At 65.2% G+C, this 67,737-nt stretch overlaps 1 protein-coding gene and 2 long non-coding RNA genes across 5 annotated transcripts; 2 read left to right on the top strand and 1 right to left on the bottom strand.

Moving 5' to 3' along the window:
* Positions 1 to 12,430: 12,430 nt before the first annotated feature.
* Positions 12,431 to 14,364, top strand: Cebpb (CCAAT enhancer binding protein beta). The gene has a single exon (XM_076851946.2). The coding sequence runs from the start codon at positions 12,756 to 12,758 to the stop codon at positions 13,782 to 13,784; it is 1,029 nt and encodes a 342-aa protein (XP_076708061.1). The 5' UTR covers positions 12,431 to 12,755; the 3' UTR covers positions 13,785 to 14,364.
* Positions 14,365 to 16,429: 2,065 nt separating this feature from the next.
* Positions 16,430 to 20,682, top strand: LOC143395862 (uncharacterized). Of its 2 annotated transcripts, none has more exons than XR_013090839.2 (2): positions 16,430 to 16,498; positions 19,253 to 20,682. It is a non-coding gene; the product is annotated as an uncharacterized LOC143395862 (long non-coding RNA). The 2 variants fall into 2 exon arrangements; XR_013155388.1 differs by lacking the exon at positions 16,430 to 16,498 and adding an exon at positions 16,925 to 17,070.
* LOC143395861 (uncharacterized) lies at positions 19,980 to 28,462 on the bottom strand. 2 transcript variants are annotated; one of them, XR_013155387.1, is made up of 5 exons: positions 28,332 to 28,462; positions 27,767 to 27,860; positions 25,617 to 27,583; positions 23,639 to 25,218; positions 19,980 to 22,729 (listed from the first exon to the last, which is right to left on the bottom strand). It is a non-coding gene; the product is annotated as an uncharacterized LOC143395861 (long non-coding RNA). The 2 variants fall into 2 exon arrangements; XR_013090837.2 differs by having other exon boundaries at positions 27,767 to 27,855.
* Positions 28,463 to 67,737: the final 39,275 nt, after the last annotated feature.

Genomic DNA, 67,737 nt, shown 5'->3' with positions numbered 1-67,737 from the left:
GAGCAGGAGGCCGGGCGCTGAAAGGGCCGGACACGCACCAGGAGGGGTGCAGCGGAGCTGCTCCTGAGCGGGCTGGAGGGACAGGACACTGGTCCCAGGAGCCAGGGCTGGAGGCTCAGCAGGGACTGGGACTGAAGGCAGGGCCGGCCCTCTGGGTTCTTGGACCCGGTCTCTGCCCTTCCTGTTCTGTGGACCCCAGGGTTGACCTTGGCAGGCCACGTGTCCCCGGCTGCAGGTCAGTTAACTTCTCACTGGCCCCGAGAGGCCCTGGGGGAGATGAAACAGAGCAGGGGCAGGCCGGGTCCCCTCCCTCTGTCCAGCACCTCAGGCCGCATCTGTCAGAGGCTGTGGCCCCTCTGGGGCTGCAGCTCCTGCCTGAAGACACCATTCACCAAGTGACCGCAGGCCCCGGCCACTGTAAGGCGCCCCCATCCCCATCCCCCTGGCTGAGGTCATCGAGGCCTGCTGATGCTGTGGACTTCTTTCCCTGCCTGGTTCCCAGGCTTCTCCATCGGCCCTGTGACCCGTTCCCCACGGGACAGTCACAAATAAAGCACGGTTTGTGCTGCTCTTAGTTAAACGTGATGCTCAGGAGGAGAAACCCAGATGGCCACAGGTGACCAGCCTCCCGCCTCTCAGATGGAAACCCAGGGGCCTGCAGGCGGGGCGGGGGGGCTGGGGTCCAGGGGCTGCCATGCTGTAAACAGGGCGCAACGTGGAGGAGTCAGACTAAGTTACGGCGCCAGACACTGTGACTCAGCTCCCGCTGGGTGCCCGGGGAGCAGAACCTGGTCAGGGTCATGGAGGTGCTGGGCCCGGGGCGGTGTATCGCTACAGTAATAAGAAAATACTAAAACCGCCCGACCCCGGGTTAGGGGAGGCCAGGATCTCTGCAGCTGCAGGTGGGGGCCTCCTAAAGGGGACCTGGGAGCCCAGGTGTTGAAACAACCCAAACACCGCACACAGTGGACAAGCCACGAGGCGGTGCTACCCCGCTGGTCCCCAGGAGGACGCCCTTCACTGGTGGCCATTATTTGAAGAGACAAAACAGGAAATAGGTGTCGGCCGACGCGGAGGCCCAGCCCCGAGCCTGCTCCGAGACAGTGAGCTGCCGAGCTGCTGCCGAGCTGCTGCGGCAAGTGGCAAGGTGCCGCCTCCAGGGACTAAGAAGGACACCGAGCCCGCGAGCCCCCCGCAGCCCTCAGCCTGCAAAGGGCCCGGCTCGGAGGGACGCGCCCGTGTTCCTGCAGCACGGCTCCCGGTGGCCAGCAGGGGGCGACAGCGGGGAGTCCATCGACGGTTCCAGAAACCAAAGGCGACACCCGGTGGAGGCCGTGGGTGCTCTTCAGCCTCAAAATGCAATTAGATTGGGACACACGCTGCGACCTGGGTGAATCTTGGAATTGTCACACTAAGTAAAGTAAGCCAGTCCCAGAAGGGCTCACTACAGTTCCACTTGCAGGAGGCAGCAGAGTGGTCACGTTCATAAGGACACGATGCAGATTCTGGGGCTGGAGGGAGGGAGACGGGGTGCTGCTCGGGGGTAGAGTAGTCTGGGATGACAAGAACATTCTGGAAATGGATAGTGGTGAGGGTTGAGTGTTTTGTTTTGTTTTGTTTTGTTTTTTTGGGGGGGGAATGTTACTGGGGATTGAACGCAGGGGCACTCGACCACTGAGCCACATCCCAGCCCTATTTTGTGTTCTATTTAGAGAGATTCTCACTGAGTTGCTTATCACTTTGCTTTTTGCTGAGGCTGGCTTTAAGCTCAGGATCCTCCTGCCTCAGCCTCCTGAGCTGCTGGGATGATAGGCCTGCACCATTGTGCATGGCTTTGAAGCCAGATTTAAAGTTAGGTAGTCAGTGTAGTTAGGTAAATCGGGACTAATATGGAGTGAAATCTAAAATGGAGGCCATGCTGAGAATGAATTTCCGGAAAAGTTGAGCAACTCTTGAAATGTTAATGAAGTCCCAAGAAAAGCCCCAGGCCCAAAGTCCACCCAAAGAAATGTTCATGAGCAGCCTCAGCTGATTTGGAGATAGCCCATCCCAAAGGAATGTTCATGAAGTCCTTCCTGCCCAGATCACTTCTTTGGCCACCTGTGTCCCAGCCCTGTCCCACCTACATCCCCGTCACTGAAAGAACTATAAAAAGGGGAGACAACCGCACTTCCACGGTTTCCACCTCTTGGGTTCCCTTCTTCCTCCGGGAGAAGCCTTTTCTGCTGTCCTTTAATAAACTTCTACTTTCCACCCTGACCTGGCCTGGGCCTGCTTCTCTGTGTTATTCTTCAATGTCGGGGAAGCAAGGACTCCTCACCGGCCAACAGCGGAAACAGCTTAATTGAATGTTTATGCACTGAAATTTTTAAAAATGCTTATTTTTTAGTTGTAGTTGGACACAATTTCTTTATTTATTTTTCTGTGGTGCTGAGGATCGAACCCAGGGCCTTGCCCGTGCTGGGTGAGCGCTCTACCGCTGAGCCCCAGCCCCAGCCCCCACAAAAAACTTTTTTGATGACACTGAAATGAAGCCATTCTGCTGGGGGGGCGGGGGGACACGGGCAAAATACAGTGAGGGGGAGAAGACTCTGGGGTCTAACTCACTGTCCCTTGAGTCGGGCGGGGCCTGGACTTGATCCCTGTGAAGACATTGTGGCCCAAGTGGCTAAAGTGGTCCTAGAAGGCGTTGGGCCCCCTTCCCGGCTGTCCCCTGGGATGGCTCTTTCTGGGAAGACGGCCTCCCTGTCAGAGCTGCCGTGGTGAGGTCCCGAGGCCCCCTGCCCACAGCCCAGGCCTGAGCCCTCTTGGCACAGACCCCGCCGCGGAGCTGTCCAGCTCAGAAGCCCCCAGCCACCCGTGGTCACTGGACCCTGCAGAGTGGCTGCTCCTGTTGGAACTCCGCTATCTCAGCTTGTTACTTCATATTGATTCTAAGAAAAGACTCAAAAGATACATTGTGTCAACAAACACTCCAGGAAGGTGAATCCATCTGTGCTTCATTTGTTTATTTATTTATTTACTTTTCAAAATGTGGTTGGTTACTAGAAAATTTAAAATTAAATGTGTGTTTTGGGCTGGGCTGGGGCTCAGCGGTCCAGCACTCGCCTAGCACGTGGGAGGCCCTGGGTTCGATCCCCAGCACCACAGAAAGATAAATTAATAAATAAAGATATTTATGTCCATCTACAACTAAGAAAATCAAACGTGTGTCTGGCACGCGCAGCCTTGCTGTTATGCATTGTGCATGTTTCCTCCTGTGCCACTCGGGGCCTGGCCAGGCTTTCTGATGGCCGCAGCACCGGCTGAGGTCTTCACTGTCACCCTCTGAGTCCTGAGGCCAGGCTGCCTCCTGGCCCAGGAAGACAGGGGCCGTGGATCGCTGTGTTTATCCCACGTCTTTGTTTCTGCAGTGCTGGGCTCGGACCCAGGCCCGGTGGTGCCAGGCAAGTGCCCTCCCCCGAGCCACACTGGCGGCCTTCGCTCTTGTTTGATGAGGCTAAGTTTTGGGGTGACTTGTTACATGGCCGTAGGTTGGTGGAGGCCAGCGTCATCCCTGGGTGCTAAAATTAGTGGGTGAAAGTGGGATGGAAAACTGGGAAATAGTCTAGAAATCTCTCTCCATTTATTAGAAAGAGAAAAATGGTAACTTGTCAGTGGGTAACCCGGCAGCGGTCACTGTGACCAAGTCATCCATTGATATCAACTTCTCAGCAACAGGACACAGGGATGTGGCTCCTAATGCAATGGGGACAGTGTCCCTCCTGTGGGCCCCGACAGAGGTGCAGAGCCTGGGTGTGACCACAGAGGAACTGCAGACAGACCCAGCTGCAAACCAACCAGCCTGACCTCTCCTCTAGTGTCAAGGTCATGGATGACAAAGAATGAGGGACTGTCCCAGCCACAGGAGCCCAAAGGGTCAGAACAGCTAATGCAAGGGGATCACATCCTGGACCCACAGAGGACATTTTAGGGACAAATGGTGACTTTTGATTAGGAACCGTGGAGTGGAGAATGATGGTGTTATACAGCACTGATGTCCCACATCCTGGTTATTTAGAAGAATTGAGTTTTAGGACATGTGCCCTAAGGTGCTCAAGGGTGCTCAGAGGCCGTCAGAGGCCTGAGTTTTGCCACCTGCGCTTCGGCTGGTGGGGGGGGAGAGAAGTTAAATGTGGCAGAATGATAACATCTGGGAATCTGGAAAAATATTTGAACCCCGTGTGTGTGTGTGTGTGTGTGTGTGTGTGTGTCCCTGTGTGAGTGTGTGAGTGTGTGTGTGTGTGTCCCTGTGTGAGTGTGTGAGTGTGTGTGTGGGGGGGTGTGAGCTCCCGTGGCTTTTCCTTGACTCTAAAATTATTTCAAAATTAAAACATTTGACAGGTGGCTTGGAGCTGGGCGTGGTGCTGCATCTCCTGTCCCAAAATAGAAAGGGCTCAGTAGTAAAGGGGCTCAATCCCTAGTACAAAAAATTTTTAAAAAAGTGGGCTGTAGGGGGGCCGAGGGGGGGACCTAAAGCCCCCGGCCCTGGGTACTTGGTCAATCAATCCCCCAGACCTGGGGACCCACGCTCCAGGTAAAAGCCCCAAGCTGTCCTCCCTGTCCTCCCTAGCCATGGGGGTGCCCCGGGGAAGCGCTCACGTTACTTGTGGAGGGGTGGCTGGGACAGGGGATGCCCGCAGAAGGGACGGTGCAGGGCCACGAGGACCATCAGGACACACAGGGGCCCTCAGGTCCTGCTCTTAGTAGAACCCGAGCAAGAGCCAGGCTCCGGAGGCCTCCGGGATGCAGCGTTCATGCTACAAAGTAGCCACTGGTGTCCTGCAGGACACATTCAGGCAAGACACCGGGCAGCGGAGTGGCAGCCACTGGAAGGGGGTGGGGGCGCCGGGACAGGCACGAGATGAGGGAACAAACAGGAACAGCGGAGCCTTCCGGGATGCCTGGCTCCCATCAACGCCCAGAGAGCAGAGGCCAGCTCCGTGCCCCTGCGGAGCGGGAAGAAGCCACCCTGAGCTCCTGGGGGGCCCCAGTGGACACTGTTGAACACCTGCACCCACCTGACCAGGGCCTGCTCTCTCTGGGGGTCACTGACTCGGCCCCCAAACCTGGATGGAGGCGGGGACACTGTCCCTACGATTCAGCAGATACACCGGTTCTGAGTGTGTGTGTGCCCACGGGCCCACGTGTCCCTGTCCCACCCAACCCAGGTCTCCTGGGGCAGGTGCGAGCGCCCCCTGGTGGCAGTTCTGGGCCATGCAACTGCGGGTGCCAGCTGGGGGCCCCGCGGCCAGGGAGGCTGCCCTTGGGGGCGCTCACATTATCTGTGGTGACGGTAACAGGACACAGGGATGTGGCTAAGCTTTCCGATGGCTGCTGGGGTTGAGCCCTCAAATCACAGAGCACCTGCTGGATGCCACTGTGTGTGCGCGGGCGCATGTGTGTGCAGGGTCTGGGGGACACAGGGGCTAGGCTGACCTTGGGACTCCTGGGGGAAGAGAAGAACAACACTATCCCAGTGGGGTGTGGGCATCTGGCCTGGCAGGTGGACCCCCACAGCTGAGTGGGAAGGACGCCATTAGGGGCGGGGGCAGAGCGGGAGCCACGGGGTGCAGGCGGGACACGGCGTCACACCAGCTCTGAGTACTGAGGGGCCGTGTCCCTGCAAGGTGCCTGGGTCCTCTGCCCCACCTGGCACAGGTGCTCTTGAGTTGTCCCTTCCCCAAGGATCTGGGCTGTGACAGAAGAGGTGCCGGTGTCACTCCTGGGTGCCACAGGCTGCGGCGGCACATGCCTGTGACCCCAGCCTGGCCACGTGGTGAGACTCTGCCTCAAAAAAAAGAAAAAAAAAATGGAGGCCCCGGCAGCTCCCTGTTCTGCTCTGGGGGATGCTGGCCGCCCCGCTGGGAGGGAGGCCGCACGGAGAGGCCACATCAAGAGTCCACTCGGAGAGAGAGGTGAAGAGGCTGGGGGGAGGGGAGGCCATGTGGGGAGGCCACGCAGGGAGAACCGGGGACTGAGAACCAGGGCTGCAGACTCAGGGTCCAGCTGGCCCTTGGCCACTGCGGCAGAGGGCTGCACCGGCCACGGAGGCCTTGGAGGCCATCAGCAGGGCTGGAGCCGACGCAGGCTGTCCCCTGTCGCCTTCCAGGCTCCCGCCCACAGGATGGTGAACCAACAAAGTGGTGGTGGGTGTGAGCCACGGAGCCGGGGAGCACTGGACCCGGCACCCAGCGCCCCTCGCCCGGTGGCCGGCTCCCCCTCGTCCCTTTCCTGTCTCTCTTGGTGTGGGGGTGGCCCAGGGCTCTCTCACTGAGCCACACCCCAGCCCTTTTGTGTTTTGTTTTGACACAGGGTCTCTCTAAGTCGCTGAGGGCCCCGCTCCTGGGTCGCTGGGTCATGGGGCCCTCTCGGCCCTTCCAGCAGGGTCTCCGGGTCCTCCAGAAGACAGCCCCCCCCCCGGCCGCCCTGGGCACGGGGAGCTCTGCACCCACCCGGCCTGCTCTTGGCTCCTCTCCAACTACCTGAGGCCTTGGGGGTGGCTCTAAGCCTGCTGTCCCCTACAGCAGTCACCATGGCGGCTGAAACCTAATTAAAACCCAATTTACAGACTGAGCTCCCCCGCTGACTGGCCAGATTTCAGGGCGCAGTGCCCACCCGGGGCCAGTGGCTGCTGTCTGGTGTGGCCCAGGTGGAGGGATTCTGGCCACCCGAGGGCTCTGCAGGACAGCACTGTCCAGGCCCCCTGCTTTGTTCTCTTAGCGTTCTCTGTGGGGACAGCACTGACATCAGGCGATGTCCCCGTGTCTCGGGGTGTGAGGTCTCTGTGGTGTCCGTGTCTGGGGCTTCTGGGTCCGGGGACGCCTCCCACCTCAGTAGCTGTGGCCAAGTGACAGCTGGAGGCTTGCAAGCTGTGACGAGTGTCCGAGAGCTTGGGACAGTGTCTGAGAGCCTCTGCCCCACTCCTCATCAGCGCTCCGGGTCACTCATCAGTTCGAGCTGGTGACAAAGGCTTTTGAACCAATACCATCTCCCAGGACCCTCCTCTGCAGTGTCCTCTGCTGCGTCCGCGGAGGGAGGCCTTGCCAGGTCCCACGTGATGCTCCATCCTGACCTTTACTATTTTTATTTATTTATTTATTTATTTACAAATTGTGGTAAAATACACAAAACATAAAATTCACCATCTGAACCGCTCAAGCATAAAGCCAGCGGCACTTGGTACCTGCACACAGTGCGGCCACCCCCACCACCCACGGACACAAGACCTTTATTTACTTATTTCATGTGGTGCTGAGACTCGAACCCAGCACCTCACACATGCTAGGCAAGCGCTCTGCCTCTGAGCCCCTGCCCCAGTCCCCTTTGCCCATTCTAATGGCATTTTGTGGTCACTGTGAGTCGTCAGAGGTCCCTGTCCACCCTGGATTTGCCAGAGCTGACCAGACTTATGACCCGCACACACTTTCTCTCCCCCGAGGCCCCCTCTGCGTCCTCTGACTGTACCCTGACGCACAGGCCTTAAACGCTGACCGGTCCAGGTTCTCTCTTCACCTGTGCTTGTGTGTCACGTGCTTTGTCCTTTTTTTGTGGGGGAGGGGTACTGGGGACTGAACTCAGGGGCACTCTCCCACCGAGCCACCTCCCCTATTTGGTATTTTATTTAGAGGCAGGGTCTCACTGAGTTGCTTAGAGCCTCGCTCTTGCTGAGGCTGGCTTTGAACTCACGATCCTCCTGCCTCAGCCTCCAAGCCGCTGGGATTACAGGCATGCACCATTGCGCCTGGCCTGCTTTGTCCTTTTAAGTGGCTGTGGCATAGTCCCATTGAGCGGCTGATCTAGAATCAGGTCCATTAGCGAATCCTGAAGATCCTGCCTGCTGAGTCTGACCCCTGCTCCCCAGGCCCCCGGCCAACACCCTGATGGGCTCCATCTTGCCAGCTCAGCAGACTTCCTCCGCCATGGCCAGCCTGCGGCCGGTCCTCAGCTGCACCCTGGGAGCTACGTGCAGCAGAGAGAGCCCGTTAGAGCCCAGGTCAGAACTGCTCAGAGCTCTCTCTGGCTCCTGACCACCCAGAGTCAAAGCCAGTGAGGCCCACAAAGCTGGGGAGGGTGGTGTGGCCTCCACTGTTTCTCTGACCCAGTTCCCTGCTGGTGTCCTCTACTCCGCCGCAGCTGTGCAGGGCTGGGGATGCAGCTACCTCAGGGCCTTGGCACTGGCTGCCCCCTGCAAGGCCCACTCCCTTTGTGCAAGTGTCACCTCCACGAGCCCTCTCCGGACCACCTTAAGGTCCCCTTCCCCTGTAGCATTTTCTCCATCACAGAACACGGTGAAGACATTATTCACTCACCTCATTCACTGTGTGTCTTTCCAGGAGAATTTCAATTCCCCGAGAACAGGAATCGCTTCTGACTTGTTCGGGAACGTGTCTCGGGTCGGGACCGCAGCCAGAAGGCATGTGATGGATGGCTACACGAAGGCTGAGCCTCTCTTGTCTGTCTGTTGGGCATTTTGTTCCTGTTCGTGGCCGGTTCACGTCGTGGGAGCACCTGTCACATTCGCAAGGCACCCAGCGGTCTCCAAGCCAAAGGATCCACCTCCATCGCTCCTGCAGTCAATGAGCCCGCCACGTGGTGGCAGCAGACACCCAGGCAAGCTTCCCTGGGGCCGCGGGGCCGCGGGGCCGCTGGGGACTCCAAATCCAGGGTCTCAGGGTGCTGGCCTGGCAGCCCTGGGATCTGACCTGCCAACCCCATGAGGCAGGTGGGGAAGCCGGCCTCAGAGAGGAGGCGGTGGTGGGGACAACCTCGGACGCTGCCTTCCGGAATGTGACTGCTGCTTCTGACCCTTGCCGGTTTCCTGTGATCTTGGGGGAGCCTCCACCTCTGGGCCCTCTGTCCCCATGGGCCTGTGTGTGGAGGTTGGCATGCCACCAAGGCCAAGCCTCGTGGGGCTGCGGGAGGTCTGGGCACTCCCCTGGTACGGGAGATGCTGTACCCAGGGTCACGCGTCCGGAGCCTGACAGGGACCTGACACCCTTCTTACAGGTCGGGACTGAGGCCCGGGGAGAACCTCAGTGTGGCCAGAGGACCCCAGCAAAGGGGGGACAGCAGGGACAAGAGTGCAAGTCCAGCATCGGGGTGCCTTGCTGGCCTCCTCCAGGTCACCATCAAAGAAGCCAGCGCGCCCTCGTGCTGGGCCAGCAGCCTCCGTCCTGCAGTGGGGAGGGTGAGCTGCTGGGACGGGGAGCATTCTGGGGTGTCCGCTCTGGGGAGGAGGGTGCCCTGCCTGCCTCCCGCCACCACCGAGGCACCACGTGGGCCCAGCCTAAGCTTCGGGGTTTGAAAGGAAGCTGGGAATCTGATTTAGACGTGAAGTCGCCTGATGGTTTTTATATAAGCAATAAATTCACTTCAGAAAAATCAACTCTGTTGGGGCGCGGTGGCCCGCACCTGCGATCCCAGCACACTTGGGAGGCTGAGGCAGGAGGATCAGAAGTTCAAGGCCAGCCTCAGCAAATTAGTGAAAAGGCACTCTCCCAAAATAAAAAATAAAAAAGGCTGGGGTGGGGCTCAGTGGCAGAGCTCCCTTGGGTTCAAGTCCAATGCTGAAAACCAAACTGAACACCAGCGGCAAACTGAACACATCTGGGTTGGATTTGGCCACTGGCTGCCCTTAGAGACCCCTGCAGGCCGGACGGGCGAGGGGAGGAGCCCACACAGCCCCCGCTTCCTGGGGAGAGGGTCAGGGTCAGTGGCGGGCAGCAGGATCTGTGGAGCAATAAGCCTGGGACCAAGAAGGGCCGCCCTGGACAGGACCCCCGGGGGCTGTCGTCCCCAGAGATGAGGCGGTTCCTCCTGGAGGCCAGAGAGTAAGACTCTGGTGGGACTGAGCTGGTCCTTGGGGCACTGTCCCCCAGGGTCTGAGTTACCCCTTGCTCCACCGTGTGACCCTAGGCCACCCTTCTTTGGCCTCTGCTTTTCCGTCCAGGGTGTGGGACCTCCACTGTCAGACTCACAGAAATTGACTCCAGACCCAGAGGGAAGGGCAGCCTGGAGGGACTGCTTCTCACCCCTCCTCAAGGTGACCTTGAGCAGACACTTAGCTCTGCTGGGCCAGGCTTCCTCCTCTGAAAAGCGCAGGTGATAACAGGGCCCACCTCCTGCGGATTTCCAGGAGGATTAAGTGAGTTAACACACACAGAGGATCGAAAATATGGATCAGAGAAGGAAGAAGGTTGCCTGAGGACCCACAGCAGACCTCCCAACTGGCTTCAGATCCCCAGGGCTCACTGCGTCTTCCCCAGGACCCTGTAAGGCCAGAGTTGAGGGCTGAGGCTCACAGTGTTCACTGGGCGTTTTTTGTGTGTGGTCACGTGGCCCAGCTGACAGGGGACCCCACCTTTGTCTCAGCCTCTTCCGTTCATTCCCCGTTAGCTGAGCACCTTCTGTGTGCCACCTCTGAGGCAAGGAGGGAGCCGCAGTGAGCAAAGGAAACCCGCATCCCTGTCCTGAGGGCTGGCGCTGGGCTGGGGCAGCAGGGACAGACAGCAAGACAGGCAGGGGGGACATCTGAGGTCATGAGAGTGGTGGAGGGAGGGAGCAGGGTGTGAGGGGAACCAGGAGGGCGTGGGACAGCAGCCACCTGGCGCAGAGCTGAGGGAGGGCCTCCTCCTACTTCAGGCCAGTCTGGGGGAAACTGAGGCAGGCAGACCCCCTGGGTAGCTGAGACACAGCGGGGGGAGAGGGAGGGGAGGCCGAGGCCCTCCAGCAGGTCTGGAGTCTCCTCTTCTGCAGGAAGGCCGGCTGGGTGGCCCTGGGGAAGTTGCCACGCCTCTCTGAGCCTTGATCCCTCCCCAGCCCAGAGGCTGCTGGGAAGGACAGAAAGGCGGCAGGCAGGGCCCTTGTTTTATCCTGTCCCTCCCTGCCCCCCACCCCCAAGGGCGCACTGAGATGTCATTTCTCCAGTTCTTGGGGGCAGAGGTCACCCCAGCTCAGCAGATAACACTGAAGGTTGAGCAATGCCTGCCCGCCCGCTGGGGCCAGGGCTGGGGTCAGTGGGCCGGGGGTCAGCTCCAGGCAGGCTGTGAGCTCCTGCCTGGCGGCCTGGGCTGGGAGTGACAAAGGTGGGCCTAGGTGTGAGGCCTGGGGGTCACGGAGCCCTCTGAACGGGTGGAGGGGGCAGGTGGTGGAGGCTGTTCCAACCCCTACCCGTGACACTGGCAGCCCACAGCATCTTCCTGGCAGGGTGAAACAGTAACCCTGGCCCAGGTCCACCCCACAGGCAGAGTAGGGACTGGCTAAGAATGGGGGGAGTCCTTCCGTTTCCTGCACACCACCCCCACCCAGGTGGGGCCTGGCGATTCCCTCCCCAGCGGCCTCAGGACAGGCTTTGTGGCCTTTGTGGCCTTGGGATTGGCAGGCAGGTCTTGGGGAGCCCTGCCTGCCAACTTTTCTTTGGGGACAAATGTAGGGACGGGAGGCCGTGTAATCTGGGGTCTGCTGCATCCCCCTCCATTGGTGCCCTCTATGGGGGTCAGTTTCTCTCTGACATCCCCCTGGTCCCAAGGGTCTTAAAAGTCAAGCGTCGTATCTGGGAATCTGTGGTGGGGACAGCGCTGCTACCGACAGCAGCAACACCCTTCACTGAAGCTCAGAGACGTGGAGTGACTCACAGTGACACAGTGTGGCAGAGCTAAGCAGCCCCCACCCCTTCCACCCTCTCCGAGGCCCAGGTCGGGGTGGAGCGGGCCGGAGAAGAGCTGGGTGTGGTCTAAGCGCCGGCAGGTGCGGCGGGCGGGACTAGAGAGGGGCGCGGCTGAGCCGGACCAAAGCCCCCGCGGGGCGCGCTCCTGGCCTCACCCCCATTCTCAGGGTCCCCATATCCACGGTGGCTTCAGGGGAGTCTCCAAAGGTGTGGAATCCTCTCCTTCCACGAGCTGGGGATCGAGTGGGGGGCGCAGGGACAGAGCGGCGGCTGAGGAATGGCCCTGGGGATGGGATGGCCCCTTCTCCAGGAGCCAGGGCTGGGGCTTGGGGTCTCCCAGGTCCGAGCGGGGTCAGGAGCGTCCTGCTGTAGGACCTCGGAGCTGGTCTGGGCGATACAGAAACCACTGCCTCCTCCAGTAGGGGGCGGGCCGCGGCCGTGTTTGGGTGGGGGAAGGAGACCAGGTCGCCCCCTCCCCGCTTCCCTCCCCTTCCAGTGCAGCCTCCAGCCCGGAGGGGGCGGTCCGGGGGCGGGGTCGCACCTCCCCCTCTCCTTCCCAATCCCCGGGCTGCCGCGCAGGGGAGGGCAGGGGGCGTGCGACCGCCCCCCGCCGCCCGGGGACCCCCCGGAGGGCGCGCTCCCAGCTCCTGCGGGGCCGCCGGGCCCAGCCGCCGCCCTCCTGGGGGTCTCGGGCGGTCGCGGCCGTCGCGTTCCGGCGGCAGCGGGAGGGGCCGGGGCGGCCTCCCAGTGACGCAGCCGGTTACCATGGTCCGCCTTATAAATAACCGGGCTCCCGAGAAACTTTAGCGAGTCAGAGCCGCGCACGGGACCGGGAAGGGGACCCATCCGAGGGTCCAGCGCCAGCCCCCGCACTAATAGCTGCCACCCCGGCAGCGGCGGCGGCAGTAGCAGCAGCAGAAGCAGCAGAAGCAGCAGCAGCAACAGCAGCAGCAGGGACACAGGCGACAGCCCGGAGCCGGGAGGCCGCGCCACCTGCGGGCCGGCCGGAGCGGGCTGCCCCAGGCCCCCTCCCCGGGCACCCGCGTTCATGCAACGCCTGGTGGCCTGGGACCCAGCATGTCTCCCCCTGCCGCCGCCGCCTGCCTTTAAATCCATGGAAGTGGCCAACTTCTACTACGAGGCGGACTGCTTGGCTGCTGCGTACGGCGGCAAGGCGGCCCCCGCGGCGCCCCCCGCGGCCAGACCCGGGCCGCGCCCCCCCGCCGGCGAGCTGGGCAGCATCGGCGACCACGAGCGCGCCATCGACTTCAGCCCGTACCTGGAGCCGCTGGGCGCGCCGCAGGCCCCGGCGCCGGCCACGGCCACGGACACCTTCGAGGCGGCTCCGCCCGCGCCCGCCCCCGCGCCCGCCTCCTCCGGGCAGCACCACGACTTCCTCTCCGACCTCTTCTCCGACGACTACGGGGGCAAGAACTGCAAGAAGGCGGCCGAGTACGGCTACGTGAGTCTGGGGCGCCTGGGGGCCGCCAAGGGCGCGCTGCACCCCGGCTGTTTCGCGCCCCTGCACCCGCCGCCGCCGCCGCCGCCCGCGGAGCTCAAGGCGGAGCCGGGCTTCGAGCCCGCGGACTGCAAGCGGAAGGAGGAGGCCGGGGCGCCGGGCGGCGGCGCAGGCATGGCGGCGGGCTTCCCGTACGCGCTGCGCGCCTACCTCGGCTACCAGGCGGTGCCGAGCGGCAGCAGCGGGAGCCTCTCCACGTCCTCGTCGTCCAGCCCTCCCGGCACGCCGAGCCCCGCCGACGCCAAGGCGCCCCCGGCCGCCTGCTACCCGGGGGCCGCGCCGGCTCCCGCGCAGGTCAAGAGCAAGGCCAAGAAGACGGTGGACAAGCACAGCGACGAGTACAAGATCCGGCGCGAGCGCAACAACATCGCCGTGCGCAAGAGCCGCGACAAGGCCAAGATGCGCAACCTGGAGACGCAGCACAAGGTCCTGGAGCTCACGGCCGAGAACGAGCGGCTCCAGAAGAAGGTGGAGCAGCTGTCGCGCGAGCTCAGCACCCTGCGGAACTTGTTCAAGCAGCTGCCCGAGCCCCTGCTCGCCTCCTCCGGCCACTGCTAGCGCGGCCCCCGCGCGCGTCCCCCTGCCGGCCGGCCCCCGCTCCCGCCGCCGCCCCGGTGGCGCCGGCAGAACTTTGGCACGGGGGCGCTCGCCAGCGCGGGGAGCCCGTCGGTAATTTTAATATTTTATTATATATATATCTATATTTTTGTCCAGACCAGCCGCACGTGCAGATGGGGCGTCCGCCCGTGGTGTTATTTAAGGAAGAAACGTCCCTGTGCACAGATGCGTTTGAACTCTGTCCCCCGCCCCTCTCGGGCGCCGGCGGGCGGGCCGGTTTCGGAGTTGATGCAATCGGCTTAAACATGGCAGGACGCGTGTGTACACGGGACTGACGCAACCCACGTGTAACTGTCAGCCGGGCCCTGAGTAATCGCTTAAAGATGTTCCTACGGGGTTGTTGCTGTTGCTGTTTTTTTTTTGTTTGTTTGTTTGTTTTTGGTCTTTTTTTTTTTTGTATTATAAAAAAAATCTATTTCTATGAGAAAAGAGGCGTATGTATATTTTGGGAATCTTTTCCGTTTCAAGCATTAAGTAAGAACACTTTTAATAAACTTTTTTTTGAGAATGGTTAAAAGCCTTTTGGGGGCACTAGTTGGCTTTTGATTTTTTTCTGTTCGTGGATTTGCAGGCGCTTGTTTTGGCGTTTCTCGGGTGTGGGGGGGGGCCTGTGAGGGGGCTGCTGTTATTTTTGGAGGTTTGAGAGCTGGGCTGGGGGTGTGCATCTGGGTTTCCTCCTCCTCTGCTCCTCCCCCAGGGTCTGCTGGCAGATGGGGCGCCCGCCCCTGGGGGACGGGGAGAGAGTGCTGGGTCAGGTTTTCAGGGTGACTCAGCCCCCCTGGGTGCTGGGAGCGGGGGCTGGGAACCCTGGGGGGGAGGGGGAGGCGGGTTTGGGGTCTCTGGTTGGCCCTGAGTGTCATGCTTGGGTTTGGGGGATCCAGGAGGCCTGAGACCCCTGTGCTGTGTTTTGAGGGCCAGACAGGCCTGTCACTCTGGGAGGAGGAGCTTGGTGCCTGGGCCCTGCCAGCCCAAGTCAGGGCAGATTCTTTGGGTAAGTGTAGGGAGGTGGGCTGTTGAGAAAAGACTTTCATGGTGTGTGTGTAAGTGTGTGTGTCTGTGTGTGTGGGGGGGTGCGCATTAAGAGGGAAGCCAGGGTGTGTGCGTGGGCGAGTTGTTTGTGTGTCTCTGGCTGGTTTATGTGTCCCGTCCAGGTGGAGGGTGGGGGCAGGTCCAACACCTACACTGCCTTCCCCGGGACGGGAGACTTGCCTCCTTGGTCCCAGGTGGCCACTGAGGCCAGCCTTACCTGCGTGCTCAGGATGGTTGTGTCTGGGTTTGAACCTGGGGCCCTTATCCCCGATCCCTGGGACAGCCCCCGCACCCCGCTCCATTCCCCAGCGGAGGCTGCGGATGGAGGGCTGGGAGAGGCAGGCGGCCGTGCCTGGCGCGGGGTGTTATATAAGCTCCTGCTCTTGTTGTTATTTTCTTGCTGAGAGGCTCCTGGCACGGACCGGCTTTGGTGAGGCCTGAGCCCGCCAAGCCTTTGCTGGGCCCGTGTCGGCAAACCCTGTGGCCCCATCTCACTCAGACCCCTCGGATGCCTGGGGGAAGCTGGTGCTGTTGGGCGCCTGCTTTAGAGCCCTGGTGGCTTTCCGCTCTCAGAGCCCGTGGAGAAGTTGCTGGCTGGGGTCACCCTGCCCTGAGGAGTCCCAGCAGCTGCCAAGGGCCTGGGGCAGACTGGGATCTTGGGAGCAGCTGCTGAGACTGCGGAGCTCCCCCTTCCCCTCCCCTCTGGACCTGGAGTGTGGGAGACAGATGGGGACCATCAACCCGCCCCGCTCAGGACAGGAGCTGAGGACCTGGGCTGGCAGCCGTGCAGAGCACTGGGTGCGGGGGACTGCACTGTAGCCTGGGCCTTGGGGTGGCCCCGACAGGTTTGCTCCGGGCCCTGGGCACGTGGACAGCGTGCCAGGAGGGCGCCTGCAGCCCTGGTTGGTCCAGGCCTGGGCCGCAGTGGCCCACATGGCCTTCCTTAGTACCAGTGACCACACATCAGCTCAACTGCCTCCAGGATTTGTGTTCCCAAGGGCAAAGCCTGGGGGATGGGGGGCAGGTGGCATCTCCCCAGTCCCCACGGTCCCCTTTGTCACTGAGCGCGGGGCTGCTGCTGCTCACCTGTTTTGCAGAGGACACACAGGTGAAGGGAGCAGCCGGCAGCCACCCTCCCTCTTCCTCCCCCACCGTTCCCCACTGAGTAGCCCGGGGTCACGGAATGAGGTCCGCCTTCAGGGTGGACGGCCCCTCCGAGTCCCGGGTCTCTGCGGAAGGTTCCGCTTTCCCAGAGGGAAGTTCAGGCGCCCCAAGTCCCAGAGTGAAGTGGCTTCCACACGGTGCCACAGTGAAGCAGCAGAAGGATCTGAAGCCCAGCCCCTGCTGACCCGGGAGGGCAGGAAAGCCCAGGAAAGCCGGTGCTGGGCCGGTGCTGGGCCGGTGCTGGGCCGCCGGCTTGGCCAGGGAGCTCTGTGGCCTGGTGCGGGAGCGCTGGGGACAGGGCTGTGCCAAAGGACCCAGGGGACGTCATGATGGGGTGACATCCACCCCATGGATCACGAGTCTGCAGGGCGGAGGGACCAGTCCTTTCAAAAGTTCAGAGGGAGTGGGCTGGGGAGAGGCGCGGAGCGGGCCCAGGATGTGCCCAGGTGGAGAGCAGCAGGGTGAGTGGGGACTGGGCAGGCCACCGGGGGTGAGGTCACCAAGCCCAGCTGCGGGGAGCCTGGAACCCCAGCCCACACCGCTCAGGTCAGGGGGCAGAACACGTTCCACCTCCTCATCCCACAGGTCGCCCCATGGCCTGGTGACTGGGCCTCCTGAAGAGGGGCGACAGAGCAGACTCCTGTGAGGGGCTCCCGCTGGTCTCCTCAGCTCCTCAGCCTCTTGGGGGCTGCAGGTTCTGCCACCAGCATCTTCCTGCCAAGTGAACGGCTCAGAGAGGGGAAGTGACATGTCTAAGTTGCACAGCTCGGGGCAGAAGTTGGCCCGGCGTGGGAGACGAGTCACTCCCTCTCAACACTGCAGAGTGGCCCTCGCCCCCAAGGGCCCGCTCAGACTTGTCGGGATTATTTGGTCCTCGTCTCTTATTGCCCGGTTAGTTTTCATTAGTTAGACAAGCATTTATTGAGCACCTGCTGTGTGCCAGCCCCGTGACTAGGTGCAGGGGCCTTGCAGTGACCAACATGAAGGAGAGACAGGCACTAAGCATTCAGTACCTGGAACAAGACAATGGCAGGTGGGGACAGGGACTCCCAGGGGAGAGAAGTGGGGCCGGGTGACGGGCCCTGAAGGTCTCTCCTGGAGGGGCATCTGTGCCCGAGCCGGGGGCTGGGACAGTGCTGGCTCTGCACCAGGGGCCATCCTGAGGACAGCGCGGTGACGAGGACCCGCCATCTCCCCTTCCTCAGCCGGGGCAGCCAAGGCGCAAGGGAAGCGTCCTTCCAGGGCCGGCGGGGGGGGGCGGGGGGCAGTGAGAGAGGGGACTCCCCCGGGGGAGGCAGGGAGGCCCTGCGGCCAGTCTCCCTGTCCTCTGTCCTCCCCTGCCCACCGAGTCTGTCTGGGGCTGGCTGACCTGGATGCCCCCAGGCTGTCCCCTGGCTGTGGCCCCTTTGGGAGGCCTGCGAGCCCCGGGGCCAGAGTGGGCTGGGGAGGCCTGGGCTCTGTGTCCTCTGAGGCCCGGTTTGGGGGTGCGGAGGCTGAGCAGCAGCCTCGGCCTCGGAGCCTCTCTTGCTCAGAGCTCTTCAAAGCTGGGATTGGAGTCTAGGTCCCTCTGTGTCCCAAGCTCAGCCACCTCCCTGCTGGCCTGGTCACACTGAGGGACAGACGGGCCTGACCACTCTACACCCGACGAGAGGCGAGAGGCCGGGGCACACACACGCGCGCCACATGGACGCTCTGAACTTCGTCCCCTGTCCTCTGGGGACCTTGGGCAAGGCGCTCGGCCCGTCTGGGCCTGGGCTTCCTCACCTGTGAACAGAGAGGACGGACGGTCGCCCGGTATCAGGGCTGTGGGCCCAGGACGGCCCCTGCCCTTGGAGCCGCGCAGCTCGTGAGGTGGCAGGCGCATTCTGATTGTGACAAAGGCCTCAAAGAAAACCGAGTGGGGGCAGTGGCAGAGAGCACCTGGGCGGGGTACTGGGGGGCATGTGGGCGGAAGGGTCAGCAGGTGCAAAGGCCCTGAGACAGGCTGAGCCTGTGTGAGGGGAGAAGCTGCAGCAGTGTGGGGCGGGGGGAGGACAGCGAGGCGACGGAGCCCTCACGCTGGGCCTTGGAGGCCAGGGCCAGGCGGAGAGAGGTTCAGAGGAGGAGCACGTGTGTCCCTGCCAGGGCCTGGCACCAGAGAGTCCTTGATGAGTCTGTTGACCGAATGACACGGGCCCTCGGCCTCGGCAAGAGCGCGGTGCAGTGGGTGAAGGGTGCTGCGCGGCCTGCCCGACCCAGGAGAGCCGGGGACAGCCTGTGACCCAGGGCCCGGAGCCACGGGGAGCTGGTGGCCAGGCAGGAAGAGGGGCAGGGCTGGCCAGGAGGGGCCTGCAGGGAGGCTGGCGGCCAAGAGAGGGAGAGTGCAGGGCAGAGGGCACAGCCCGGGAGGAGGCCGTCAGGGCCAGGCGGGAGGCTGGGCCCCTCGGGTGCTGTCTGTTTTTTAAGTTCCGAGGAGCAGGCTGTGGTGGGGGTCAGAGACAGTGGAGAAGCACCAGGAGAAGGAGATAAAGAGCTCCCACGGGTCTAACCCGGGCCGAAACCTGGCGGCTCTGCTGTGTGGCCCTGGGCAGGTTCCTCCACCTCTCAGTGCCTCTGTCTCCTGGCTTAGGAACAGCTACAGCACCCGCCTCCTCAGGCCTCGGTGAGGATTGAGTTCATCCACACCATGTGCCTGGAGCAGTGCCCGCACAGGGCACGTGGCAGCCGTCATCGTCATTGCCACTGTCACCACTTGGTGGGTTAAGGCTCCGTGCTGGAAGAGGCCACCTGGGTTCCAGCTGCAAACCCACCACCTCCTGGCTGTGTGACGTGGGCAAGTGAATGTGTCTTGCTGGGCTGGCTTTTCCCTGTCTGTAACCAGGGACGGTGACATTTCTCAGAAGGTTTTGTCAAGGGGATGGTGCAGAGGACTGCCCAGAGGCCCTGTGTGGTGGCCCTCAGCCCTGGGGGTCTTCATTCTCCCTTCACGGTCGATTCGCAGTCACCCCTTCCTCCTCTCTCCTTTAGAATGGGACTTCTCCGTCTTCAGGGACAAGAACCCTATGAAGAGACTGCATTTCCCAGCTTCCCTTGCAGCTAGGGGTGACCAGTGAGATAGAAATGGAAGCTGTACGTGGGGCTTCCAGGGAAGGGCCTTACAGGGGGCTGACTCAGCTGTGCTTTCTTTCTTTACTGCACCCCATCTGACTTCTTCCTACTTCCTACCTGGAACTTAGACGTGATGACCAGAGCTGCAGGAGCCATCTTGAACCATGAGACAAATATGGAAGCACAGAAGCCACGTGCTTCGTGTGTGGTGATGAAACCCAAAGACAAGAGGCACCGGAGTCCTCTGTGGCAGGGACACAGCCACCCCAGACCTTTCCTGCCAGGCTCTGGGCTTGTTTACATGGAGGAAAAGAAATCTCTGCTACGGAGGCCCTGTCATTTGGCTTCCTGTTACTGGCAGCTGAATCTATTTCTAACTGACACATTCGCCAAAATGGAATGGAGCCGCGTGAGCTGCTCTGTGACCTGCATTTCTCCCCGTGGCCCAGCGCTGCCTTGTCTGGGGATGTTTTAGGGATACGTTGCCCCTGAGTGCAGAAATGAGCTCTTTGTTCCGCCACGAGCACGCCCTGCCTGTCTCCAGACATCTTCCCCGTGACTCTCGAGTCTCCGTGAGCGTCAGGTCCGGCTTGAACCAGAGCCTGGAATCCACAGGAACTTCTCTGCTGACCGAATCCTGCCCTCCCAGCCCCTCTCTATGGTCCACCAAGGGGCCCTGAGTTTGGGACCAGGAGGGTCAAGGTCGGCTGCAGCTTGGAGCGTGTGGGCAGCTGTGAGGGCCAGGTGCCCCGCGCCACCCTGAATGACCCCTGGGCCCACACCGCTGCCCGGCCACCTGCTCCCCAGAGGCCCTGGCTGGCAGGTCTGTGGGCGGCCTTGCCAGCTGCCCGGGGCCTGCCCAGCTGAGATCTCTGAGGTGAGTCTGGAGCCGGGGAGCTGGGCCCGGGAGCTTTTATTTTTATAGCTGACTTGTCACCAGATCCCTGTCCCAGCCCTGGAGCCCTGGCAGGGACAGAGGTGGCAGAGAGGAGGAAGGCTCCGGGGAAACTGGTGGCAGGGTCACGGGCTTGGAGGAGAGATCTGGGGCGGGGGTCAGGGGCCTGGGCTGCTGGTCACCCGTCTCCGTCCTCTGGTGCAGGTGGGGTCACTCACAGCTGGTCCCGCTGACCCTTGGGGTGTCCAGGGACAGAGGGGCCTTTCCTGCGTCTGTCCCTGGAGCTCGGGTGCAGAGCTGGCCATGCTCCTGTCCTAGAGCCCAGTCGGCACCGGCCCCGCGAGACCTCAGCCCGCGGCCCACTGCCCCACCCTGCCCCCACTCCAGCCGCCAACGCCCGACCCCCTGAGGGTCCCTTTCTGTCTGTCCCTGGTGTGCGAGGGGCACATGGGAAGTGCACGCCACACAGGTGTCGGCTCCTGATTTTGCTGGCACAGACCACCAGCGTCCAGGTCAAGGGAGGGGGTCTGTTCTAATTCTTGCTTTCTCTCTGTCTCTCTTTAAATTATCATTTTGAAAAAAGATCTCAAGCTGATGGAAAGTCTGCAATAACCCACGGAGAACCTTCTTCTCAGTTGTTAGTGAATAAATTGCTGATCCGTCCGTTGTCCCCGCGTCCATGATGTTTTGAAATGTGGTTCCGTGGCAGGGGACATCTGTCGCTGTCACTACAGCCCAGCATGGAAGCCGGTCAGAGGCTCACCGCCGGCCAGCGCGGCCCGAGGGTCCGGCTGGGACTCACAGAGTGCCCGGTGCCACGCCTCCTCGGCCTCCAGGAGTGAGGCCAGCGCCTTGGGCTTCCCTTGGCGTTGGTGACCTTGGTGCCTTGGAGGACACAGGCCAGCTGCTCTGCGGCCTGTCCCTTGTCTGCTGTATCGCGGGGTTGGACTCAGGTCCTGCGTCGCTGCAGGAAGCAGAGGGGCCCCTGGTTCATCTGTCCTCTGCTGGTCGGGTCAGGGCGGGGCGGGGACCACGCAAACAGCAGGCGCCTCATCAGATGTCCAGCCACCCTCGGGTCTGACTCGGGGCACCTGGCTCCCAGGAGTCCTGCCCTGCTTAAAGGACCGGGCTCCTGGCCCACCTGAGTCCCCACCTCAGCTCCCCAGGTTGTGACGTCCTAAAGCCTCTCTAGTGCCACATTCAGACCATCATGGATTCAGGGGAAAGAATTCAGAGCAGTGATAGACGGGTGGGCCACAGAGCCCGGTGCTGCTGGGCCCCAGGGCCTTTCCTCCGTAGCCAGGGGCCTGGTGGGAAGCCGGTGGCTGAAGACAATCAGGGCCTCGGGCCTCCCTTGCCGGTGGCCGTGAGTGTGGTGGACGGGGCTGGGAAGTCTTGGCATTTGGGGTAGGATCACTCTGTCCTGGGACCGAGCTGTGCGCCACAGGGTGTTGAGCAGCGTCTCTGGTCTCCACCCCCTGGATGCCAGGAGCTGCTCCCCCAGTTGTGATGACCCAGAATGTCATCCCAATTGCTAAATGTCCCCTTGGGGGCAAATCCCTCTTGGTTGGAAATCGCTGGTGTGGAGGGTGCAAGGGGCTGAGCCCTGAGGGCTGGGTGGCTCCCTGTGTGGCCTCCCTTCCCCATTACTAGGGGACCAGGCAGGGCCCAGCACCCACAGGCCTGCTGCCCGGTCGGACCAGAATTCCGGCTCCTCAGTCTGGGGTAGGTTCTGGGACACAGGGCGAGGACCGGGCCAGGAGACAGGCCTGGGCCTTGGCAGCCTGCGTGGCCGCTCCCCCGGGCCCGGCCCTCCCTGCAGGTGCCGGGAGGTGAGAGTCGCAGAAGGCGGCTCCTCTCCTCCTGTCCCGGCTCTGTGGGGCGGCGTCCCTCACTGTCCCCGATTTCCAGCAGTGAGAAGTCACAGCTGTGTGTCACCTGATGGGAGGCACAGGAATATGGGATCGTCTCTATTATATCCCTGCAAAGGTGCAGAACCTGAGTCCCATCAGGACACATCACCAACCGGGGTAGGGGACATGCCACAGGAGGGCTGGCCGGGCACCAAGGCCAAGGGCACCCAGGGCTAGAGGGAGGAGGCGTCTTCAGCTGAGGGGAGCGGGCGTGATTGGGGACCAGGCAGGCCACACAGCCGTGCGGGGCCGTGTGGAACGTCACCAGGGCCTGTGGGCTTGATGACAGGATGGTCAAAGATAAAACGTCCTGACCACTGTCCCCACCAGGCCGTGTGGGGGGTCAGGAGGTGGTGCAGGAGGGTGTGGGGAAAGGTGGCCTCTTGTCCACACTGACTCCCAGATAATGACTAGAGGGCAGATGGCTAAGTGGGGGCTGGAGGAGGCCCCGGGCCCCTGGACACATGGTCATTTTTCGGCAAGTTCAAAATCATGTCAAAATAAACCCCGGCCTTCAGTGTGCCCCAGGAATAGACCCCACAGGAGGCCCGCAGGCCACCCTCCACAGCCGTATTCACAGTAGCCCCAGCGGGGGGCAGCCCAGGGCCTCCAGCAAGGAGAGTGAGTCGGGCGGACAGCGGGGTGGCCCGCGGGAGCTCCGGAGTGAGGCTCAGGAGCCGGCAGCAGGCTCTGGGAGCCACAGGGGTCCCCTCCGTGGCCAAGAGGTCATTGCCGGGAAAGGGCAGGGAGCAGCCGTCTGGGTTGCTGAGAAGTTTCCGTCCTGACCCGAACTGGCCCTGTGATGGGGTGAAGTTCACGCGTGAGAGTCAGCCACCACCCCGCCACGTGCGGGAGGGACGCCACCGCTCCATGTCACCGTCAAAACGAAGACCCCCCAAGACGCCTGGCAAACAGGGGGAGGAGGTGGGCAGGGAGGGGGGACTGGAGATGGGGAGGTAAACAGCTGTGTTCCAAAGCTCTGAGAGGGGGTGCGGATTGCCTGAGGTCGCACAGCGGGAGGGTGTGCGGAGCCCACAGCGTGCTCTCCAGTGCTCCTCCCGCCCGGCCTCTCCCGCCTGGCCTCTCCCGCCTGGCCTCTCCCGCCTGGCCTCTCCCGCCTGCCTGGCCTCTCCCGCCTGCCTGGCCTCTCCCGCCTGGCCTCTCCCGCCTGCCTGGCCTCTCCCGCCTGCCTGGCCTCTCCCGCCTGACTGCCCCGCTGTGCTCTGGAGGCCCTCCAGGGCTGGGGATGGCGAAACCAGCGCTTGGCAAAGACGGCGCAGCCCGGAGCCCACGGCTCCCAGTGGGGAGGGGAGTCAGTGGGGCAGAGGGCAGCTCCATCCTGAGCCTCCTCCCTGGCCGGCTGGCTGCCAACCCCTGCCCGCCGGCCTTTGCCTTTCTTCCTGGGCCACGGGTGAGCTCGGAGCCCCCGCAGGCTTGGGTGCCAGTCTACGCCCTGGTCCACCTGGCCGTGCGGGCTGGGCGCTGCCCCTCTGTGCCCGGCCCCGAGGGGTCAGGAGGCCTCACTCCTCAGTGATCGCCATGGCCCCTTCTGTGGCCAGGAGCCCCTGGCCCTGCGGCCTCCCAGCGCCTACCTGTCACAGTGGCTGCCGCGGGGAGGAAGTGGGGGGACGGGGCTCTGGCCGGGGAGGTTAGGGGATGGGCAGGGAGGGGCCAGAAGGGGCCAGGGAGGGTCCAGGTGGCTCCACCTTGCAGTTCTTAGTGATCCTGGCAGAGGTCCTGGTCCGGCCTGGCAGGACGGTGGCCCTGGGAGCTGGTGGCCCCAGCTCGTCTGCATCCGCCCCTGGAAGTGGGGAGGAGGGGACGGCAGGGCCTGGGGGCTGATGGACCCGGGTGGACTTCTGCTCTGAGCAGAGGACCAAGGATGGGCACCGGGCCCCGGACCCAGGAGCTGTTGGATTCCCGCTTGGCCCGAGTTCCCGATGACGGTCACTGAGGCAGCCACTCTCCACCCCCGGAGATGTCCCCACGAGCTGTGGTCAGCCTGTGGTCCGGCCCGGCCGCCCCCGCCCTGTCCAGCGCCCTTGTGGGGTCTGGGCTCTAAGCTCCAGGTCTTTCTAGGGTTTCTTCCTTCTTTGCAAATGTGTCTCCTTTTTTTTTCTCTGAAAAAGAATCTTCTTTGGACTCTGGACTCACTGGGGCGGTACCAGGTGGGCGCAGAGCAGCTGGGCCCCTCTGCAGCCACCGGAGGCTGTTGGCACCTGGGAACCAGGGCTGGGCGCCGGGCGGGCCAGCTGGGCTTCCTGGGAGGACGCTGCTGTCCTGAGGGCTGGCGGACGAGAGGCTCTGATCCCTTCCGCCAGTCGTGACATCTGCCTAAAATCTGAGGTGTCACGGGGACGCGCCTCCCTCCTCTCTGTCTCCCTGCGACGCTGGAGGGAGAAGCGGGCATTTAGCCACCCACCTGCAACCCCAGGAATTTTATTTTTCATATTTAGAGACAAGATCTCCCTGAGTCGCCGAGGGCCTCTTAAGTTGCTGAGGCTGGCCTTGAACTTGGGATCCTCCGGCCTCAGCCTCCTGAGTCGGGGAATCGCAGGCTGTGCACGTGGTGGGGACTTTTTTCAAACCACCGCGGTCAGCCTTCCTGTGAGAACATGCCTCGGCCATCTGCTGTTGGGGACGTTCGGTCGACCCCAGGTTTTGGTCCTGGACACGGACATTTTCCCAAGTCCTGCCCTGGGTCAGGGGTCCTCGAGGGAGGCCCTGGACCAGGGCCTCCGAGGCAGGCTGGGCTGGCTGGGCCGGGGGCCAGTGTCCCTCCAGGAGGGCAGGCCTGGCTGGTTCTTCCAAAGAGGGGCGGGAGGTGGAGCAGGTCCCCTGGGCGTCCACCCCCGCCCTGTGCCCGCCCTGGCCCCCACCCGGCCTCTCTCTTGGCTTCTGTTGGGTTTCTGCTCCCTGGAGGATGCGTTTGTCACCAGGCTCCGTCTTGTCCCCCGGCTCCCCGTAGCCTCAGAGGCCAAGGGCAAGGGGCCCAGCCCTGACCCTGGGCTCTGGGAGTGGAGCAGGACACCCAGCTGGACCCTTCAGCCAATGGGCACGGCCGCTGCCCCCAGGAGTCCTCCTCCCTCCAACGCAGAGGCTGGGCTCCTCCAGAGAGGCCCACTTTGGGGCTTTGCAGCTCAAAGCCCAGAGACCTGCAGCTCTGTCCTCCTGACTGCGGCCACTGAGAGGGCTCCTAGGTCCCGCAGTGGCCACCTGGGGGTGTGTGCCTGTGCATCCTGAAGGTGTTGGGGCCAGGATCGCTGTAACACTGTGTGGAAGCAGACTGGGGGCCACCGGGGTGGCTGTGAGCGAGGGGGCTGGGGCAGGTGTGGAGGCAGGGGGACCAGGCAGGGGGACCAGGCAGGGGGACCAGGCGAGGGACCAGGCGGGGGACCAGGCAGGGACCAGGCAGGGGACCAGGCGGGGGACCAGGTGGGGGGACAAGGTGGGGAGACAAGGCAGAGGACCAGGCAGGGGGACCAGGCGGGGGACCAGGCAGGGGACCAGGCGGGGGACCAGGCAGGGGTTCAGGTGGGGGTCCAGGTGGGGGGACAAGGTGGGGAGACAAGGCAGAGGACCAGGCAGGAGGACAAGGCGGGGGACCAGGCAGGGGACCAGGCAGGGGACCAGGTGGCCCTGCAGTGGGGAGGAATGTTCTGGTGGGACAAGAGCTCTGGGCACCTGGGGGAAGGCGCAGAGGGCTGTCCTCTCAGTCCTGGGGTTAGAACGGAGACGTGGGGATGTGCAGAGGTCAGGGATCAGGAAGGACTCCAGGAGCAGCGTGGGGGCTGGGGGGGCGGAGACCATTCACTGGAGCCCGAGGCGGGGGCTAGATCCCTGGCCAAGCGCTGGGTCAGCTGAGTGGTCCTGAGGGACGCAGCCCGAGCCCCCGATTCCCCAGGTGCAGGCGGGGCCTGGTGCCTCCCGCTCAGGGCCCGGCTGGCGAGGGGACAGCGAGCGAGGCTCACGTGGGGCCTCCCTTCCAGCAGCCCCTTGGCCCAGGGTGGGGGGGGAGGGGGAGGGGCCGTCCAGGGCGGGGCTGAGCTGGAAGAACCGGCAGGTCCAGAGCAGGCCCCCACCCCACGCCCCAGGGGATGGCCCAGGAGTGCAGCCCCCACCCAGGGGAGGGCAGAGGGCTGAGCCGGGGTCTGGGGCGGAGGATGGAGCCAGGAGGGAGAGACAGGCTCCCGGTGGGCGGGGCCGGGGCGGGGGCGGGGCAGGTCAGAGCCGGGGGTGGGGGTGGGGAGACAGGCCCTGGGGTGGAGCAGGAGGGAAGGCGGGGCCTGGTGCCCCCTGGGATGGGCGGCTGGGTGCAGGGGGCTGGGTGCATCCCAGCAGGACACTGCCCACAGCCTGGGTCCAGCTGGGCCAGGGCAGCCCTAGGAGCCGGCTCCGCACTGCCACGCCCTCCAGCCTTCCTGCCGAGGCTGGGCTGGTGGCCTCCGGGAGGTCCCTCTTGGAGAAGAGCTGGGGATTCCTGAGGGGAAGCGGAGCTAACTAGTTCTCAGCACTGACATCATCGCAGTCTGGAATGTTCCCTTGGGGTGGGGGGGGCGGGCAACCATGAGGCCGAGAGGGTGCTGGGTTTGTCCTGTCAGACCTGCTGACACCTAGAAGACAGGCCTGGGCCCTCAGTGAGAGCTATGGTCACCCGGGCCCCCAGGTCAGTGTGGGAGAAGCCCAAGGGGGCCCTGGACTCCACTCTGTTCAGGTCCATCCCATCGCCTGCCTTTGAAGCCCCCCACCCATGGCTTTAAGCTGAACTCCAGGCTCCTCACCTCAGCCCGGGGGGCTGGGGATCTGCTCCTGCTCCTGCCTCACCAAGCTGGCCCTCCCTGTCTCCACCTCCTATTGGCATTGCAGGAACACAGCAGGCTTGGCCACCTCAGGACCTTTGCATGTGCTGTGCCTTCCGTGCTCTTCTCCCCATCCTCCCAGAACTCTGCCCTAGGCATCGGCCTCCACTCCAGCCTGCCAGGCCTCCCTGCCCTTCTCCGTGAGCATCCTGTCCACTTCATGGTCTTCCGCATTGATATGGATGCTGGCCTTCTCATGGGGCTCCCTGAGGACAGACACCAGGTCACTTGTCACTGCTGTGTCCCCAGGGATCTCTGCCAGCAAGCACCATGGAAGCAGCTGGAGCCATTTGCAACATGGGTTCCTCCTGGGAGGGACCCACTGACCCGGGTCCCCCGCCTGTCCCTCCCAGTGCGGCCTCCCAAGGTCCTCTGTGTCCTCACCCCCATGGGGTGACCTGGCTGAGACGTGGTTATGAATCACTGGCAGAATCTGGTCGCGATTATCTCTTGGCTGGCCGTGGCCACCAAATCAGGGAACCTAGGTGTCCAGCAAGATAGTGCCCAGGACTGGGGAGGCACCTGCACCAGGGACCTGCTGGGTGGCCTTGGCAGGCCGCTGGCCTCCAGGTGGCACAGTCGGCCACCCCCGGGGGCGGAGGGATCCTTGGGGTGTGACTGATTCTCAAGGGGACGGCTGGGGAGGGGGAGGTCCAGGGCTGCTGACCGTGCCCGTCTGAAGGCCCAGGAGCCAGGTCTTGTGGGCAGGCTGGGAGGAGCGGTGGGGTGCCAGGTCAGCAGGTCCCACGGGCGGCAGGCCTGGTGTCCCGAGGACTGCAGCAAGAGGCCGGCCTGCAGAGGGAGGGGACCCGAGGGCCTGAGTGTCCCCGGCTGCAGCTCTTCCAGGGCACAGCCCACCAGGCCGGGTTCTCCCCGTGGGGCAGGGCCATGGGCTCCCAGGTCGCGGGAACCTGTGTCGGGGTGCTCTCAGCCCGGCAGCCATGTCCCCCTCTGGCTCTCTCAGCCCCCACCCACCTCGTGCTGTCCGCCACGGTCAGCCTGGAGCGACGCCGCTGGACGGGCCGCAGCCTCCAGGCCCCAGCCTCCTCTCCACCAGCTGCCAGCTGACCTTGTGACACGCAGGCTGGATGGTGACCCTGCGCTGCCCTCTGACCTCCCTGACTCCCACCCCTTTGGAACAGACTGACCCCCTCGCGACCTGTAGGTGCCCATCACGGTGTCCCCGTCCCCCTCCTGTCTCCCTCCCCCACCCTCAGCCTGCGGGACTTCCTGGGGTTCTTTCTGCATTTCCTGGTCGGGGCCTTTGCCGCCTCTGCTGCCGCCTCTGCCGGGAAGCCCTCCTCCCTTCTCTCCCAGCCAGCGCCCAGGCTCAGACCAGGGACTCTCCCTGGTACTGCGGGGACCCACCCGGGCTGGCTGCTAGGGGCCTGCAGCGGGAGTCCCTCTGGGGTCACCTGGGAGGCCCTCCCACCCGCAGGCGGCAGACGACACAGCCCAGCACCGATGAGTCAGGGGCACGGAGCGCAGCCTCCCCGTCCCGCAGGCTCGGCCCTGGGCCGGCCACACTCCAGATCCTCACCGCGGAGGCCGCGTCCAGCCTGCCCTGCCCTGCTCCCGCGCTCCCTCTCTCCCGGGGCATGTCCTCATGAATCACGCGCACCCCAGCCTCTGCTCTGGGACATCTGCTTCTGAGCAACCTGAGCCCAGACACGTCCCCAGAACGTCCCTTCCCACCACTCCCCGTCCCTGCCCTGGTCCTGTCTGCGGGGATCTCTCTGGCAGCCCTCACGGTGGCCATGTCTCCCCGGTGGCCAGATGAGTGCTGGGTTGAAGCCCGACCCCCACTCCAGAACGTCAGGCAGGGATGGTGTTGACACGCTGTGCTGTGTTCCCAGTGCGCGTCACGGGGCTTGGCACACAGTGGGGTCAGTAAATATTTGTTGAATGAGTGAACAAACAGTGGGGTGAGTTGGAGGCACTGCTGTTAGGGCTCCTGGTTCTACAATCTCCACTCAGGCTCCTCAGAGCTGCATGATGGCTGCCAAAGCACCTGCCATCTCGTCCTCACACTGCGGAAGCTAAGGCAGGAAAAGGCCCTCCAAAGGAGAAACCGGTTCCAAGGAGCCCCCGGGGCAGCTTCTCCTCCACCTACCACACCTACATTCCATGTCCAGCCTCAGCCAATCGCCGCAAGGGGAGGGAGAGGGCCATGTTTGACTTGGGCCAATCAGCTTTGGCTTCTGGGCTCAGTGGGCAGAGCCTACCCTGGCCAAGGAGGAGGACAGCTGGCTACAGCTGCAGGCCCCCTGAACCCAGGCGCTTGGAGTGTCCCCAGGGCTTTGGATCTCCGTCCCCCTGTCCTCCTGTCCCTCCCGTCTTCCGTCTCTGGGGAGCCCGTGGGTGGCGGGTGTGAGGGGAGGGGGGCTGGGCAGGGGTCTGACAATTCAGGCGGCCAGACACCTTCACCTCAGTGAGGGAGCCCGGAGGGGACGGGGCCCAGGAGGGCTGTAGGAAGAGGCAGCCCGGCCAGAGAGGCCCAGAGACGGAGGACAGAGAGGCTGGTCGGAGAGCCAGGAGAGAGGCCAGCGGGGTCTGTGGGCAGGGCCTTGGCACCTGGCCTCTCGCTGCAGGCACCCCCTCAGGCAAGGCCAGCAGCCCCACCTGGGCCTGTCCCTTCTCCAGCCTGGGCCGTGGTGTCCCCCCGCCAAGTGGCGCCCCTCAGGGAGATCACCAAGGGCCTGGTGGCCCCCTGTGACCTGTAAACAGCCCAGCCTGGTGGGCGGGGGCTTGGGCCTCAGGGGACAGCAGGCAGGGCCCAGGTCACAGTGGTAGAGGCAGACTGGGGCCTGTGTCCACGCGTCGCCCCAGGCCAGGGGGGGCCGTCCTGCTAGCAGCAATGCCCCCTGGACCCCAAGGTTCCCGGGCCGGGCGTCGGCCGGGCAGGAAGCAGGCTGACTTTCCTCACAGACTGCCCAGCAGTGGGGTGCAGGGCCTGAGGCCCCACAGGCCCGGCCCCCCCCGTCCACCCTGACAGGCCAGCTGACCTGGACGGCCACGTCTCTGTCCCAGCCTCAGTTTCCCCACTTGTAACAGGAAACCTCAGTTGACCCGCTGATGTGTCCACAGAGTGAGGAGCGCACAGGGGGCCTGCCCAGGGGCCAGGCACACGCAGGTGCTCCGCAGGGTTGACCTTGGTCACATTATTCAAATCACTTTTGAAAAGTCCTTTAATCGCACTTTTCTCTGGAGAAAAAGCTGAGGGCCAGAGAGGGCCACTTGCTCAAGGTCACCAGCCAAGGGGAGGCTGAGACTGGGCCGCTGTGTGCTCTGAGGCCCTGCCACCTGCAATGACCTGCTCCAGATCCAGTCCTCGTGGGGACGACGTCCACGGCCTGGCCTGGCGTCCCTGGTGCTAGCCACGGCTACCCACGGCGGCGTTGCAAAATCCTCCTCCCTGCGCCTGTTGATAAAGGCAGCCCGTTGCAAAATGCGGCGGAGAAATTATTCAGTGTTGTGACATCCTGTGGCCAGGCCCCGGTGCCCCTTCCTGCCAGGCCTGGGTGGGGCCAGCCTCTGGCTCTCCTTGCCTGACCCTGACTGTGGGATGCTGGGTTGGGGGCCACAGGGGACCCAGCCTGGTCCCTGTCACCCTCTGCCAGACCTTGGACTGCCCTTGCCCGTCTCTTGCCTCAAGTCCAGTGACCGGGCAGGACGTCCTGTGGGCGCTGCCCGTACCAGCTCTGAGGCCGCAGGCCCTTCCACCTCCACGTCTGACGGAGCCCCGGCCTCTCCTGCCCGTGGGTCCCACGCTCTGCCCAGGCAGCCCGAGGGGTGCTGGGGACCTGTCCCTCCTCTGTTTAGAGTCCTCCTGGCTCTGGTCTGGAGCAGCCCTGGCCCTGGCCCTTGGTCCCCACTGTGACCTCCTCCCTGTGCAGGCCTGGTGCCGCTGCCCTGGGCTCCACCTCGCCCTCCGACATCAGGGCACGTGGAGCCGGGCCCTGGCCTGCTGTCCCCGCTGCCGGCTTGTGTCCCCGACAGTGGCTTTGTCCACCTGGCCTCGAGCCCCGTCTTTGGTCTTGTTTTCCGCCTGACGCGGGGCAGCTCTTCACCTCATTTGTGTTGAACGCGGCTCTTGCCCCTGGGACGCGCCTTGCTCAGGGCGGGGACCACAGGCTGTTTTCTCCCTGGGCATCCGGCGGCTCTCGAGGTTCGCTGGGCCAGCCACGGGGGCCAGGAGCGGTGGGTGCCGCCCCCTTTCTCGGCCACGTGGTCCCGGCTGCCTGCACCTGCCTCACCCTCTCCCTGCGCCCCCCAGTCCTGGTGTATTCTGTTCCTATTTACTGTTGGTCCCTCTGTCCTCCAGGGCTTGGTCTGCCCCCTTCACCGGGTCCCTCTGGTGCCCAGCAGTCCCATGAGGCAGTCCTGATAGCTGGACCAGGGTTTGCACTGACCCCCATGTCAGGGCCAGTCCTGGCCAGAAGGGAGCCACTGGGCCTTAACCATGCCCCTTCTCCTAATGACACGTGTTATATTGGGCGCACCAGGCGCTAATCTGGTGTTACATCTGGGCTTTTGACAACAGATACCATCAGCGGCCGCAGCTGGAACTCCTTCTCCACCTGCGTCCACTCCCACCTAGATGGGTATCAGCCTCCTCGTGAGGGGGAGGGCCAGCTCGCAGCCCCGCCTGCCCACAGCCGCCAGGGAGGCTACTCCCACCTGGGGGACTCGGCCGCCCGCTCCCTCCCAGCCTCGTCCCAGGCCGCGGCAGGACCGGCCTGCTCCACGGGCCAACGCCACCACCAAGGGCCCAACCCGTGGCCCTGGGCTGCGGGCTGAGAACCCTGGTGTCCAGCCAACTCTGGAACCAGGCGCTCAGATTCCGCCTTCTGAGAAGGGGGACGCAGGAGCCCTGGGCTCACGGTGCAGGGGCTGAGGGTGGCTGCCCCAGCAGGCAGGACGTGACTGTCACCTCCCAGTGGTGCCCTGGCCTGGCCCCTGAGGGGTGCTGCGTTCCCAGCCTGCTCTGGGGCTCAGGCCGCCACCTGAAGCAGGTCTTGGACCTGCACCTATAGCTGAGCGCTGGGGACAGTGACCATGCACACAGTGCCTCCTGCTCCTCGCCTGTCACCCTTGTTGTGAGGTAACGGGATGTGTTAGGGACAGGCCCTCGCAGGCCCCCTGGAGGTGGCCAGAGGCAGCATCCCACAGCTGCCCAGCTAGGGCCAGGACGGAGGATGGTTCTGGAAGGTTCCAGGGCCTGGACGCAGCCATCTTGGAAGGAAGACAGGGTTCCCACCATAGACGCCACATCCTCAACCTGGCCCGGGAGCAGGCAGGCTGACGGGGTGGGGACCTTGGGGGACACAGGGGGGTCCAGAGGGCTCGGTGGCATCCTCCAGACACAGCGCGGGGCCTTTCCCATCCCACTTTCCCCTTCTGGACCCAACCCAGGGAAGGAACACGCAGCCCGCTGGCCAGTCCAGGCGGGAGGCCTTGCTCGGCGGCCTGGGAACCGGCTGGGCTGCGCTTCCCGCCTCCACAGTGCCGCCTCTGGCCTGGAGGGGAACTGCAGCCTGCACCCCCACCCCCACCCCTGGTCCTCAGCAGGGGATCCACTTGGGTCACATTGACCCCAGCGGCCACTGCAGACTAGCTGGCTTCCCAGGAGCCACATCTGAGGCGCATCAAGCATCCTGCACGCTCGGGCGGCCCGCTCCCCACTGACGCGGGGGGATGAATAACAGTCTGAACTATCATGTGCGTTTGCTAAAAATAAACTTGACATACTTTCGCGTTGGGAAACAATGTGGATTCCAAACATTCTCCAAGGGCAGAAGGGGGGAAAGGAAGAATGGAAATCAAGTTCTTGAGCTTAGTAATTAATTAGGGCCTGTAAACAAATGATTCATGCTCTTTCCTGGCTGTTTTTCTTTCCATTCTGCGTGGATTTTCGTAGGGTGAGGGAAGGAGGCCAAGGACAGAGGCTGATAGTGTGGCAGAGCCCAGGGGACCGGGCTGAGCAGGCATCAGCCAGATGGAGTGTGAGGGAGCCCTTCAGGTGGACCGGAGGCCCTGGGCAGCGGCTCTGAGAACCAAGAGGGCTGGCATGTCCAGGGACCATGAGGCCGTGCGGCTGGACCTGGGGGAAGGGGTTGAGGTCAGAGGGTCCACAGAGCCCAGTGGCTGCGTTAAAGTTGATCCTGAAGAAGGTGGGAGCCAGGGAGGGTGCTGAGGGAGCCTGGTGACCCGTTCTAGGTGAGCGGTCTGGGGTCCTGTCTCTTAGAGGTGTGCTTGCTCCACGCCCATCTCCTCCCTATAGCGCACCAGCCTCCTCTTGGGGGCCCTTGTTGGCTCCCGTGTCACTCCTGTGTCCCCAGTGCCTAGGTCATGGCTAGGCACAGACAGGAGCTGGGCTCATGCTGCAAAGTGACCGAGCCCTGGCTGCAGAGTTGGGGGCTTTGTTCCATTTCACAGGACGGGGCTCTCCATGGACCCTCCTCAGAAGAGGCAGGTTTTATTGGGGAGCAGCCTTAGGCGGGAAGTCTGCTCTGCAGGGGGCTCCGGTCCCCAGCAGGGGGGGGGCGGGGGGGGGGCTGCAGGGGGCCCCCGTGCCTCCTCCCTGCTTTGCAATGTCTCTGGGCTGCCTCGGAGCGCCCACCCAACAATCTGTGACGGTGGCATGTGGGTGTGTCTGTTGTGCACAGAGAAACCGGGGCCAGGGAGCAGGGACATGTTCAGAGTCACATGGGTACAAATGGGGCCTGTTTTTAACCCAGCTTTGTCCCTCAGAGGCTGTGTGACCTGAGGCAAGTCACTCTGCCTTTCTGAGCCTCTTTTACATGGACCTGGGGCACTGTCTTGTGGGCTGCTGGGTGGAGGCAAGGAGGTCCCTCCAGGTGCTCCTGCTGTGGTCACCGTCCTGGCTGTGAGGCCAGAACTTCTCTGCCCCCGCGGTCCCTCGCCCACACCACGAGGCCCGCCCTCTGCTGCCTCTTCCTCCTTTTCTTGGTAAAACCGCTGCTTTCTCCGATGGCCAAAGGTCCTCCGGGGAGCAGGGGACCTGTCACCCACAGAACCGCCTCCGCTGTGGGCTGAGGTCACCAGGCACCGGGCTGGCGCTGGGGACATGGTCATAGTTGGGGGTTGTCAATCATCTTGAGGGGGGCAGGGCTCTGTCCAGGGTCCTCTGGGGGGCACAGCTGGGGGGCAGACCTCTCACCCGGGGCCGTGGGCAGAGGGCACAGGCGGGGTCTGGGAGGCTGCCTGGAGGAGGTGGCCTGGAGCTGTCTGGCCCACGGCTGCTCACCTGGTCTTCAATCCCACTTCTGCCCCTTTCCCGCCAGGTGACGGGGTCAAGTTCATGTCCCCCTCTGAGGTGACGCCAAGTGAGCTGGTGCAGATGAGGGTCCAGATCGGGGCCAGGCCCGGCCAGTGCTGGCCACGGGACAGCAGCGCTCATCCTCCCTGCAGTCTGTGGAAAGTACTGGAACGCCAGCTTTCCCGCCCGCGGGAGGTGACCTGACTTGGTGAGGTCAGAGGTGAGGGGAGGCCTGTGAAGCCACATCAAGTGCCCGGCACCGTGCTGGGTGCACAGTGGGCGCTGGGTGAGTGGTGGCCAGCGTCCTCCGGCCCGTGGCTGTGGGAAGAGCAGGTTTGAGGTCAGGTCCACCTGGGCCGAGTTCTGGCTCTGCCCTGAGCTGCGGTGGGGACCAGCTGGGACCTCCAGCAGAAGGGTCCAGCTTGGCACCTGGACAGAGCAAGTACAGTCAGGGGTCTGCACCCAAGCCCGAAGCGAGGCCGCCCGACGTCGTGAGGTGCGGTCATCCTGCCCCAGGGAACAGGCTCAGCAGACGCAGTGGCCCGGGCAGCCTGGGCACCGAGTCTCTCTGGGGGCGGGGTCTCGGGGTGCAGGCACTGGGGGTCTCGGGGTGCAGGCACTGGGGGTCTCAGGGTGCAGGCACTGGGTCTCAGGGTGCAGGCACTGGGTCTCGGGGTGCAGGCACTGGGTCTCGGGGTGCAGGCACTGGGTCTCGGGGCGCAGGCACTGGGGATCTCAGGGCGCAGGCACTGGGTCTCGGGGTGCAGGCACGGTGGGAGTCCCTTGGAGACTGAGGCCTGCAGCACGTGAAGGGACCTGGGTCCAGCGATGGCTCCAGGTCCCCCACTCACACTGGGGGCTGGGAGGCTCTTGGCCTCGTGGGGGCTGGTTGGGGTCCCCCCCCCCCCCGCTCCTGTCCAGCACTTGGGTACATTTTCCCAGCTGTCCCGCCCCTAACTTCCTGCCTGAAGGATTCTCTGCTGAGAGGCCGACTTTCTGCCTCCCACAAGGGAGGCCTCTCCTGCCTGGGCTGCAGCTGGGCCCCTGCCTCGGCGGTCGGGTGTGCGGTTCTGGGTCTGCGGGGCTCTGTCTGCCTCCATGTGCAGGTGCTGTCCCTCCCGGGCAGGACCCCCACGGCCCCCCATTGCCCTGGGACGAAGCCCAGCTCCTTCCGGCTCCCCAGGTCCCCGTGATGGAGGCCCAACGGCCTCTCCTCCTCAGTCCTCTAGCCACATGGGCCTCCTGTGGCTGCACCAACTCGTGGAGCGCACACCGCCAAGGGCAGGGAGCTGTGGGCCCTTCTGCTGCTGTGTCCCCGGTGAGGGGACAGGGACAGGAAAGGGGCTGACTGCAGGGTGGAGGCGGAATTGGAACTGAGGTGGGTCGGCCTCTGCCGCAGCCTGAGTGTCCACCCTCCTGCAGGAGGGACAAGTGGCTGCCCCTCAGCTGCCTTACTCCAGGGCGGGGGTGTGCACCAGGCGATGGCCCCCCAGGGAGGAAGCCGACTCCTGTGGGTGAAGGGACCCAGGGAGGGGGCCTGGGCGTCTGGATTCCCTCAGCCCCTGCGCTGGGAAGTCAGCGCTCTGTCACCTGAACTCACGCGCCCGCCTGCCCTGCCCCCCCACCCCGGGGACCGCCTGCGTGGGCTCGGAGCACCTCCGCTGATGGCGCCCACCGCCCCCTCGCCTCACCTGAGCTCAGCTCTGCTCGCCTCAGTCAACCCCGTTTAATCCTCCTGCGTCACCTGTCACCTCGCTGGGGGCCACCACCCAGCCCTGCCCACCCCCAGCCCCAGCCCCTTGGGGCTTGTGCCCCCACCCCCAACTCACCTGCTTGCAGGCCGCTCCCCAGACGCCCTCCAGGCCCTGTGGGAAGATGCTTTCCATCTGGCCCCAGAGTGCCCCTCTAGCTGGGGACGCTGAGGGGTCCTCACAACAGGTGCTGGGATTCGGGGACCACAGGGTGCAGCCCTGTGAGCCCCAGATGATCCCATCAAGGAAGAGGCATGATGGGGGAAGAGCCTTCCGGGGAACAGGAGCAGCCTGTGCAAAGGGCTGGGGGCAGGGGGCAGAGACAGACACACAAGCGCAGTCGCCCAGGCTGGGTACCGAGTATAGGGAGGAGGACCGAGTTGGAGGAGGCGGAAGGACATGCTCAGCCCCTGGTGAGGGCTGAGCAGAGGAGAGAGGTGATTGGAAACACCGTCTGGCTGCCGGAGGGGAGCAGAGCGGGGCTGGGAGACGGGGCTCTTGGGGAGTGCCTGAGCTGGGAGATGCAGGCAGGGGGCGACTTAAAGAGGGGACTTAGAACATCAGTGGTAAAGCTGGTGGGAGCTGGACTCTCTGAACCAGGCCTTATTTACTCGCCCTCCATGTATCAGCTGATTTAATCCTAACGACCTCGTTATTATAATTGATCCTATTTCACAGATGAGGAAACTGGGGGCCAGAGAGGTTAAGACATTTGCCCAAGGCACACAGCGACAAAAGGCAGAGCTGGGCTCTGAACTCAGAAGCAGCTGGGTGCTCCCAGTGGCAGATGTGTCTGTGCCCCCTCCCCCAGGGGGGCCCAGGGGGTCCTTCCCCCTGAGTGGGCCGGGCTTGAGGTCATCCTTTCCATCTGGCAGGACACAGCCCCACAGCCCCTGGCCTGGGGCTGGATCTGGGCCTGGAGGAGGCCGCTCACCCTCAGCATCCCCCGCCACTGGGGCGTCAACCTGGTCCCCCGCACAGGTCCTGCCTTGGTCCCCCCTGGCTCCAGTCTCCCATGCTGCTCTGGGTCCTGGAGGATGACCCAGGCTCCTTGCTGTATTCCAAAGGCATGGCCTGACTTGCTCCCCACCCTGTCCCCACCCTCTCACCTCCCACGACTTTCCTGCTCTCTGCTGCAGCTCCTCCAACATACCAGTCCCCACCCCAGGCCCTTTGCACGTGCCACTCCCTCTGCCTGGAATGCTCTTCCCAGGGCAGCTCCCTCATCCTTCTGGTCTCAGTTCCACTGTCACCTCATCTCTCCAGGTGGCCCTCCCTGAGCCCCTGGGCCAACGTTCCCTGTTTTCCTCAGCACATCATCTGCTGTTTCTGAATACTCTACTCACTTGCTGGATTTTTCCTGGTAGTTTAGTGTCCACCCACCCAGGGCGCTGTCTTGTTCCTGGCAGAGCCCACTGCCTGGCACACAGTAGGTGCTCAATAAGCACTTGTCGAATGACTGAGCAAAGGGATGCTTGGCAATTGCTTAAGGATTTGGGGGCCAGGAAGAGGAGAAGGCAGGCTCAGGCCGGGGTCCCAGGCCTCCTGTCCCGGGTCTCCCTGGCCTGAGGAGGCCCTGCCCAGCCAGAGGGCCGCGCGGAGGCAGCGGGCGGCGAGGCCTCCTCCCTCTCCACTGTTTTCTTCCTCTGGTAATTATGGGCTCAGACACTTCTCCACGCTCCCAGAATAATAGCCGCCTGTTATCAGCGGCATCTCTGGGACCGGCTCACAAACAGTCATTAATCGTGTCTCACCGCCACCCTGCCCTCCTCCTGGTGGAAACTGAGGCTCAGAGAGGTGAGGCCACTTTCCCAGCACCACACAGCCTGCGTGGGAGGATGGGCGGTTTGGCCCGGAACCCTGGGGTGGAATGGGGTCCCTTCCCTGTGCCACGGAGGGGAAGCCTCTGGCCTGCTGTGTCTGAGGGCCCTGCCCCCCATTGAGGCCCCCAGTCCTCCTGGAAGCCCTGGGGGCCTCCCAAGGTGGCCTCTGAATCACTGCCGGTTAATTAAGCAGGTTCAGCACTCTGCGGGCCCATTCAGGCCTGCCCGGGAGAGGGCAGCGGGGCCAGGCTCTCGAGTAGGCCACGGCCCCCAGCTGAGCCGGGTCCCCTCCTGCCTCTGGGGCCCAGCAGGGACCCAGGGGTCCCTGGGAAGGTGGGGCTGGGGCTGGGGCTGTCCCAGCCTCCTCCCGCTCTGGGCGCTGTGTGGGCGGTGCTGGCCCCGCGAGGCCGGCGGCGGCCAAGGCAGCGGAGGAGTCGAGACAGGTTCTGGGTGAGGTGGTTTCGTGGGCCGGGCAGAACGTGGCGCTGCGCCATGGCCCGCTCCCTGGGGCCCTGGAGTGGGCGGGGGACCCCCGCCCGCCCCGTGTCCGGCCCTGTGCCCCGTGGATGAGGTGGGAGCAGAGGAAGTGAGGGAGGGGACTGTGGGGTGACCGAGGGAGGGGACTGTGGGTGACAGGAGGGAGGCCACCCCGCCCTCCACACTTCCCACCACAGACCCGTGGGAACCGGCCACCAGAGCAGCAGCCTCGGTCCTGGGGACCACTGACCCACGCAGGACGCAGATCCGCCCATGCCCGGACCTGAGGACACCAGGGACCACCTGGGCCTGCAGCCCGAACTTCAGAATGACCGTCGTGGCAGGGCAGCCCGACTCGCTGTGTGACCTTGGGCAGGTGGCTTTCCTCCTCTGAGTTCCCACAGCTCTGACGGGGCCTGGAGGCGGTGGACGGAGTGGTGGCTGGTGGCTCCCGCAGACCCCCGTCCCCTGTCCCTGTGAAGTGCCCTTGCCTCATGCGGAGACCCAGCCCGTCTTTCTGCAGGTCCAACGAGGAAAGCATGCGGCCGTCCTGCTGGCCCTGGACTCGGGCAGCGGGCACAGGAGGAATGTCCCAGGGCCAGGCTGTGGCCAGAACCCGGAGGCCCGCAGGGCGAGCTCAGGAGGGCTGGCTCAAGGACAGTCCTCTGTCCCCAGCCCCGGCACCCGAGCGTGTGCCCACGTGTGCGCGTACTGCACACGCGGGGATCCCACCCTCTCCGTGGTGAGCAGTTCTCCACCGACACGCTCACGGGGGGAGGTGTGTGACCGCCATCGCCACCAGGACCCAGAACATTCCCACCCAGAAGGTCCCGGTGCCCTGGGTGGTCGTCCCCTCCCGAGCCCTGGCCCCCCAACAACCCTCCAGCCCTTTTATTTTGAAAAACTTGAAACATTTTGAAAGTTCAAAGGCCATGAGCTGTGGTCACGTCCCTTCCCAGAGTGTCCCGTGGCACTGCCCCACGTGCCCTCGCCCCACGCGCCCTCGCGCCGCTCCCAGGCTGGTGCCAGTTGTGGGGATGCAGCGACATCCCCCCCCCCCCCCGCGGTGCGACCCTCCCCCACCCGCGTGCGTCCTGGAGAGCAGCGAGGTGGCCCCGGGCAGCTCCCACCCGGGCTCCCTTCAAAGGCCCTGCGCAGCTCTTCTCTGCTTGTGTTTTACTTTAATTTCATGTTAATTCACTTTTTCTGGTTCACGTCCAGTCAAGGGCCAGCCTCTTCAGTGTCGTTTTTCTGGAATGTTCTCCCTGCATTTGCGTGACTACAGGGTGCATTCTCCACGCCAACCCCAAGGTTCCCTGAACCAGGACCTGCTCGGGGTGCCCAGGGGGACCCGAGACCCGGGGGGGGGCTGCTGACTGGGACAGGGGGTGCCCAGGGCTTCTTCCAGAGCATTGGGTAAAAAGGGTGGGGGACGGAGGCCGGCCTCGCGGCCTCCACTTCCAGTCCTGAGGGAGCCCCTGGCCAGGGTCTCCAGCCCTGAGGCGGGGGCGAGGTCCGGCTCTGGCCCCTGGCTGTGAGGCCGGGGACGCACCTCTGGGCCTCAGTTTCCCCTTCTGTGAAGTGAAGACAGCGCGGGCTCCTCCACCTCCTCCTGGTGGGGGCCAGGGAGGGGCCGTGGGGCAGCTGGATGGCGGTGACTTCAGCGGCCTCCTCTCCGTCCCTGTGAACCTGGACACCTGTGAACAAGGCTGGGTACCCCAGTTTGCTAAACTGGGTCAAGAATCATCACCAGCTGGGCATGGTGGCGCCCGCCTGTGATCCCAGCAGCTGGGGAGGCTGAGGCAGGAGGATCGCGAGTTCAAAGCCAGCCTCAGCAACAGGGAGGCGCTGAGCAACTCAGGGAGACCCTGTCCCTAAATAAAATGCAAAATAGGGCTGGGGACGGGGCTCTGTGGTCGAGTGCCCCTGAGTTCGATCCCTGGTACCCGACCCCCCAAAAGAACTTGTCACCAACGTTCCCCACGTCCATGAACACGGCACGTGTCCATCACGTAAAAACTTAACTTCCCCGAGTCTGGGCACCCACAGGCCGGAGCCCCAGGGGCCTGCGGGGCAGCGGCCTCCCCGGCTCCCTGCCCACTGCTCCTGAGACGGCTAGCTGGGGAGCCCCCTGGAAGGGCTCTGGGGATGCTGTGGCCATCAGATGCACTTGTCCCATTTGACTCCTTGCAGGTGCCAGGCCCAGCTGTCACTCCCCTGACCCGGGGCCAGGCGACCTCGTGGCACCCGGTGACATGCCCCCTTGAGGGCCATGGGTCCTCGTGGTAGAGATGGGCCATGATTCAACACTCCAGTTCCCTCTCAATGGACGTTGAGGTGGCTCTTGGCTTTCGCCACCACAGATTGCAACAGAGAGCCTGCGCGGAAGTCTGGTGTCATCGCAGCTCATGGGGGGACATTCCTAGAAGTGGCCTCGATGGGTCAGAAGTCATGTGTCTCTGAACGTCGCCGGCCGTCTGTACTGGTCCCATCCATGGGTTCCAGGGCACCCCAGTCCCCTGCAGTCCAGGGCGCCCCAGTCCCCTGCAGTCCCGGGCGCCCCCGTCCCCTGCAGTCCAGGGCGCCCCAGTCCCCTGCAGTCCAGGGCACCCCCGTCCCCTGCAGTCCAGGGCTCCCCAGTCCCCTGCAGTCCAGGGCGCCCCCGTCCCCTGCAGTCCAGGGCGCCCCCGTCCCCTGCAGTCCAGGGCACCCCCGTCCCCTGCAGTCCAGGGCGCCCACAGTCCCCTGCAGTCCAGGGCGCCCACAGTCCCCTGCAGTCCAGGGCACCCCCGTCCCCTGCAGTCCAGGGCGCCCACAGTCCCATGCTGAGGGACTCTGGCTTGTCTGTCCTATAAACAATGCCACAATGAACATCTTTGTGCCGCTGTCTGAGTTACAGGGACGTCAGTGTGTGGGGAATTCCCGGACCAACAGGAAGTAGTGAGAAGGGACACCTGAGTTGGGGGCAGCGGCCCAGGTCCCTGGGCATGGAGGGCGGCCAGAGGGGCTGCGGCTGCTGGGCCCTCCCTGCCCCCGTGTGGCCACAGGCTCCCCGGAGGAGCAGTGGCCTCCCCCAGCCCGGGCTGTCCCCACCTGGAGTCTGTCAGACGCAGAGTCCTCCCAGGCCCTGTGATTCAGGGCCTGGCCTTTGAAGGAGTCCCCAGGAACATGGACAAGAGCTTCCGCAGCCTGAGGCCAGGCCTGGCCTCGCCTCCCTGGCCGTTGGCCTCCCTGGGGGTCAGTAGCAAGGGCCGCACCCCTCAGAGGTGGCTGTGGGACTCAAGCACAGCTCTTCACACGAAAGGCTGGGGACCGCCTGCACACAGTAGGCGCTACCTGAATACCCTGAATACTGCCGCGGAGATGCGTGTTGGGGGCGGGCTCTGGCTCTGCCTGTCCTCCGCCTCTCCTCGTCGGCCTGTCCCTCGGCTCCTCCGAGCGTCTGTCCGTCTTGGTTGCTCTCCCCTGTCCCTCTCTGGCACTGTTTATGTCCCCACAAGGACCCAGAGCGCCGTGAGCACCTAAGCACCTGGGAGGCGAGCCACCCGCGAGCGGCAGGCCGGGAGCCAGTGATGACGTGAGGAAGACACCCAGGACGGGTCCCCGAGGGCCACCCCAGGCTCATGTTCCCAGGGGACGGGGCCTGCAGCCTGTTTGCAGGTTGCACTGTCCTGGCCAGTGTTGTCCCTGTACCCAGGGCGGCCTTGGACAGGGACAGCACGCGTGATCAGGAGCCAGGGCCCAGCCCCCGTGGTCACTGCCTATCTCCTCTGCCGGAGCCTTAGGTGTGGCCCTCGTGGCATCGTCACAGGCCTGAGTCCTCCAGCCCTGGACACAGCACCCAACAGGACAGAGTGCCCGCCTTGCGCGGGTGGCCGTGCGTGCGCTGATACAGAAGGGCAGAGCACATTTGCCGAACAGCTCTCAGCAGCGCTGAGTTCTGGGAATAGAGTAGAACACGTTCTGTGCTCGGGAGACACGGAGTGGGACTCCTTCACCCTGGGCTGGCAGTGGGGTCTGAGAGGGGCTGCTCTGACTCCGTACAGAGACCAGAATGATGAGAAGGGCCTTCTGGGCAGGGGGAACAGCAAGTGCAAAGGCCCTGGGGCAGGAACATGGGCCAGCCAAGACTGGAAGCTGTCACAGGAGGTTAAAGGAAAAGACCCTGGGAGCGAGACAGTCTTTGCTGAGTGTCCCCAGCAGGTCATTTGCCCTCTCTGAGTCTTAGTTTCAAAACATGCCCCCCACCCCACCCACCCCCCATGTAAAATGGGAAACTATGGACCCATCCCTCTGGATGGGTGGGGCTTAAATCCACCAGAATTTCTATGCTGAGGGGGCTCTGGGTCGGCTGGCGGTGGGGGGATTTGTCATAAAGCGGTGGCCCAGCTGTGACGCTCTTTGTACTTGGGTTTTGGGGTGGCTTTAGGGCTGACGATGGGGGCTGAACCTTGTGGCTGAGCCCGACCTCAGGAGTTAACCGCCTGCAGCGCTTGGCGAGGGCCGGGCCGGGAGCAGGTCGGCAGGAACCGGCGGCATTCCAGGTGGGAGGCAGGCGGGGCGGGAATGCTCCAGGCGTGCAGGGAAGAGGGACGCGCCTGGCTGGTGGGGACAGGGAGGGAAGAGGCCGGAAAGACAGGTTGAGGGGAGGGCGGGCCTGGCGGGGGCAGCGGGGAGCCCTGGAGCTCTGGGGCTGCCAGGGAGAGGACTCCTGGTTCCCCAGAGCTCAGACAGTGGGAAGGGCATCCAAACAGGCCCCCTCGGCCAGGAAGGGAGACGCCCGGGGGAGTGACCCCTTCCCTGTCCAGCTGGGTCTCCGAGACGTGGAGCCTGGGCTGGCCGCGGGCCCGGTCCCCAGGAGCACTGCAAAAACATGAAGTGACTTTGGTGTTGGCGACTCTCAGCCGGCTCCGCGGAGGTCTAAACCCCACGCAGCAAAACGCACAGACATCAACGGTGCCTCTTGGTGGCCTCGATGTCACCCACAGGTCAGGGTACAGAGCAGTTCTAGCTCCGGCGCGTGTCCCCGTATCCCGTGAGGCCCGCGGAGGCGTCTCCCCCTCAGCTGGGCAGGGTCCGGGGACTGAACCGCTGGCGTCCTCTGTGGCCACGCAGCCGTTTCTGGGTCGCCCCCTGTCTGCTGCCCCTGCCCTGGGGCGCGGCCATGGTGTGTGTCCTGGGCCTCGTGGGGGACACGCGGGCTCCATGGCCGTTTCCTGAGGTGGCCGGGCCACATCTCTGCACTTTTGGACACAGGCCCCCGAGGACCTAGGGTGGAGCCTGGCTTGGGTGGGGTCCTCAGGGTGACCTCTCTGGCTCTGTGACTGCTGTCGTCCACTCTGGAGACGCACCCCTGCGGGCAGCTGGGCACCTGCTCCTCCTCCGCTGGCCTCTGTGGCCACCACAGGCTGCGGGGCTCTCTCCGATCTCCTGACGTCCTCCTCCTGCTGTTCCCGAGGGGCGTCCTGGGAGAGGCCAGCAGGACTGTGGAGGCCGAGGGGTCTGTCCACGTGTGACATGGGGACCAGGAGCTGTGGCTCCGAGGGACGAGGGCCTCCTGGGCAGCCCGGCTGTGGGAGGGAGAAGGGAGACAAGACCGGGCCCCGGGGCCGGAAGCCCGGGTTGGGGCACCTGTCCCCACTCCGGCTGAGTGACGTGGGCAGTGTGACTGCTATTCGGAGCCTCATCTGCAACTTGGGGACATTTAACTTTTCTGGCCAAGTGACTGAGGCTGGGGTCCCCAGGGGCCTCGTGCGCCTGGTCAGGCTCCCTGTCCACCTCTGGCTGGTGCCTCGGGCAAGTCACCTTGTGAGCCTCAGTGCCCCCAGGCCCTGCCGCCCAGTCAGAGCGCAGCTTCCGCCTGTCGAGGCCCCTGCGGTGCCCACTCTCTGGAGCCACGAGCTGCTCCCAGAAACAGGGGCTTGGGCCGAGCCCCTGAGGAGGAAAACAGAGGTCGGGGGGCTGAGAAGACTCTGGCTCTGCGCAGCCCCCGAGGACAGGTTTGGCCTGTGGGAGGCCCGAGTCCCCTGCTTGGTGGGGACACTCAGGCCACACAGGAAGGAGCCTGGCACCCCAGGCCCCAGCCTGCCTCTGACACCCATGTGCTGTGTGGCCCGGGGTCTGGTGCGTGCTTCTCTGTGCGTGGCCCCCCTGTGCTGGGAGCCTCAGGGAGGCCTTTCTCCCTCGCCTGCCCGTTCCTGCCCGGTTCCCGGCCCCCGGGGACCCCCTGACCCGGCCCCCTGCCCTCGTGGAGGCCGGCCAGGGCTCGGGGCCAGGGCTGCGCACCTTGACAACCCGCCCACGCTGGGTACAAAGGCCCATTGTCTGGCCACGTTGGCGGGACGCGGGCGGAGCTGCGCCTTTCACCCAACCCCTTGCGGTCGGTGGCAGGGACTGAGGAGCATTCACAGAGGCCCCGCCCCTGGGGCACCTGGCCAGGCCACCTCCCGGGCAGGCACCCTCACCAGGCGGCCGCTCCCACCCTGGCCGGGCCTCAGTTTCCCCAGTGGAGAGGGGAAGGCAGAGGCCGGCGAGAGGCCGGGAGGGCGGGGACGGCTCCCTGCCACCAGACCCGGGCGGGGCGCAGCCTCCTGGTTCCAGAGGCGCCTGCTCAGCCCGGCCTCGGCCTCCCCGGGGGAAGGGGGTCTGGAGTCCGGGACCCTCCGGGTGGAATGAGGCATGGCGCCCGGGGGACGTCTGCTCGTCACTCACTGGGAACGCGTCCCGGTGCCCGTGTGCGCAGGGCCATCTCGGGGCCCTCAGGCCCGTGAAGGGCTGAGCGAGAGGCTCCTGCTTCCCAAAAAACTGCAAGATGGGGACAGCGTGGAGCCAAGCTCGGGCCCTTCTGAGCCCAGGGCCGATGGCAAGGCCCAGCTGCGCGCCCACGGAGCCGGCCCTGACCGTGTGCCGGCCGCCCGTCCAGGCGCCGTGGCCAGCACTGGGGACACACTCATGGGCCCAACAGCGTCTGCCTTCGCGGAGCTGATCTGGCCGGGACCCAGACTCCCAGCCTGCGGACGGCGAGGAGGACCTTCCCCCGCCAGGGCCGGCTGCTGGGTCCCCCTGGACGTCCGCCTGGGCCGGGCTGGGAGAGCAGGGACACCTGGGCATCCCTCGGGGGCATCCCTCGGGCTCTGGTGTTGGTGACCCCGCACCTGGCTGGGCGCCCACCACGAGAACACGGCGGCGGCTGCTGAACCCATTCTGTTCATGGCCACTGCAGGTGGCTCTCCCAGGTGACCTCAGAGCACCCCAAGACCACCCCGCTAGGGACCAGGGCCCCCTGTGTAGATGGGGGTCAAAGGCCCAAGCTCGCTGCCCGCTCAGCTGGCCAAAGGCAGAGGCGGGACTTGCACCTGGCTGCCTGGCTCCAGGGCCTGGGTCCCCTCCTCTCTGCCGGGGGACAGCCAGAGGCTTCATGCTGGGAGAGGATGGGTGTGCTGGTGGCCTGCCAGCTGCCACCTGGGTTGGCCCCCCTGCCTGGCCCTGAGTCACAGCCCTGTGCCCTGGTAAGCTGGCTGTGCCCCGGGCAGCACGGGGCCTGAGTCACAGCGGCGCACACCCTCCCCTGCCCGCCTCCTGCCCGGGCCCAGGGACAGGTGGGCCTCAGAGCAGCCCCTGCCCACTCTCGGGCCAGCAGAGGGCTGTGCGTGGCCCTGGATGGACATTCCCTGTCCTCCCAGTGAGTCTGAGCCCCCAGGAGGGGCCAGCTGTGTGGGGACGCCCTCGGCTGGCGGCCTTTCCATACGGCTGGGTGCTCGTGTGTCAGCGGGGCCTGGCGCAGCGGCGGGTGGCTCAGGGTCCTCGGGCTGTTCTGAAACCTCCTGTGAACAAGCTGCAAAAATCTAAAAGGCAAAAGCGGGTCTGGGGTGAGACCTGCTGCCCGCCCTCCCCGGGGGCCGCCCTGTCCCCGAGGTCCCAGAGCTCCCTTCTACACAGGAACAGGGGTGTCGTCCTCCCTCCCGCCCTCCTCCCCTCCCCTTCAGTGGCGGCCAGTGGGTCTTGTCCCCCACCTGCCTCTTTTCCCCTCTGGACAACTTGGGCTGCTCAGGCCAGCGCCCCAGAGCCGCCCACCCGCCTGGCCCCGCCGCCTGGCCTTCGCATCCACGCAGTTGGCGTGGACCCTCCAGACGGAGCTGAGCACCCGGGGGCGGGGAAGCTACTTCAGTGTCCATTTACTGAGCACCTACTGTGTGCGGGCACTGTGCTGAGTGCTTTCCAGCCTCCCACTGGGTCCAGCCTCCCGCGAGTTCAGGCCGGGACCACGGGGTCCAGATGGCCACACAGCTCAAGTGTTGGAGCCTGGACCCCAGACCCTGGGCCTTGCGGCCACTCTGATACTCCACAGGACAGGAGGGACAGCTGGGAGGTCCTGCCCGCTAGACTTGACCCTTTCGACCTCACTCAGCTGCCCCCGCCCAGAGGCCTTCAGCGGTGCCCCGTCTCCCTTCCGGAACCTTCCTGTGGGGGTCCTCCACCAATGTCCTTTCTCTGGTCTCTCTGAGGTGCTGGGCAGCCCCAGGCCTTGCTGGGTCTGGCTGGGCACACTGGTGACTGCAAGGCTCTCTCCCTTCCAGGAAGGGGACGCAGGTGGCATCATGGGTCCTGGGACTTGGTGGGGGACCGACACCCTGGCCCGTCCCACTGGTGGGTTCTGAATGTGGCTGAGACCAGTTTGGGTCCCTTGAGGCCTTGAAGCTCATTCCACAGCCGAGCCCTCTGGGTCCCTGGAGGCAGCGTGTGGCAGACCCTGGTGCCCCTGCTGGGCCTGGGTGTGGGCCTCTCAAACCCTGCTGACCCTTCAGTGTGCAGTTTATCACTCCATCGTGCAGACGAGAAATGAGGTTCAGAGAGGTGAAGTGACTGTCCGAGGACACACAGCAAGTGAAGATTGGGGCCCGGACATGAACGCTGACCCTGGATCTGACTCACCACCACCCACACTCCTGCCCCCTTTTCCACAGTGGCCCCCTCCCTCGCTCCCCCTGGCCTTCAGGACACAGGCAATGATCCCTTTGTCCAGGGGGTTGGGACTTAAAGGGGGCTGTAGGTGGCCCTGTCCTCCCCAGCGGCATCCAGACAGCCAGGGTCCCTCCTGGCTCCCCAGGGAGAGAGAGTAATGGCTGGTTCAGATGTCGGCTGCTGTGGCCTGGGAGACTGGTTGAGCAGGTCTGGGGGAGGGCGGAGAGGAGCCACTGCCAGCAGCCGCCCCCCGCAGGCCTGGGAGACCTGCTGTGTCTGATCCCGGGACCCAGCCCAGGGGCTCAGGGGGGCCCACCCTGGCCCCCCACCTGCCCTCAGCCTGGGAGGACCCACCTGCCAGGTCAGGGGTGGCCCCAGGAGCTCTGAGTGTGGGTGGGCAGCCCTTCCCCACCAGCTGCACTGTCCTCCAGGTTTCCTGCCTTGCTGGGGCCACGGATGGTTCTAGAAAGGCCCTGGCCTCTCCCCGGCCCGACCTGGCCCGCTGCCTGCCCTGGGGATGGGAGCTTCTCTGAGCCTCGGTTTCCTCGTCTGTAGGGAGGGGACCAGAGACCGTCCCTCCAGGACAGAGGCTGCGAGGGAGGGGTGGGTGGGAAGTGTGTGTTTGTGCTGCTGCCCCCGCCTCCCTTCCAGAACCTTCCTGTGATCGTCCTCCACCAACGTCCTTTCTCGGGCACCCCTGCCAGCCTGGTGATGGCCAGCAGGGCCGACCCCCTTGCTGGGCTTTGGGGATTCACCTGGCCACATCTGCGAGGGACCAGTTTACACCTGACCAGGGACAGATCCTGGATGGTGGAGTTTGGGGCAATGGAAAGTGGGGTCCCGGGAGCCTAAAGCACCTCTGGGCCTGGCGCTAACCGCCACTTATGGCCAAGGCACCCGGCGGGCCACGGGCCCCAAGACCAGCGCATCATGGGGACCCACGGGTGTCCTCGCGGCCGGCCCCCACGGGCTGATAAGCCGCGGCCTGGAGGAGGAGGCGGCCCTAATTACAGCCTTGGTGGTGGCGGGCGGGGAGTCAGGCGGTGGGGGTGACTCAGAGGACTGCTCCCCAGCGTGGGGGCGGGGGCTGCTCGTCCCTTGACCGACTGGCCTGGGCCTCCCGGAGCATCACAGCCGGTGTCACCCCTGGGCGCTCGTCCCAGGCCTCTGTGCCACTCGACACCTGCGGGGCTTGGCACTGCCCGGCCTGGGACTGGCTGGGTTTCCCTGTCTCGGTCCTGGCGTCCGCTTCTGGGGATCAGGGCACAGAGGCCCGCAGGGCGGGACCCTAGGCCTGACCCAGAGCCACCGGCGTGGGCCATGGGCGCGACCCCTGGTGTTGGGCCAGGAACGGAAGATGGCGCAGCCACACCCCTCAGTGTGTGGGGACCCCAGAACCTGCGGACGGGGTTCCCAGCCCGGGGTCCAGGTCCCAGGACGGCGGGGTCCGCGGGTCTGCGTCACGGGTCTGTCACAGTCGCTTCCAGAGACGTCACAGCTCCATGGAGCCAGGACTTGGGCTGCACTTTTAGGAACAAGTGTCCTCGGTGCTCCGGGGCCCACCAGCGTGAACCCCGCAGGGTGCCCGGGGGCGTCCGCGGCTCTGCGTCCCCGGGTTGGAAATGGTCAGAGTGAGATGTCGGGAGAAGGGACCCGGGAGCTCGGCCACGTTCGCAGCCAGGCGCCTGGTGGCCTGGGACCGCGTGTCCTTCTAAGGCTCTGCCCCGAGTCCTCTTGGTCCCCTCACTTGGTTTTCACGCACCTGCCTGTGGGTTGGGGGGGGAAGCCATTCTGGGCTTTGCTGGTGACCGACTCGGCTCACGGGCATCGCCAGGGCCGTCCTGAGCGGTGACACGCAGCAGCCCCTTGAGGTGGGCGCTGTCCCTGCTCATTTTACAGATGAGGACACTGAGTCCCAGGGACGGGGACAGCACTGAGTGCCAGGCTCTGGGGTTGTCCCTGTCCTGGGGGAGCTGGGCAGGGGTCAGGAGCAAACCAGGCTCCTCGCGGGTGCGAGGAAGAGGCTGAGCCCTGCTGCGCTGGGAGGTGGGCGCGGGGCTCTTGGCCGGGGGGCACCAGGAGTCCCTCCCGGAGGTGGTGTCTGGTGACCTGAAGGGAAAGGAGGGGTTGGGACAGAGAGCATGCCTGTCACTTGCCCAGGCTGAGCCCAAGAACCTTCCCCTGCTGCCCTCTGCCAAACTCCCACTCACGGCCCAGGCCCTGCCGGGCAGGCGCCTCCTCTGCAGCGGGAGGAGGACTGGGGGCTTCCCCGGCCTCCCTCCTCCCTCCTCCCTGTTCCCCAGCCGACCTTGAATCAGCAGCGCCGCCTCTGAGCCAGGCACGGCGCCGGGTCTTACCCAACCCCGAATGGGAAAGAGGGAGGCCCAGAGAGGCCGGGAAGCTCGCTGAGGACACACAGCCAGCAGGACCGCAGGCGGCCTCTGGTTACCAGTCCACCGCTCCTCCCGCTGAGGGTCTCCAAGGGCCGGGAAAGGGGGACTGGTGTCAGCCCTGGGCCAGCATCGCCCAGCCCTGGGCCTGGGCTGCTGGGAGGCTTGTGGAAGGAAGTGAGAGGAAGGCCAGGTCCTGGGTCAGCTCCATCAGGGGCAGGGGACACGCTCACGAGCCTGAGGCTCCCACTCTGCCCTGACCAGCTTGGCATGGGGTCCTGTCTGGCTCCCTGGCCTGGGAGAACCTCGGGGCCGGGGCCAGCGCCCAGGAATCCTGGCGTCCATGAGCACAGGCACAGAGGTGGCAGGACATGGGGGTGACGTGACTCCAGAGGGCACAGCTTTGGGGGCACAGGGCCACGCTCACACTGCTGCGGCCAGTGGCCAGCGGCAGAGCACCCCGCCTGCTGCTGGGCCTGAGTGGACTCTGCACCTCTCTGGGCCTCAGTCTCCAGATCTGAAAAACGGGGGCAGAGGTCGAAGGTGAGGGGGGCTCAAGGCCTGGCTGGCGTCCCTGTCCTCCCTCTGCATGGGCCCGGGGACCTCCCCAGGGTGTGGGGAGCAGTTGGGCCCAGGGCTTCCCTGCACCCACCGAGCAGTGGCGGCCCACTGGGGCCAAGGAGCCCCGGCCACCCACCCTGCCCGTCCAGACTCCCCGTCCCCACGCTGGTTCTTGGCCCGACTGGCCCGAGGTCAGGCTGCCCGCAGGCTTGGCTGCCAGGCCAGCCCCAGGGGCTCCACCAGGCGGTGGCCCAGGGAGGTGCCCGGGAGGCTCTGTGTGCACCAGGGTGAGTGTGAGCAGGGTGGGGGCTCAGCTCCCAGCGGTCAGGAGGGGGTCACTGGGGTCCCGGGACTAGGCTCACAAAGCCCTACACCAGGCCCAGCTGCCAGCGCATAGTAGGTGCTCAATAAATGCCAATGGGGGCCGAGGCTCGGGTCCCCTCCTGACTCTGCGGCAGGCTCCGAGGCGCCGTTGGCATGGTGACCCAGGTCACCCGGGCTGCTCCTCAGACAGGACGCCTGACCTGGGGATGGTCAGGGACGTGGCTCGAGGAGAGAGCTGGTGACAACGGAGGGAAGGACAGCACCTGACTCCGGTCTAGTGACGCGTCCTGGGGCGTTGGCCGCAAGGCAGTGAACCTGGGGTTGGTGGTGTCCTTCCACAGGCCAGGGTCTGGGGCGGGAAGGAGCTGGGGTTCAAACAGAAGGGGGTGCCACTATGGCCGGGAGGGAGCGGGTCGGGAGAGGGGAGAGCCCTGCGGGAGGAGAGCCAGTGTCATTCGGGGTGATCATCATAAGCAAAGGCCAAGGTCAGGAGTGACCACTGCAGCCAAGTGCAAGCTCACCGTGGTCCACGGCAGCCGGAGCCGGGGCGCTTTGGCTCTGGTGCCAGAGAGAGGCACCTGCCTCACCTGCTGGAGGCTGCCTCCCCTCCCCCTCCCCCTCCCCTCCCCTCCCCTCCTCCCCCTCCTCCCCCTCCCCCTCCCCCCTCCTCCCCCTTTTCTTTTTTTGGGGGAGGTGCTGGGAGCTGAGCCCAGGGGCACTGAACCCACGGAGCCACATCTGATTGGATTGTACTTTTCCACTTGATTCAGTTTAGATTTTGAGGCAGGGTCTCTCTAAGTGCCCAGGCTGGCCTCAAACTTGTACCCCCCAGGGCGGCCTTCTTATAGGAAGGCACAGACGGTGGCCTTCGTCACCTGTTAGGTGAGAATTCAGTGTCCGATGTGCGTCGTGAGCGCGGCCGTGGCTGACGCCGGTGCTTGTTGGGGCAGTGAGGTGGGCGGCCTGTGGGCAGCCCCGACCCTGGCATCCCGTGGCCCCGGGAAAGGTTGCCCAACCCTTGACCGTCCAGATGAGGAACCTGAGGTCCAGACGAGAGGAAGTGGGTGGCAAAGGTGGCGGTATGAGTCAGAGGCCGTGCGGGACTTGAACCCAGGTCCCCGACTGCTAACCCAGACTTTCTGAGAATGGGTGTCCCCCGTCCCCCCTCCGCTCCTTCCTCCCAGACGGTGTCTGCTGTCCTCCGGGGTGGGGACCTGGGTGGGGGCCGAGGCTCGGGTCCCCTCCTGACTCTGCGGCAGGCTCCGAGGCGCCGTTGGCATGGTGACCCAGGGCACTCGGGCTGCTCCTCAGACAGGACGCCTGACCTGGGGATGGTCAGGGACGTGGCTCGAGGAGAGAGCTGGTGACAACGGAGGGAAGGACAGCACCTGACTCCGGTCTAGTGACGCGTCCTGGGGCGTTGGCCGCAGGGCAGTGAACCTGCACGTCGGGGACGGGTCCCTGGTGCAGACCCAATCCCGCCTCAGAGGGGGCTCCAGGAAGGCCACTGCTGGCCAGCTGAGCGGGGCAGCCCTGGGGCTGGGGACCTCAGGGGGGACGGTGACCCCAGGGTCAAGGGCGGAGGGTGGGCAGGAGCCGTGGGCGGGGACGCGGCTCGGATCGGGTCTAAGTGAGCAGAAGCGCGACGGTCGCCCGCTTCCCCTGCTGGTGCCTGGCGGGGAGCAGGGCCTCTGGGACAGTCGGGAACCGCGTCCCCCTTCCTTGGGTTTCCCTGTTCTCACTTGTGGCCCTTTTCTGTCCCCGGGGCCCCATCCAGGGCGCAGGTCACACTGAGCCGTCCTGTCCCTCCAGGCTGGTCGCCTGTGACGGCGTTGGGGCATGGCCAGGACTTTGGGGACGCCCCCTCCTGGGGCTGTCTGGGGTTCCACGTGATCACAAGGTGGGGGGCCAGGGTGTGGGCAGGAAGGACGCGCAGGACAAGCGCCACCTGGGTCTCGTGCACCGAGGGCACCTGCTGCCAGCTGCCTGTGACTGCGGATGTTGGCCTTGGTGCTGGCCCCGGTGGCTCCTGTCTGCGGTCCCCTTGGAGCTGCCACCTCTCCTGCCCTCTTTAGGGGTCGTGCTCTCTGGAGAGAAAGGGGAGGGGCACCCCTGGGGGGCGGCGGCTGCCGTGTGAGGGGCCTGTCCGGAGGCTGCGACCCGGTGCCGCTGTCCGGCTGAGCTCAGCCTGGACCCGGGCTGCGCACACGGGGCAGGGCTCCGCCCGGGGACTCTCGCCCCAGGGCCACTTCCCTGCTCCCACCATCCTGCCGTGGCCCTTGGGGGCTCTTTCAGTGGACTCCTATGTCCCTGACGGTCCCGTGGGTGCAGCCGTCTGGACTTTCTGGCACTGCCAGTGGCCCAGGGTCCCCCTGTGCACGGTGCACGTCCTGCTGCAGTCTGGGGCCACCACTTCTCCCAGGAGCCAGGGCCCTCTGGCTGGAGAGGTGCGAGGATCCAAGCTCGGTGCCCGGGGAGCTCAGGGTGCCCGGGGTGCCCAGGGTGCCGGGCTGCCATCCCTTTCAGGCCCTGCCCCCTGACGGAGCCCCGGCTGTCTGAGCCGCGCACGCGCCCTCTCTGCAGTTTCTGCGCGGGTTGGTCTTGGTCTCCATTTAGCCAAACGCGAGTTGGCAGCTCGGGTGTCTCCGGAGTTCCTCGTCAGTCACGATGGGATTTGAAATGGCCGCGTGTCACTCAGCAGATAGCCTCAATCATCTCCACCGCTACCTGGGGATGGCCACGTGCCACCTACTATTTAGTCACGTGTCTCCTTTAAGGCCGCCGGACAGCCCTGCCTGCAGCACGTCCCCTCAGCCCCTGGGCAGGCAGAGAACTGAAGTGTCCTTCCCAGGTCGCCCCCCGGAGGCGGTGGAGTGGATTCTGACCCGGCTCCCTGGGTGGCCCGAGCTGCCAGACCTTGCGTTAGATACACTCATTGGACGGAGCTGCCCACGTCCAGTGGCCCCTGGCCTTGAGCGCCGGTCTCACAGCTGAGCTGGGTGCCGCGGGTTCCTCGGGGCCCAGCGTGTCTGCTGGACGGGAGAGCACAGTCCTGTGCTGGGACGTCTCCAGCCACCACGCCGGCCCTTCTCGGCACCTCCAGGCCCAGCTGCTGGGAAGCCCCGCAGAGACACGGGGTGGGGGTGGGGGAGGGGGATGGGGGGAGGCCACTGACCCCAGCTGCTCCCCGGGGAGCAGGTCAGACCTGCTGGGCCTCTTCTTCTTGGACAGGCCTGTCTTGACCCCCAGCATGGCCTGAGGGCGACCCAACCCCAGACCTTCCTGTTTCTTCTCACACAGGGCCTCTCCCTCAGGCGGGAGAGCCAGCCTCCATCACCCTCTCCAGAGCCTCCCCTGCCGGCCCGCCTGAAGCCGTCCCAAGTCTAGTCCGAGGCTCTCCGTCCTCAGAGGCTCCTTCTTTGTCCTGGGTGCTTCTGAAATGCTTCGTTTCGTTGCCCACCCTGACCTAGGCCAGGCTCGGGGGCGCACGCCTGCAATCCAGCAACCTGGGGGCTGAGGCAGGAGGATCTCAAATTCAAGGCCAGCCTCAGCAACTTAGCGAGGCCTAAGCAACCAGCGAGGCCCTGTCTCTACATAAATATAAGGGGCTGGGCTGTGGTCAGTGGTTAAGCGCCCCTGGGCTCCATCCCCAGCACAAAAAAAAAAAAAAAGATTTGCCCTGGCTCGGCGCCCTCACTCCCACGGCCGCCTCAGCCGGGGCCACCGCAGGTGCCACACGAGTGCCCAGACGCCTCAGTGTGGAGGCTCGGGGGGAACTGGCCCGACGGGCCCTTCTTGACCGTGGGACCTGGGGAGGCCTCTTGCTCGGGCTCAGTTTCCTCATCTGGAGGCCGTGGGAGACCAGGGCGCCACCTCCCGGGGCCTAGGCCAGGCCGACCTGGGAGCCTGGACCGGCCATGTTTCCTCTTCTCCTGGCCTTCCTGCGTCTGCACTGGGATTTCCTCACGGCCCCGTCCCTTCGTGCTACATCCGTCTGTCCGTCCAACCATCCGCCCGCTGGGTCCACAAAGGCCCGTGTTTTGCCCCCCTCCTCTCCTGGCTAGGCTGGGAGAGGCCGTTGTCTGTCCACGTGTCCACTGACTGCAGCAAATGTTCGCTGCGCACCTACTGTGTGGTAGGAACTTCCAGAACATTCGGAATCCGGCAGTGAACAAAACAGACAGAAATTCCCGTCACCGGGCGCTGACGTGTTGGTGACACATAAATCAACTGAAGGCTCGGTGGGAGAGGCCATGAGGGAGGGAGGCACGCGGCTGCGCCTCTGTGGTAAGAACATTCCGCGAAGGGGAAACAAGTGCAAAGGCCCTGGGGCAGGCAGGGGCCTGGATGGTCTGGGGACAGTGAGCAGCCGCGTTGACCAGGGGGGTGGGTTCCATGATTCCGTGGTGTTAGGATTCCTCTCATTTTTTTTTTTTTTTTTTGTTTTGTTTTGTTTTGTTTTACACTGAGTCTCTCAGTTTTGTAATCCAGATACATAATGACGATTCATGGAAATAGAAATACTGTCTGGAAGGCCCGGGCCTGCTGGACACGGGGCAGGGCCTGCTGTTGTTGCGCCTGTCCCTCGCGTCTGGCGGGATGAATCAGGGCCACCAGCGTTTCCTAAAGAGGCAATGGCCCGTCCTCCCCAGGAGCGCTTCCCTGCCCGCATTCTGGGAGTTTCTGGAAGGTGACTGTGTGGGCCGGGGTGGGGGTGGGGTGGCTCCCTCCTCCCGCCCCTCCCTCTCCAGGGGAGGGGGCACCAAACCCAGGGCTCTTGGGGGCCACCGAGGGAGGCACTGGCAGGCGGGGAGTGGGTCGGCTCTTGGCTTCAGAAAGGGGGACCCTGGGCTGCCTGCAAGCGAGTCTCAGGAACAGGGCTGGGTGCCCCCAGGTGTCCTTGCTTGTCCTCGGGTCTCAGGACGTCTTCCTGCCCCACCTCCCAGGACACGGGACCTTGTAGGACCCTCCTCGATGGTCCCTGCACCCCTGGGCCCGTCCCTCCCCACACTGCCGCAGAGGGTGGCCGAACCAGGTCACAGGGTCCCACCGCCCTCCGGCTCTCTCTGAGGCACCGGTGGGTCCCGAGCGTCCTGCAGGACCCTCACCCCAGCTCCAGCCTCCCCGACCTCCTGCCCTGCAGGCCCCCGTCCTGCCCCAGCCGCTCGCCCCGGGGTCAGGTGGCCCAAGAGCCTGGCTGCCCGCCCTCCAGGAGCCCGGCCCCTCTGCACCCTCCAGCCCCTCCGCCCACACCCGCGGGTCCCTCAGAGCGTCAGCCCTGGGTGTGGGCTGGGTCTGGGGCACCCGTGGGCCCGGTGCCTGAACGGTGTTCGTGTGCAGTATGCAGTAGGCGCTCAGTCTGTGCTTGGTGAGCGAGGGGGCATAGCATGCTGGACTTCGAAGGGCTCCACATTCCGCCTGTGTGTCCGGCCTTGGCCCCTGTCCGTGCCCCCCCTTCAGTCTCCGCGTCTCTTCTCTCCGTCTCTGTGCTCCACCGTCTGGTCTCTGGCGCTGCCCTGAGGCGGGGGGACACCGGGCCCAGCCTGCGTGGTGGCTCCTCATCTCCGCAGGTGGCCAGTCCCCAGAGGAGTGCCTCCCGCCTTCTTCCAAGGTGACCACGGCCAGCCTGCGGCTCTCTGCACCCTCTCCCTGTCTCTCCAGGAGAGTGGCCACCTCGGGGGCCGCCTTGACGTCCATCCCAAGCTGCTTGTTATTTCACGGCCTGGGGCCACGCTGCATCAGGGGACCTCGGCAGCCCCCAGGCACAGAAGCCGGAGGCCTCGCAGGGGGTGGGCCCCGTGTGCGGTGGGCAGCGTGTCCCTGGCTTGGTCACAGCCACCGTCTGCCCGAGGCCTGGCCCACGGTGGCCCTCTCCCAGAAACTCAGGCTGCTCCACCCCGGGCCTTCACAGGGCTGTTCCCCTCCTGGACACCCTTCCTTGTTCGGGCTTCAGTCCCCCAGCTCCAGGAAGTCCTCCGTGGTGGACTCCCGGCCACCGTCAGTCCCTTTCTGCTCTGGAGGTGACGGTCTCCACTTCTTTTCGCTGCTGATAGACGGGGCCCCAGCCCAGGGTCCCAGGCAGCGAGCCGGTGGCCCAGGCCTGTCCATCAGCCGGGTCTGCTTCCCTCCTGGCTCCTTCTCCGGGTGGCAGGGGCTGACCTCCCGGCCCCCACCCCAGCTATTCAGCATCAGGCTTCCCTGGGCTTTCCGTGCTGAGCCCCTGCGAGCTGCCCCTGTCCACCCACTAGACAAGCTGGACGAGCAAAGGCCACTTTCCAAATCCTCAGCCGGGCTCCAGCCTGCCCTGCTCCAGACCCTTCCATGGCTCCCTATTACCCTCAGGTGCAGCCCGGTGCCTCAGCCAGGCAGTGAGCTGCCCACGGCCTGGCCTGGCCTCTTCCCTTCCCGCCTCAGCAGCACCAGCTCCCGGTGGCTCCCTGCCCAGCTGTCCCTGCACTCGGACACTGTCCCCCTAGGGCTCTCCCTCATCTTCAGCCAGCCCCCCACCCCAGCTGCCCTGTGAAGTTTGACCTCCGGCCTCTGCTCCTGCCTCCTGGCCTCTCCCCACAGCCCTGACATCCAAACTGGCCGCACCTGGTGCCTCGCCTGTTCTCACCGGCTCCCTCTCAGGGAAGTCCCCAGGTGGGCGCCTGTTGGTCCTGCGAGCTGGTCCCTCCAGTGTCAGGCCTGTGTCCAAGGCCTGGCTCAGTCCGTCCCGGCTTCCTCCTCCCTGAGCCTCGGTTTCCTCATCTGAACAATGGGGGGGATCAGGGCTGGGATGAGGGCTGGGGAAAGCCTTGTGTGTCCAGAGGGAAAAGAGCCCAAGGGGAACGCACACCCATCATGTGTGAGGAACGGATGGCCCCGCGCTGGTCCGTCCACACCATGGAATATTATGCAGCCGTTAACAGTGGTTCCCTGCGTTCCCCGAGACGTCTTTCCGTTCGTTTTTGAGTATCTCTGTTGTGCACGTTATTCTTTTTCTCTCTCGAATTTGTTTTTAATTGAGAAACTCAAAGAAGATTACAGCTTATATAATATCCTGTAAAAGGAGGAGGGATAGGCATCTTCGTGCTTTCTGTGTTTTAAAATTGAGGTCAAGTTCACGGGACACAAAAGTAACCGTTTCAATTAACCCTTAAGTGATTACCGTTCTCAGTAGACCGGGGGTGGGGGGGTGGGGGCCAGGTGCGGGTGACCTCCCGGAGCGCCCTTCAGTCCCGCCATCTTTTGCCCGTGCCCGCCGGCCACTCCCTCTCCGGCCCCCGACCGCTCTGGCCTGGACGACCGCGGCCCGCTCCCTGCCGCTCACGGGGCTGCCTTGCCCCCCAGTCGCTGTGACTGGGGTGGGACACGTGCGCCTCGCCTGGTGGGTCCCAGCTTCTCCGATGGGAAGCAGACGTGGGAAGGGGCGGCCATCCTGCTCTCCTGCCCAAGAGCCTGCGCCAGGACCGCAGGGGCCACGCGGGAAAGAAGGGAAAGGCCGCACCGAAGCCAGCAGGCGCCAGGACAGCGCCACGGGCGTGGGACAAGGGACACACTGTGCGCGACGGACAGACGCAGTGAGACCAGCTGCAGCCATCGCCTCAGCAGGGACCCACAGGGCCGTCGGGGGACGCTGCCCTCTGGAAGGGAGCGGGATTCCCAGGAGTGTCCCTCTCACAGCCAGATCCTGAGTGTCCCGAGCTCTGCCCCGACACTGGCAGGGGGTGGCTTTGAAGGTTGAGCAGGGTGCACGGCCCAAGGAGGAAGGGGCTGCTGTCGCTGGGCTGGTGGACGCAGTGGCCTAGAGAGGCCACCAGGCAGGGACCGAGCCAGGGGAAGGACGGCGCCCGTGAGGGGACCCCGCAGGGGAAGCCAGCGACCCCTCGCAGCCCCCAGGAAGCAGGGCCGTGGCGTCCCCTGCCTGGGCAGCCTCTGGAGCCAGGGCCATGGGAAGGGGGCGTCTGGGGGGCAGACGGCGGGGCCAGCGCTGCTCAGCCGCGTTCCAGGACGTGGCCCCACCCCAGCCCTGCGGGGGACGAGCAGCCAGGTGGCCTGGATGCCCTGAGTTAGTTCTGGCTCCCTGGACAGGGGACGGGCCCTCGGGCTGGTCACTTCCTTCCCCAGCTGCTGGGACGTGGGCCATCTCCAGGCTTCGGTCGTTACCCTCCTTGGGTTGAGTGCTCACTACCTGCTAAGCGCCCTCGTGCCCACGGCCTGAGTCTGTCCCTGGCCACGGGAAGGAGCCATGGTTCTCTCCTGTGATAGTTAGGAAAGCAAAGACCGGGGACAAGCAGGTCCCTGCGAGGCGGGGCAGAGCTGGACTCGAACTCAGGCAGACTCCTGAGCCCTGAGTCCCCTGCCCCTAGTTCAGGTTCCCCAGTCCCTGTCCCTCAACAAGCCCCCTGATTCAGCCTGACCTGAACTCCACCACCTCTACCTGCATGAACCTGAGCAGTGACTTCCGGCCTCAGTCTCCTCATGCTGAGTGGGCACAGGGTGAGCCCCTCCACGAGAAGCTTTGAGGCAGGTGGAGGCCGGGGCCCGCTGGGTTTCTGATTGCCACCCCCACGCCTCCTGGGGGCCGATCCCCAGCTGGAGGAAGGACGAGGCCCAGGGGCCGTGCAGACAATGCAGAGCATTGAGCTGCTGCCAGCCCTGGTTTGGGGTGGGGTGAACGGTGATCTGGGAGGACAGGACGGGGCGGCCGGGGCGAGGGGCGTCGGGTTACCCTGCAGCCACGCGGCCGCTCCAGAGGCTCTCCCTCCCGAGACGAGGCCGTGGCAGGTGGTGTCCTTACAGGAAGAGCCGCGCGGTGGGCGTGTCCCTTACCCCGCTGCCGCCCCCGCGGTGCCCCCACCTCACAGACGGCCCACCCAGCCTCGGAGTCGCCTCGCGGGGTCAGGGCTGTCCCCTGGCTTCCGTTGGCGGTGGCCCGAGGCCGGCCACAGGCCTCCTTGCCTTGGGCTTTTCCCTGGGAATGGGTCGGCCCTGGGTGGGGGCTGAGGTGGAGGTGGCCGGCTTGGAGGAAGCCGGGACAATGTCTGCCAGGTGAGATGGGACCAGGGTGGCCTGGGCAGTGGGGCCTGGCTGAGTGGAGGTCTGCAGGCTGGAGAGCACGGTCCCCGGGCAGTGTCCCCTGTGGGGTTGGATTTCCAGCTCTGCCACGTCTTTGCTGTGCGACCTCAGGCAACCCACTGGTATCTCTGATCTCAGACTCTCACCTGCAAAATGGTGGTGACGGGGACAGGGCCTGGCTCGTGGGCATACCGTTGCAGGGTCATTTTAATTCATGACCACTTCTGCAGGAAGCTGTCCCTGGCTCCCCTCCCACCTTGTCCTAAGTGGGACCCGCCTGGCCACATGCCCGGCCCGCGCCACCCGAACCTCTGGCTGGGACCCACGAGCGCAGCCCTGGAGCCTGCAGGAAGTCAGCTGCGGCCCCACTGTGTGCTGAGTCCCGCCCATCGAGTGCTTCCTGCGGCCTCTCTCCTCCCTGCTGGGCACCTAGTGGGCACCCAGGGTCCGTGATGCCACGTGGGCAGGAGCCGGCGGGCGCCCAGAGGGAAGAGTGTCTCGGGAGGAGAGAAGAAGGCTGAGCCCAGGGGACAAGGGGACAAGAGAGAGCACAGCGGCCGTGGCGGTCCTCTGCTCCGGGCTGCGTCCTGAGCCTGCTGGATGCAGGTGAGGACCAGGCTCCGTGTCGCAGGGAGGGAAACTGAGGCACAGAGAGGTGGAGTAGCTTGTCCCAGGTCACACAGCACAAGTGGCAAGGCCAGGGTCACCCGGACGTGTTGCCTGCCTGGCACCTGAACATGCCCTCCCCGGAGGGCGGGTGCCCTTACCGTGCCCACAGCACAGGGGGGACGCGGCCACATCTGTACCCAGAGACGTGGTGGGGAGACGCGTGAGGCTGGGACCGTCTCGGGCTGAGGACCTGCGGGCGGGGTGGGCGACCTGCTGCCTGCCTGAGCCTCTGGCCAGGAGGACCCTGGCCTCTGCTCGCCAGCCCACACCCTGGAGGCTCCTGGCCTGCCTGGGAGCCTCCAGCCGACACAATGGGAGCCTCTGTCCACGGCTGGTTCTCCTTCAAGCCCTTCGTGCCGAAAATAAAAAATGAAAACTTGGCTCCACCCTCCCTTCACTTCCTGGTGGGGGGGCGGATTCAGACTTTCCCTCACTCTGAGGCCCAGAGACACCCGCAGCCTGCCCGAGGTCACACAGCGAGCCGGAGCCGGGACCCTGGCCTGCCCCGCCTGCCCAGTTCTTGGCTCTGCTGCGTCCTGCAGGCCTGCGGGCAGCGAGGCCGGGCTGAAGTGCCCCCAGCCTCCCAGCACTGGCACCTGCCGTCCCCGACTACAGCGCCTCGGCCCAGCCCCGGGGGCCCCGTCGCCCCTCGAACAGGGAGGGGCCTGGGCCCGCGGAGGGGAAGGGCCGGTCACACAGTGGCACAGCGCTCCCGTTCCCACAGCTGGGCTGCCGCCTGGCACCGCCTTAGGTCCCCGAGGGAGGCCGGGCCTGGGGCCGCGGGGATCCCAGGGGGAAGTGGGAGCCCGGGCGGGGCCAGGTCTGGAGCGGGGCCAGCGGGAACAATGGGCCCTCAGAGCCGTGGTGGCGGGTGGGGCGCAGCCGAGCGGGCCACCGGGCAAGGCGGCAGGCGGCCAGGAGGCTGCGCGCTCTGCCTGGCCCAGCTCCGCGCCTCAGCGCCCAGACCTGGACCCACCGGGCTCCTGCAGGGCAGGGCTGGCCCCTGGGCCACCGTGACCACCCTCACACCTGCCCACAGCAGGCCAGGCCCGGCCGGGGGCCTTTCCTGAGTCCCCACAGGTAGCCCAGGAGGCGGGACCGCGAGGAGCGCCCTTGACGGAGGCTGAGGCCAAGAGGCCTGGCGCTCACCCCCAGGGGCAAAGAGCCTGGGGAGCTGGGGCCTGGGGGGAGCCCCCGCCTTCCCTGGGGCTGTGGGCAGACTGCAGGGCTCAGGGCACAGGCACCAGGGCTGGGTGCTCCCTGGGGTGGGTGATCGGAGCCTGGGCCTCCTGGACCGTCAGAGTCTGTGTCGGGAGTCGGGAGCTGGGAGCAGGAGGAGCCCCCCCGGCAGTCATGGGTGCAGGTGGCTGGAGGACACCCAGGCTTGGACTGTGCTGGGCGAGAGCCGGTGCCGAGCCCTCCGCAGAGCACCTGCGGTGGCCGGAGGGGGGACTCCACCTGGGAGTCTGTGGCTGGGTCCTTCGGACCTCTTTCCAACCTTCTCGTCCCTCCCTCTGGCTCACAGGCATCTTTTCTGTTTCCCCTCGTCTCAGTTAGGCCATCTTCTGTGACTGGAACAGTGAAGACACTGAACTAAACTTCCAGAAGAAGCCGGATGTGGCTGTTCCCGGATGGGCTGCTGGGCTCTGGGTTGGCATCTCTCTCCGCTTCTGTTTCCCTCATGGGTCCCCGTGGCTGCTGTGGCACCAGACATCATGTCCCATATTATCACATTCCAGCCAGGAAGGGAAGAGGGACAATGATCCAGGATGTCACTCCTTGCAGTGACAGTGACATTCTTGGCTGTGCAAGCAGGCGTTCCTTGGTGGCCCACGTGATACTGGAATCACACGTCTACCTTTAAAACAGAAAGGGATACCCATGGCTGACTTGACCCATCGAGATTCAGCTTCCGTGGAGGTTCCAGAGAAATCTGGGCCTGGAAGGTCCTGGGCACCAGGGCTGGATCGGCTGCCCACTGGGGTCCGCTGACGTCCGAGCTCCAGGATCCTGGGTGGGCCTGGACTTGCTGGCCTGTCTCTGGCTTGTGCTCCGGCAGGGCTGGCCCTGGGCACCATCTTCCCGGCTCTCTGGCTCTCCTCCTGTGTCCCTGCTCCGTCCCCACAGGCCTCTCCAGTGGCCCTTCTTCTGCCTTCCGCTGGCCCCGTGTCCAGTGAGCCCAGCGTGTGGGATTCCACGGCTTTCTAAGGGCCCCCTAGTGTCCGCTAGTCCGTCCTCTGGGCCCCAGCTGGACTCAGCCCAGACCAGAGTTCTGTGTCCCCTGCAGCCCAGAGAACGGCACCCGCGACCCACAGCCAGCGTCCCCTCCAGGACACGGGGCCAGCCGCCGTCCCTGGCTGCAGATCCTGCTGGCTCTCCTAGCTCTGCTCTGTGTCCCCCTCGGCCCCAGCCGGGCGGGACCTCCTCCCGGCCTCCGGCTTCCTCCTCAGCCCCTCAGTCCTCCCCTCCTGGCCGCAGGGGTCCTGTCAGGATGGGAGCTGGCTCACGCAGTGGCCTCAGTGGCCGTGCCCAAGGCCCAGCTGGCCCAGGGGAAGGCCGTCCCGCAGGACACCGCTCACCTCCTCCCGCCGACACCCGGCTCCCCTGGCCCCGCTCGTCCCTGTCCTTCTGTGTCTCCCCGTGACCTGCCCAGCTCCCCTGGCCCCGCTCGTCCCTGTCCTTCTGTGTCTCCCCGTGACCTGCCCAGCTCCCAAGGGAGTGCCTGCCACTCTGTCCCAACCCTGGGACACCTGGGACAGAATTTCTACCGGAACTCAGTGTCCACGGCCTTCACAACTGTGGTGGCGGCCCCAGGAGGACGATGCTGAAGACAGAGTGGCTTCTGGCTGAACCCCAGGGAGTTTCCCTTGTCATCGTCCCCAGCGCTCTCCTGACTCGTCCCGTCAGAGGCTTTAGGTGACCTGTGGTCCATGGGGTCCACGCAGCCCCACCGTGTCCCCCAGGGCCGGAGCGTCCAGGGCTCGGCATCAGGGTCCCTGGAGCCCTATGTCCATCAGCAGGAGGGGAGGATGTGAGTCTGTGTGGGCCTCCTGTCCCCAGCGCCCTTGTCCTCAGGTGAGTCCCTGCAGCACAGGCCTGGCCCACGCCCAGGCTGGCAAGTCTCGGTGGCCTCCCGTGGTGCAGGCTGAGGTGACCTGTGCTGAGGGACGTGGGGCACTGTCCGGAGGGTGGGGGTGACTCAGGCACCTGCCCAGGGCAAAGGGTGACAGAGCCGTGACCTTCACGGACGGGCCTCCTGGGCCTCCCGCCGTCTCGAGTGGCCCTGGGGGGGCCGCCACAGCCGCCTTCTTCCCAACCCTGGCCCCTGCTGCTCCTTGAGAGCCTGGGGTCCCGACGCGGGTGGGAACGGCCACGGCCAAGTTCCTCTGGGGACTCTGCAGGAGGGACGCCGCCCACAGCTGTCGAGGGGGTCCCGGCCAGGGCCACCCCGGGCAGGACTGTGCTTGGGCCTGGGTCCCACCCAGCCCACGGCCTGCGGGGACGGCCACCCCGACCTCCCCTCCCCGGTGGCCCAGACCCTGGTCTCAGACTGTGGCCGAGCGAGTGCAGTTGGGTGTCTCAGCGCCTCTGCGGGGCCACCTGGGTGTCAGGGTGACAGAAGGGGGTCCCCGAGGGTCCACCCAGGAAAGCTGGGCTCAGAGGTGAGGGCCAGGGGGCAGCCCCGGGGGCCCCCAAGGCCCGGGCAGGAGGTGGGGGTGTCTTCTGCGCCCTCAGCACGTCCCCCAGTCAGGGGGAGGCCGTCCCTGCCCACGAGCCGTTCCCAGCCCAGTGGGGTGGCCGCTGGGAAGTGTGGGTTTGTGGCTGAGGGCCCAGTGGCGGGGGCTGTGGGAGGAGGCCGGTGTGGTCAGGGTGGTCAGGACAGCTTCCCGGAAGAGGCGGAAGGGGGAGCACGTGTCCCAGAGAGTGGGCCCAGCACATGCAAAGGCCCTGTGGGGGCCTGGGGCCGGGGAGGAGAGTCCAAAGGCCACATGGTGAGGGCTTGGAGGTGAGGGCGCCCAGGGAGAGCCTGGCCCTTAGGTTGAGGACAGGAGAGTCCCGGGAAGGCCGAGCAGGAGACACTGTCACAAGTCACCTCCATCCACGTCTGCCTCCCGGCCTGGACGTGACGGTGACCTCCCCAGGTCTCAAGCCCCCCCCCCCCGCCATGCCTGGCTCAGCCTCTGTCAGGACTGCTCTCCTGACCTGCCTCGGGCACCCGGGGCAGTGGGGCCCACCTGCCAGATGAGGAAACTGAGTCTCTGAGACCTGCCCACGGCCCCACCCACTTCCTCCTGCCCAGAGAAAGAGGAACGGGCACCCAGGCCACGGTCAGCTGGGAAGAGTCTGGGCTGGGAATGGGGGGGTGGGCCTGGGCCTGGGACGGGCAGGGGCCCTGCTTCCGTTTAACCACAGCCCGTGACACGCCCCGAGAGGGAACAGAGGCCACCCTCGTCCTCTGTGGCGCAGGGAGGGGCTGGGGATGCCCAGAGTCGGGGGACCGGAGCCCGGGGACCTCGCCCTCCTGCTGCGTGAGACTGGGCTCTGGGACCTGGGGGTCAGCACCCGCCCACCACCTGACCGAGTCCAGGCGGACCTCGGCCCCTCTTCCCTGAGAGGAAGTCCCGACTGGCCCAGGTGTCGCAGGGTCAGCACACGGGGGTGGCCAAGCAGATGGCCGCCGGCTGTGCGTGAAGTGGGTAAAATGCTTTGCCTCCTGAAACCAGTGGACGGCTGGACACACACGTGTGGCATCCAACAGTCTCCCCCAGGCGGGCTGGGTCCTGGGCTGCAGAGTCCCCCGGGGGACACCAGCCCCGCTGCCCCGTCCCTCAGCTGTCCCACGGGAATCAGGGTCCCCGGCCCGAGACTAACTGAGTGGCAGGGACAGAGAGAAGGGGACGGGGGAGGCCCAGGAGGACGCTCTGGTGACCGAGCTGTGCGCAGGGCGCCGTGGGCTCAGGGGCAGCCGGATGGGCAAACCGCATCGGCCCTGGGCAGCTCGGGCTCTGGTCCTGGGTTCAACCAACTCGCACAGAGGAGCCACCTCTGCTGGGAGCACGTCCCCGTCCCTCCTGTCTGCTCCCGAACAGGGCAGTGTCAACGGCCCACGGGGACCAGAGCCAGCAGGAGCCCATTCGCCGTGTCCAGGGGGCTCAGGGGGAAGCCGCACTGTCCCTGAGGCGGCCCTGGAGCCAGGGGACCCCAACGGGGACTCTAGGTGGACAGTCCAGACACGGATCTGTCCTGGGAAGACCCAGCAGAGGCCGCAGAGGAGGGTGGGCGAGTGGCCTTCGCTGAGCCCCTGCAGCGGCCTCCAGGGGACAGGTGGGGAGGTGACAAGGACACGAAGAGCCAGGGAGAGGGGCGGGAAGGAGCTGGGCCCGTCTAGAGGAGAGAAGAAGCCAGGGTCCCCGGGGAGGCCCGAGCGACGGGAGGACGGCGGGGCCGCGGCGGAGGTGGGGGCGGGTGCTGGGCGTCGGGCCGAGGGCCGGCGTCGGGTGGCACGAGCAGCCACCGGGGACTAGAGCCAGGCTGCGTGGAGGGGGCAGGGGAGAAGCGGGGGGACCAGACTGGAGGTGGCCACAGGTGCCCGAGGCGCGATGGTGGTGGCAGTGGACCCAGGCAGGGCCGGGGCTGGCGGGGGGACGCTGTCCCAGTTTCACTTTCCTTTCGCCCCGTCCTGGCTCCGCTCGCTGGACTTCCCCTGGCACTGCTGGCCGCCCACGGCCTCCCCTGGTCACGAGCCAGCACCCACCCCCGGCCCCACGGCCTGTCCGCGGGGCACCTCCAGGACAGGCTCCCTCCGCGGCCGCCCCCCGCAGCTCGGCTCTGTCTCCAAGGAAGGCGCAGGGCCGTGGGCAGCCGGCACGTGTGTGGAGGGTGGCCCTGGCCACAGAGAGGGACCCAAAGCCGGCTAGCAGCCGTGGGCAGGGTCTTCCCCTGGTCCAGGGGTGCCTGGGACGGGCAAGTGGTGTCCCCTCCTCGCTTCCAGGGGCTGGTGGCCAGGACGCTGTGCAGAGCAGAGGCTGCCTCTGGGCCCAGGAGGAGAATTGTCATCGACCAGCGATGCCAGCTGGGACCCAGGGTGGGGCCCGGGTCACGCTGGCCGCCTCTTTGAGTCTCCAGCGCCCAGTGGCCCTCCGCTCCCCCCGAGGTGCCCCAGTCTCCAGTGTAGCTGTGGCTGGCTGAGAACCCCTGGGGCCTGGCCGCCCAGCTGTGACACGAGGTGGTGGCTTCGGTCCTGAGCCAGTCACGCAGTGGGTAGATGGCCACGCTGGGATTTGAACCCGGGTCCCCGGGTCAGGGAGGGGAAGAGGCGGTCTGGAAGTCCCTGTGACCTCGGACCCCACTTCTCCTTTCTGTCACCGTGCCTGTAACAGGAAGCCTGGCGAGGCCTCCCTGGCCCGGACTGTCTCAGCCGGTGGACACGGGGTCCAGGCCCCCCTTCCTGTGTTGGGCAACAGGAGGTGGCCCCTGGGTGGAAGGGGCAGGCGGCTCGGCGGATGGGTGGAGGGTCACTGCCCGCGGTTCCCGCTCCAGCCGCGTTGGGCCCGCCCTTCCTCCTCCTCCTGTTTCCCCAAAGTCCAGGCTGCCTTGGGCAAGAGGCTGGGGACCCAGGAAATCGGGGACGCTCTGCAGCCACCATCCCGTCCCAGCAGAGCAAGCCCAGGCGGGGCGTCCAGTGCTAACCCTGGACGGCCGCTGCGATACTACAGAATGCCGGGGGTCCGCGCGGCCCTGCAAGGGTCGGGCACAGTGGTCACCTCCTGTGATCCCAGGGGCTCTGGAGGCTGAGGCAGGAGGATCGTGAGTTCAAGGCCAGCCTCAGCAACTCAGCGAGGCCCTGTCTCTAAACAGAATCTAAGATAAGGGCTGGGTGGGCGGAGGTCGCGCCCCGGAGCTCAATCCCTGGGACCCAAAACAGGAGGAAGTTTTACTAGTCGCTGAGGCTGCCTGTCGGGGGGCTTACTGTGACATCGTGGCTCTTGGTGAAAGGGGACCTGCCCCGTGCTGGTCCCAGCCCCCACCCCTCCTTGTCCCTCTATTGACCCTTTAGTGACCTGGCCTTCACGGTGTGCACAGAGGGGACCTGCTTCCGCCCGTCTGTGCCTCGAGGTCTGACGGGGACCAGCGCTGCCGTGGGGTCAGGAGGCAGGTGCGTCTGTGCCCCTCTGCGGGCGCCCAGGACAAGTGGAGCCCAGCCTCGGTTTCCCACCTGCTCCGGCTCCGCTGCCCCGTGGTGTCCAGGTCAGGGGTCTGAGGCAGCGCCAGGGTGGCATGAGGGGACAGTGACAGAGGCCCCTCGGGACAGCCAGGGCTGCGGTGGCCCCTGGGAGGTCGCCCTCCTGGCCGCTCAAGCTGCAGGCCACTGGCACGGACCCAGCACCACCGTCTCCACCCGGGACAAGCACAGTGGCCTCTGTGGCCCTCTCCTGTCCTCCTGCCTCTGCCTCTCCCTCCCATGGGGTCTGCTGTCCTCTGCTCCGGACCCTCCGCGTTCGTTCCCGACTCAGAGAGGAAAAGTGTCTGTTTTTTTCTTCTTGTGCTGGGGCTGAACCCAGGTGTGCGCTACCCCCACCCCCACCCCCAGCGCTTTCTTTTAAGACAGGGTGTTGCTGAGCTGCCCAGGCTGGCCTTGAACTTGCCT

Source organism: Callospermophilus lateralis, chromosome 3 (genome assembly GCF_048772815.1).
Source record: "Callospermophilus lateralis isolate mCalLat2 chromosome 3, mCalLat2.hap1, whole genome shotgun sequence".
NCBI classification, from domain to species: domain Eukaryota; kingdom Metazoa; phylum Chordata; class Mammalia; order Rodentia; family Sciuridae; genus Callospermophilus; species Callospermophilus lateralis.
Note: the sequence above shows the minus strand (reverse complement) of the source record. Positions and strands in the feature narration are given on the sequence as shown.

Coding starts and splice junctions, on each gene's coding strand:
- Cebpb (XM_076851946.2), top strand. CDS start 12,756: ATGCAACGCCTGGTGGCCTGGGACCCAGCATGTCTCCCCCTGCCGCCG.